Source organism: Nicotiana tabacum, chromosome 12, assembly GCF_000715075.1.
Source record: "Nicotiana tabacum cultivar K326 chromosome 12, ASM71507v2, whole genome shotgun sequence".
NCBI lineage: Eukaryota > Viridiplantae > Streptophyta > Magnoliopsida > Solanales > Solanaceae > Nicotiana > Nicotiana tabacum.
This window is the reverse complement of record NC_134091.1, coordinates 116,770,088-116,842,176: the sequence shown is the minus strand read 5'-3', so window position 1 is coordinate 116,842,176 and position 72,089 is coordinate 116,770,088. Positions and strand designations below refer to the sequence as shown.

The window sequence follows — 72,089 nt, the reverse complement described above, 5'->3', positions numbered from 1 at the left end:
ACCCGATCTATAAGATCCATGAAAATCGTTGGGGCATTTGTTAGCCCAAAAGACATTACCAGAAATTCAAAGTGCCCATACTGGGTCTTGAAAGCTGTTTTCAGAATATCCCACTCCATGTTCTTCAATTGGTGGTACCCGGAACGAAAATCAATTTTGGACAAGTATCTAGCACCCTGTAACTGATCAAACAAATCATTTATTCTTGGTAATGGGTACTTGTTTTTTATTGTTACTTTGTTGAGTTGTCGGTAGTCAATACACATCCTCAGTGATCCATCTTTCTTCCTCACAAAGACAACCGGTGCACCCCATGGCGACACACTTCGGTCGGATGAAACTCTTCTCTAACAAATCCTTCAATTGTTCCTTTAGTTCCTTTAATTCTGCTGGTGCCATCCTATAGGGTGGAATAGATATAGGCTGCGTGCCTGGAATCACATCAATCCCTAAATCAATCTCCCTATCTGGCGGAATCCCAGGGAGTTCATGAGGAAAGACCTCTGAAAATTCATTCACAACTGGCACAAATTCAAGTGTAAGTTCCTCAGCAGTGATGTCCGTAACTCGGACCAAATGGTAAATACACCCCTTGTTGATCCTCTTTGTGGCCTTAAGTTAAGAAATAAACCTACCCTTCGGTACCACATTATCCCCTTTCCATTCAACAACTGGCTCATTAGGATATTCAAACCTCACAGTTCTAGTTCGGCAATCGAGCTTAGCAAAACATGAATAAAGCTAATCCATTCCCATAATTACATCGAAATCAACCATCCCCAATTCAATGAGATCGGCCACGGTGTCCCGACCACGCACTGGGATAACACAACCCCTATAAACCCGTGCCGCCACTCTCCAATCATAGTAGATACAAAGAACGGCTCAGGAAGCTGTTTCGGTTCTATTCCAAATTCCATAGCAACATAAGGGGTAACATAAGACAAGGTGGAACCGGGATCAATAAGAGCATATACATCTTGAATTTGGATAGTCAATATTGTTTCACCCCGTGTTTTCGTATGTGGAAATAGGGAAGTAAATTGATATAAGCTCGGAAATGAGATATTACATCCCACATTTTCAGACGTTAAAGTTTCGTCGTAAGTTAATCGACATAAGCTCGGGAATGAGATTATTTTTGAGGTTATAAATATTTTGCTATTTCAAACAAGTGATAAGTAAATTCTTGTAGGAGAGAGGGTAAGCGAATCGAAGAAAGTGAGTTTCGTCGAAGTTTGTTAATTTGGGATAAAATACAGTCCGAGCTATAATACCCGGTATGTATGGACTAGTACCATATAAGGTACCACATGACCATGATAGTAGGGTACATAAAGTGTGTTAAAAGTTAATAGTATTTTAAGTAATTTGAGATAATTCTTAATTATGTAGGTAATTAGTTAATTATTGGTTAATGTGAGATTAACAAGTTGATTAAGGAATTGTGGATAATTAACTAAGGTCTTTGGATGAGCATAAAGAGGCTCCAACGTGGTAGCCCATGAGATTGGATAAAGAATCAATTTGTGACTCTTTAGTATATGGTAAGGTGGCATATTTTGGAAGATTTTTAGTGGCATAGTCATCCCTTAAAGTGGGGCCCACAACCAAGAGTCTTAAAGACATCTCCCTACATTATTTTTTCCTATATCATTGTTGTGGAGATGTATATGTTACTAATGGAGGAATTCGTAAAAATGAATTCATATGAACTTCACAATGCTACAGCAGTGTGAGACGCAATTCGGAGGGAGCACGGTACAATCTTTCTCAGGAATATCATATAGATTTTTTCCTATTTCGATCCGACGTTATGTGTTCTTCGCAAAAGACGTGTGTTAGAGGTATTGTCAAGGGAATCAGTATAGGTATGTTAAAGCTATCCCTTCTTTCTTTTTGGCATGATCAATACGATACAAACGAAACGAGCAAATACACAATTTTATTAAATGACTCTATTCATAGAAATACTGGAGATGCTTATGTTCTTAATTCCACATGTGTCATATTATTCCATCATCTGTTCATGGGTCTCAGAAAATACGTAAGTTGATAAAGTTTGTTACATGATATTACTCAAAGGCATAATGGTCTTATGACACTCCAAAAGATTTTATTGACGTACATTGCATTCATTTATACATGTACATTGACCCATGACCAGATGGCGTTATATACGCGTATATATGTATATTATATGTATATGGGATATGTAAAAAGATTACGAGTTATATACGCACCACCACCTGATCAGCTGGTATACGTTGATGATTTGCCCACAGTGGTCGAGATGATATGATGGGATGCCTTGAGAGGCTTGATGATGTTATGAACGCATATACCCATGCATGGTATGATAAGAACGCATATACCAATGCATGATATGGCATTTATACGCATATGCATGACATTATACATATGAAGTGATTCACAGAGTTATTAAGATATACATGTCGAGTCTTTTACTCCATGTTGCTCTCATGTCTATTGTTTACTGATTTTCATTCCTTACATACTCGGTACATTATTTGTACTGACGTCCCTTTTGCCTGGGGATGCTGCGTTTCATGTCCGCAGGTCCCGATAGACAGGTCGAGAGTCCTCCAAGTAGGCTATCAGCTCAGCGGAAGATGTTGGTGCGCTCTATTTGCTCCGGTATTGCTATTGGTCAGTATGATTAGGCATGTATTGATTGGAATGTCGGAGCCCTGTCCTAGCCTTATGACATTTATGTACTCTTAGAGGCTTGTAGACATATGTCATGTATATGAAAGATTGTATGGCCTTGTCGGCCTATGTTCAATGTATGAGTGATTATTTTGGCCATATAGGCCCGTACGTCATATGTATAAGTCAGTATATCATGTTGGGTCATTCTATGTCGGGCATTCCCTTATGTTTACTCTAGTTATTTCATGACGCCCCTTCTGGCCCACTTAACCATGATGATGTAATAAGAAAGATACGTTACGTTGGTACTCGGTTGAGTAAGGTATTGGGTACCAGTCGCGGCCCATATGTTTGGGTTGTGACAAAAGTGGTATCAGAGCAGTTCTATCCTAGGGAGTCTACAAGCGGTGTCTAGTAGAGTCTTGTTTATGGGTGTATTATGCATCACACTTATAAGCAGGAGTATACAGGGTATTTAAGACTGTCACTCTTTTTTCTCACTCTAGATCGTGTGGTAGATCTCAATTGTAAGAACTCAAATTCCTAAACTCTATCTTATTCATAATACGACGATGCCTACATCTAAAAAGACGGTTGGTAAGAGATATAACTGTGGCAGAGTTGAGTCAGAGGAACTCAATTTTTTTATCATACTTATGATGGATAAATATGAGGTATTCAGCAAATCATGTGTGTACTAAGATGTGTAAACTTCTTGATAAGGATCCCTAAGGCAAGAATGTCTATCCACTCTTACGGTAAAAAGGAATAAGATAATTGGAAGGTAGACACTAGTTCAGCAAGTACGAGGCGCCCAACTAATGAAGATTATTAGTATTTACAATTCAGGCAGAGGAATATAAGCCTTTTGAGTTACCTTCAATAATAACAGAGGTATGTATAATTGGCCACACCCATCTCAGTTATACCCTGTTGAGGGCTAACATGTGTAGTTTAAGAAAAGGACGGGATATCAGGATCTAGTTAGGGTTAGGGTAACCCAAAATGGTGGATAGATTGTTAGTGTTAGCTGAAATTTCCGAAGGATATTGCAAATGTGCTAATAGATCTCCTTGTCAGACACCCAGATGGTGCACTCTAAAATAGTACAACTAGCTATGAATACTACAAAGATAGGCATTGGAAGCCTTGAAAGGATAAATATTACCTTAGTGTAGCTCCCGTCCCTAGTGGAGAAAGAATGTTAGGCAACCCGAAGAGCCATTAGATGGAGCAAAGGGGAGCTAAGAACAAAAGAATGTCTTATTCGAATTTTCAGAAAAAAGTGATAGACATAAAGGTTAGCGGAAAATAAGAAGAGAGTTAATGAAGCATTATGCGTAAGATATGATACATGGATGACAACGGTAGATCAAAAGATGAAAGTATTATAGAGTCTATAGTCAAGTGAAGGAAAAGACGAGAGGTGACAGGCCTTGAGACAACAAAAGAGTATAGGCCAAAAAGTCATATCCTAATTTCGAGAAATAAGTTTGTGACTCCAACGTGACTACCAGAAGGAAAGGTTAGACCCCAGAGTAATAGAAATCAGTATGGACTGATGAACAAGGTAAACTAAACATGAACTAGGGACTGAGTAATAGTCGACATCATGAGAATTTCAGATATTGTGTCCTGGCGATGACAGAATGGGCGACAAAAGAATACCCTTTAAAGGCCATTCAGGAAGACGCTTCCCTAAAGCAAGCAAGGTGAGCAAAGTTAAGCTTAAGGAACTGTATGTACCAGTTATACTAAGTGTCACCCTCGCGAGTAGGGAAATTTGTTATCCTTGGTACAGAAAGATTACCGCGAGGTGAGTAAGGATCATCGATGATGTGGAAAGATGCCAAAGATGAAGAGGTAAAAAGATCTATACGTAGATAATCGTAGAACTAGCTCTTAGTACTCCCCTAAAGGGGGAAATATAGAGCTTTGTGGCATTAAGTCAGAATTAAGTGGTTCTAGTAATTATGGAATGGTAAAGGAAGAATGCGATAAAAATGAGAAAGGGATGAGATTGCACTTATTCAAATCCTATAGATATGCTATGATTCTATAACATTATGCAAACACGACCTCAAGGAACGGAAGTAAGGGTTCCTGCCCGGGATGTTATTGATAAATAAGGAGCTAGTGCGAAAGGTAAGTTAAGATAATGGGAATAACCCAAGAGGGATTACGTGGAAATACAGATATGAAAATGGACCAACGAGCAGTTAGTAGTTGATTCAGGAAGAGTCTAGTTATGGCTAGATAAGAGGTTACAGACAAATCAACAGATCGTGCAAGATAAACATAGTGAACCCCAACATGGGAATTCAGTCTCGCAGATATGACATCGTGATCCTTGAGATATATTCAGATAGGAGTTGGGGTAGTTAAAGGTAAATAAAAGAGAATGCCACTGGGAAGACAGTCAAAACTTCAGTTCAGGAGCAACCCTACAAGCACAAGGGTGTGGAAATAAGTAACTACGGATAATTATAGGCAAGGAAGAACATCAAAAATTCCGTCAAGTATACGATGTAATAAGCTCGCAGCTTTACAAGAGTCAGAAGGTCTTCCCTAAGTAATACAATGAAAGACTAGTTGAGGAAATAAGAAAGAAGGCTTCAACCTAAGCACAGTGAGCTAAAGAGGAAATGGTCTTATAACAACAGTCTCACAACAACATTGTATGCACTCCATAAGAATGTGGCACATATCGTGGTTAATGAACGGGAAGAAAAAAAAATCAAAAGGGTGATATTAAAGATCATATGGGTTGTATGGAATTTCAATATGTGTGGGCACTAAGATAAGCCAAGTATTCATGCAACAAGTGGCAGAACAACCAGGAAAAATAATTGCTTACATTTAAAGAAAGCTGAGAAGCAACAAAAGGAATTATTCGATCAATGATCCAGAGTTAGTTACGTTATGAATACACTCAAGATTTCAGAGTATTATCCATGCAACATATATGTTGGCAATCATATAGCCGTAGAATATTCCGGTATAAGTTAAAAGAAACCCAGGTCATAGAAAAAGGATTGAATTATTAAAAGATTGTATCATGGATATTCCATAGAGCCCATGAGAGGCTAAAGTAATAACTAATACCAGGAGCCGCAGATCGGAAGATAGCTTAAGTCTACATAAAGGCTGATAAAAAGGAAGAGGAAACTAAAGAGTTACATCAACCAAGTAAATCAAGAGTCTGATTATTGGACCCCAAAAATTATAGACATCATGATTGAGAACCTTGCAGAATCACTCTTAATATAAGAGGTACAAGAGAGATGGTACATAAGCCGTATTCTATAACGGCTCTATGATAAAGCCAGTTAGAAGAGTACCAACCTCATAAGCAGTCAGTATAAAGCTTCCACTTGATTGTGTATGCACTGGAGGTGCAAGTATTATAATATAGCTACAAGTTGTGGAAGTGAATTGTACCTATGTGGAAGGGAGGTCATGAAAGAGATAAAAGATATGATGCAAGATTTTAAGGCAAAGTTAAACAACATACGAGATACTCAAATGCAGAAGGTTGTGAACAGTTCATACTTCAGATAAAAGTCTAGAAGCGCGGGGATTCAATATCCATGAATGATAGCAGCGTCGTCAGTGGCATGTCTTCCAGCCTATGGTTTCTATGTATTGAGAAGCCTGATTAAGAGAGAAAAGTAGAGTTAGAGACAATGTGATGTCTCGCTTGATGTTCCAGAATAACATAAGGAAATCTACCGTGCAAGAAAGTTAAAGGAAGGTTGCAAGCAGTATAAATGGATACGTATAGGTCGCAAGCTAAAGTATAGTAAAGCGACAAGGTTTTATGACATGAATAAGGATAAGAAAGGGAGAGTGAGAAGGTGACGAGAAATAGATGAGTCCTTAGGATTAAGCCCATAAAAACAAGAGAGCTAATGGTTTCTCTAAGTTAAGAAAGATCAGTATAGCCTGAATGAACTCAAAGGAGTCTAAGACTAATATCATTTAGGAGAGATAGAATGATGCCCTGGTAGTAGCATGAGGGTATAATCGCGATAAATAAGTGATGACGTTTGGGCCTTCGATTGAGTAATGATTTGATGAATTGTACAGGATTAAAATACCCACGTAAGGAGAATCACATTGGGATGCTATGAAATATGATTATGGAAGTATAGTATCGTATCGCCCCCAGGTGGATCTAGAAAATCACTTCAAATGTTCCACGATGCAACGTGAGCCCTAGCGGCAGTGTTACATAAGAGGTCAAGTTATCAGTAGTATATTGTAGATCAATATTCAGGCGAATCAATAATGGATGGACAAAATTCACAAAGTATAACATGAGATTAGGTCGTCATTCTTACGATGAACAGTAATGAGGAAGCATTAAAGGACTTAGATTTATACATATGGAATAAGAAACATGAGTAAGCTGGAATTTGGCAGCAGACCTCAGCAACGATAAATCGAAGTAAGAGTTATGGTATATTATGACCTACCTAGCTGCAGTAAAGTCATACGAATGGATAACCGGGTCTATGAAATAAGGTATAGCAATATTCGTAAGTTCAACAAAGTATCAAGCAAAGAACTTCAGTATACCTATAGATGCCTAGAGAGACATCTTATCAAGCTCTATATATGTTTACAAAGTGAGGCCTAGAGATTGGCTAAAATCTAGAGGAAAAAGGAGAGAAGAGTCGCAAAGGCACATTTACAAGGTTAGAATCGTACAGACTGCATGATAGAAGGTAGCAACAGTTATGAGATTGGAAGGATTCCAACCACAAGTAGTGGTGTGAGAAAGAGGCCTAAAGGGGGGAATGCCCTGGCCTTTGAGTATATTCAAAGAGAAGTTGCCTAAATGGCAAAGAGACAACTAAGGTATTCATAAGAGCTATGAGTTATGAGAATGATAAGTGCGTGAGTCAACATTCGTGGATGGATGTTCTAAAGGGGGAAATGGTGTTACACCCCATATTTTCGTATGTGGAAGTACGCCATAAGTAAATTGATATAAGCTCGGAAATGAGATGTTACATCCCACATTTTAGGACGTTAATGTTTCGTCATAAGTTAATCGACGTAAGCTCGGGAATGAGATTATTTTTGAGGTTATAAGTATTATGCTATTTCAATCAAGGGATAAGTAAATTCGTAAAGAAGAGAGGGTAAGCGAATCGAAGAAAGTGAGTTTCGTCAAAGTTTTTCAATTTGGGATAAAATTCGGTCCGAGCTATAATACCCGGTATTTATGGATTAGTACCATACAAGGTACCACATGACCATGATAGTAGGGTACATAAAGTATGTTAAAAGGGAGTAGTATTTTAAGTAATTTGAGATAATTCTTGATTATATGGATAATTAGTTAATTATTGGTTAATGTGAGATTAACAAGTTGATTAAGGAATTGTGGATAATTAACTAAGGTCTTTGGATGAGCATAAAGAGGCTCCAACGTGGCAGCCCATGAGATTGGATAAAGAACCAATTTGTGACTCTTTAGTATATGGTAAGGTGGCACATTTTGGAAGATTTTTAGTGGCATAGTCATCCCTTAAAGTGGGACCCACAACCAAGAGTCTTAAAGATATCTCCCTACATTATTTTTTCCTATATCATTGTTGTGGAGATGTATGTGTTACTAATGGAGGAATTCATAAAAATGAATTCATATGAATTTCACAATGCTACAGCAGTGTGAGACGCAATTCGGAGGGAGCACGGTACAATCTTTCTCAGAAATATCATATAGATTTTTTCCTATTTCGATCCGGCGTTATGTGTTCTTCGCAAAAGACGTGTGTTAGAGGCATTGTCAAGGGAATCGGTCCAGGTATGTTAAGGCTATCCCTTCTTTCTTTATGGCATGATCAATGCGATACAAATGAAACGAGCAAATGCACAATTTTCATAAATTACTATATTCATAGAAATACTAGAGATGCTTATGTTCTTGATTCTCCATGTGTCATATTATTCTATCATATATTCATTGGTCTCAAAAAATACGTAAGTTAATAAAGTTTGTTTCATGATAATACTCAAAGGCATAATGACTCCGAAAAAATATTATTAACGTATTTCTTATGCATTTCATGCATTTATACATATACATTGACCCATGACCAGATGGCGTTATATATGCGTATATATGTATATTATATGTATATGAAATATGGAAAAAGGTTATGGCGTTATATACGCACCACCGCTTGATCAACTGGTATATATTGATGATTTTCCACAATGGCCGAGATGATATGATGGGATGTCCTTAGAGGCTTGATAATGTTATGAATACATATACCTATGCATGGTATGGCATTTATACGCATATGCATGACATTATAAATATGAAGTGATTCACAGAGTTATTCAGATATACATGTCGAGTCTTTTACTTTATGTTTCTCTTATGTCTATTGTTTACTGATTTTTGTTAATTACATACTCGGTACATTATTTGTACTGACGTTCCTTTTTCCTGGGGATGTTGCATTTCATGCCCGCAGGTCGCGATAGACAGGTCGAGAGTCCTCCAAGTAGGTTATCAGCTCAGCGGAAGATGTTGGTGCGCTCCATTTGCTCCGGAGTTGCTATTGGTCAGTATGATTAGGCATGTATTGATTAGTATGTCTGGGCCCTATCCCGGCCTTATGACGTTTATGTACTCTTAGAGGCTTGTAGACATATGTCATGTATATGAAAGATTGTATGGCCTTGTCGTCCTATGTTCAATGTATGAGTGATTACTTTGTCCTTATAGGCCCGTACGTCATATGTATAAGTCTGTATATCATGTTGGTTTGTTCTATGTCGGGAATTCCCTCATGTTTACACTAGTTATTTCATGACGCCCCATCTGGCCCATTTACCCATGATGATGTAATAAGAAAGATACGTTACGTTGGTACTCAGTTGAGTTAGGTACCGGGTGCCCGTCGTGGCCTATCGGTTTGGGTCGTGACAAATATACCTGTATCAACATCTGGAGTAGCATCTGCACTCTGGTGAGCACTTATATCATAGAAACGACTGGGTCCTCCTGAACTCTGCGCACCACCTCTAGCAGCACCATGCCTTGCTGGTGCCAGAGGGCCTCGAGCTGGAGGGGTGCTGAAGATGTAGCAGTTGCAGAACTGGATGGCTATGTTGTGCCCCTTCCAGCACCCTGGCGGGATGAATGGCACTCTCTCTGAATATGACCCCTCAATCCACACCCGTAACACATAGGTACGTCCATGTAGCAGATCCCCGAGTGCATCTTCCCACACCTGGGGTATGGGGGACTCTGTTGCTGCGGGAATCTCCCTCCTGATCGGCCCGGATGGTGGGGTCCCCTGCTGCCCTGATTTGGCCTGAAGGGACTCCCATGCTACTGATTGTGCCCCACTGGTGGTGCACTGGCTGAAGATTGAGCATGATACAGGGTTGGTCCTAATGACTCTCCCCTGAAAGCTGATCTTCCCCAACCAAATGACTCCCCAAAGTTTCCCGCGGACCGGGCCTTGCTGGTACCCTCTCTCTCCCTTATGTTCTTAAACTTATGGTCATTTGTAGCTTGAGAAAATGCTACCATATTCCCATAGTGCATGTTTGAATTCAAGGCAGTTGTAGCGGCCTCATTGATAACCAAGGGGCTAAGGCCTTACACAAACGGGCGCACTCTTGCATCCATGGTAGGCAATATATGAATAGCATATTTTGACAGGTGCGTGAACTGCGTGTGATACTCCCACTCACTCTTACTCCCTTGCTTAAGATTCTCAAACTCTACGGCACGGGCAACCCTAGTCTCGGCAGGCAAGAAATGGTCTATAAAGGCATCAGCAAACTCACTCCATCTCGCTGGAGGGCTCCCCTCCCCCGAGAGTCCTCCCACAGCTCACACCAAGATTATGCCACACCTTTCAGACGGTAGGCGGCCAACTCCACTCCCTCCGTCTCAGTAGCTCATTACCCGGATAGTCTTATGCATCGCATTAATGAAGTCCTTTGGGTCCTTCTCGGGATTATCACCCGTGAACACCGGAAGATCCAACTGAAGAAACCTGTTCACCCTGGAACCACTAGAATCCCCTTGTTGGCTAGAAGAAGTGGGTACAACATTTGATCTCTGGGCTTGAGAAGCCACTATCTGTGTCAACATCTAGATAGCTCCCCTAAGATCAACATCACAAACACCAGAACAGGAAGCCGGGGCTGGAGGTGGAATCAGAATATCAGGTGGAGGAACCGTCGCACCCTCAGTAGGTGTAGGAACTGGTGTGGCCTGGGCCGGTGTAGTGGAATCAGGTAGTTTAGTAGTCAGAGGATTATCCTCACCCCTTGGGTGTTCACCCGCATCCTAAGGCGGCATTGGATCCTTGGCGAGTTCTTGCTCTCTTATTAGGTGCCATTTAATGAAAGGTAAGGGAATGCATGAGTTAGGGGAGGAATAGTTGAAAACACAACATATACTTGTTTAACATTGCCAACATCCATATACAACTCACATAATGTCTACGGAGCCTCTAAAGATAAGTGTTTATGGAGTGTGATGACTTTCTTACTCTTTAATCATAAGTGTGATGACTTCTTCCATGATTATGGAGTAGTTTACATTTGGGTTTAACAGATATGGTATTTGATAAATATTTAAGGAGTTTAACTCAAGTTCTTGCTTGAATTCGTTTATGGAGTTTTAAATTGTTGCAACTTTATTCACCAATTTATTTAATCGAAAGAGGAATATTTTTGTTATTATCCTTGCATTATTTTGTTTGATTAAATTCATTGATTCTCTTAAGTAATCGAAAGAGCTTGTTGAATGGTTGATTAAATCAAGTAAGGAGAATATTCGAGGGACGTTATCCTAAACACTAATTCATTAACGCATGCTTGCATATTTTCACAGTGCTTATATTAGTTCACCTCGTAAAGCTGAGATTTAATCGAGAGAGAAGTCTTGACTACACGTTTGAACTAATCATCGAGTGAATTTGTGAGAATCATTAGAACATTAGAGTGAATTAACTAGAGTTAAATCCTAAATAGCTATCTTGTACCTATCTTGTCAAACCCTTATGTCATGCCCCAACTTCGGGAATCACGACTGGCGCTCAACCGAGTGAACCGGCTATGCAATCCTATTAGATACATTCTACCCAATTAACCCAACACCCATATACAACTCATATAGTGTCTACGGAGCCTCTAAAGATACAAACGAGAGTAAAGAAGGTGCCGGCAACAAGGCCCCGACTATACCTCAAAAGTAACCATAATATAAACAAAAGGTACAATACATGACCCCGGAATTAAATGGGGCTCGCCGAGTCTGCTGAGAAGAGGATGCAGCACTATTTGTGATCAACATTGTCTTCTATGTAACCACCTGCATCCATTTAAAGATGCAGCACCCCCAGTAAAAGGGACGTTAGTACCTTCGAATAACACTAGTATGTAAAGCTAAACACCAACTCAATAGAATGAATAATAATACTAGAGGAACAGTCAAGAATTCAATAAGGGCTTCAAATAATAGTAAAATAATGAGTTAAGGATCATATACGTTTTCAAGACAATTTCAATATTATTAGGTTGGGTGACCTTTAGTACCAATATTCCACAATTCACAATACATCTGTATTCTTATACGGAGTCCGATCTCGTCCCGATCGGCTAAGCCATCACATTTGAGACATTACCACAATTTCATTATGATTTCCAGCACAGTACCACCATGTGTGCGGCATGGCGTCCGATCACGGCCCGATCGGTTAGGCCATCTCATTTGAGACATCAACCATTTTCATAATTTCATCCATAATACCACTGTGTTCTTACATGGAGTCTGATCTCGTCCCGATCGGCTGGGCCATCTCATTTGAGACATCACCCATATTCAATCAGTCATCTCAATTCATATTTCTTTCCCTTACTTTCAATACAATGGCACGACTGGACCCAATTATAAAGTTATTCTTGGCACCATGCCATATTTCATAATTCAAGTTCTTTTACACATTCCAACATTATTATTATCAACAACAACAAGGCTTCCCATTCAAGATGTTAAATTCACATATGAGCAATTTGAAAGTCTTAGGCACATAGAGACTTTTCATACAATTTGGCATAACAACCTTTATTTCGATCTTGACATGAAGTCTTAACATTGCTAGCACATATTCCATATTTTGAACACATCCTCAAATAATCAAGATAACATGATGAAGCATTTAGAATAAATATTGAACTTACATCCTTCAACACAAACACATTATAAATTGCCAATTCTATAATGATCAAGGGCTTACTCTAATTACATGAACATCGTGGGGTTCGATTCTAAGAAGAAGGGAGTTTAGCCAACATACTTCAATTGAGCCTCTTAAAACTCTAAGATGTTCCGGACTATTAGAAACTTTAATCTATTTTAGCAATATAACAACATTGAACCAAAATTAGGAAGATAAACATTGGTTTAGCTTATTTGAGCATATTATCAAACACTAGGTGTGCATCAATGTTTTAAGCCCCCTTTTGTGGAAGATTCCATCTTACCCCAACCCATTATCTATCATTTTTAGCTAACGATCTCCCCACATACCTTAGGAACACATACATGCAAAGTAAGCACCCCTATCCCCATGAATTACCTTACTAATGTCCCATTCTAGTCACATTTTGAAATTAAGAGTTTGGGTGATAGAATCTTACCTCTTAGGAAGAAAACCTAGGTACTTCTCTTGATAATCTTCAAGGTTTTAAGTGAGAATTGAAGAACAATTTGATGAAGATCACTTCTCCCTCTAGGACCCTCTCTCTCACTCTAAAAATATCAGAAAATATGATCAAAATGGTCCATGGGATGTGTTTTAACGGAATAGGGTCAGGTTTAAAAATCCCAAAATTGAAGTTGGTACATATTATCGGAGCTACACACGTATGATGTGATGAGTATCGGTGAGTATGCTAGATTCTTGATTATATTCGGGTATACATAGACTGACATCATGCTTTAATAGTACTACTTGAGTTATTCTAGCATGTTTAAATGCTTTAATTTATGTTTTGCCTAAGACTAGACTTGCATAGAGTATCGAACTTTGCTATTCTAGAACTTGGCGCGTTACTTGATTAGTTGCGGAAATTATACTTCCTTTTACAGGTTCTCCTGCGTTGTACGTATTTGTCTGAAAGTTTCTTGAATTTCACGGAACAGGTTCTGCGATCGCATATGCGACTACATAGTGGTTATGCGGTCCGCGAAATGACCGCGAACATGGGGGCTAGAACTGGAAAGAAACTGATCTGATCTGCGATCACTATGCGTCCCGCAGGCCTTTTCTACGATCTCATAATGCACAGCAGAACGGTTCTGCGGTCGCATAGTGCAATGCATACCTCCCTCCTAAAACTCCCAAGGCGAGATATGCGACAAGAATGCGGCCCCTGAAAAGGTTATGCGGTCGCATAATGGCCGAAAAATAGACATAAAAAATGCCCCAGAAACCTGCCCGACTCTGCGACCAGTCTGCGGTCCGCAAAGTGGTTCTAGGGCTGCAGAATGGGTCGCAAAAATGCGTACTTCTACAAACAACCTTGGATTCAAATTTTGATAATTCCAATAGCTCTGTATAGTGATTTGGACCTAGGAGCATTTTCGGAAAAATTATTTGGAGGTCCGTAGTGGAATTAGGCTTGAAATGGCGGAAGACGAAATTTTGGGAAGTTTGACCGGGGGTTGACATTTTGATATCGGGGTCGAAATCCGATTCTGAAAATGTTAATAGGTTCTTTATGTCATTTATGACTTATGTGCAAAATTTGATGTCTTTCCGTGTTAGTTTGATAGGTTTCGGCATGAGTTTTAGAAGTTGGAAGATTTGAAAGTTCATAAGTTCGATTCATGGCGCGATTTGCATTTTTGGTGTAGTTTGATTGAATTTCAGACCTCGAGCGAGTCTGTTAGGTTATGGAACTTGTCGGTGTGTTTAGTTGGGGTCTCTGGGGCCTCGGGTGTGTTTCGGATGGGTTACAAGTCATTTTCTTATATTTTTGAACTATTGAATCTGTCATCTAGTTTTCTCCTTCGCGTACGTGAAGAGTAGTTTTGGAGGCAGGAAAATTTGTTCTTCATGTTCGCATGCCTCATCTCACGAACATGATAGCCTGTCCCTTCCCTTCATCGCGTTAAAGTTTGGTCACTCGCATTCGCGAAGCATGTATTTCCCTTCTTCGCATTTGCGTACAGTACCCCATGTTCGTGTAGGCCAGTCGAGAGCCATCAGACCTTTTCTCTCCGCGTTCGTGAGCCTGTCTTTGTGTTCGCAAAGAACCTCTGGGCAGCCTCATTTGTGTTCTTCTCGAACACGATCCTTCCTCCGCATTCGCGATGCATAATCATCTGGGCAGAATATAAGATCTTCAAATCGAGAGTTAGGCCATTTTTATCATATCTTGACTTGTAGAGCTCGGATATAGGCGATTCTGGAGGGATTTTTCACAAGCTTGGTTGGGGTATGTGTTCTATATCCTAAAGTGTTTATCTTTCATTAATCTATGATTATATTCATCGTGTAATTCGGTTTTTAATGGAATAAATCAAGATTTTGGCAAAATATTCCAAAAACAAAAATTTAAGATTTGGAGGTCGAGTTGTTATCGGAATTTGATAAAATTGGGTATTCGGATTTCATGAATATTATGTCAGGTTCCAAGAGGCGGGCCCCGTGTTGACTTTTGTCGACTTTTTAGAATAAAATTTTAAGTCGACGTATTATTATCCAGAATTAGTTTCGATGAATTTTAATAAAGTTATACAATTGGATAGATTTGAGCTGTCCGGAGGTCAATTCTTGCAAGAAGGCTATTTTGGAATATCGGCCTAACTTCAACGTAAGCATCTTGCCTAACCTTGAGTGGGGGAATTTTCCCTTAGGCATCGACTCTTATGTGCCATTTTTGAAATAAAAAAATCCATGTACGCAAGGTGACGAGTATGTACTCGGGCTTATATGTGAAAAATATATTGGGTTAAGGTCTTAGGCATATTGTGTAGTAAAATGGATAATTGTTTGAATTTATTATATCATATATTTTGCCATGCCTCAATGCGTGTTTGGTTAATTTATTTTTATATGAAAATTTGATGTGATTATTACTTGTATATTTATGTGGATTCCGTGAATTGATGATTTGATATTTCTTGGAAATTAATTTCATTATGGATTTTTCATCTGCAAATAATTAATTAAATAAGCATAAGAAGATATGTTTATATAGATATTAAGAATTTGGATTGATGAAGGCGTTGCCCTATATTGAGTATTTTCCATCTCTGTTGATTGTTTTGAGGTTTTATATATGTTGTATGGAGCCTTGGGCTATTTGTTGAGAAATTTATTGATTCTGCTACATATTTGGAATTTGGTTGTGGTGAGTGGCAAATTGTGATATGAATTGTTGTATTGTTTTGTGGTTTAAACACTCTCCTTGATGTTATTTATGCTTCCTACCTCGCTTGTTAATGATATGCATGTTCTTGGTAAGGAAGAGTGTAAAGCACGAAGGGTGATGTCGTGTCATTTGAGAGTGTAAAGCACGAAGGTTGATGCCGTGTCATTTGAATTATATTATTATACGAGGGAGAGTATAAAGCATGAAGGGTGATGCCGTGCCATTTGAGAGTATAAAGTAGGAAGGGTGATACCGTGCCATTGAGAGGGTTAAGCACGAAGGGTGATGCCGTGCCATTACATTTATATTATCAAATTAGGATTAGAGTAAAAGCATGAAGGGTGATGTCGTGCCATTATTTTTATATTATCATATTTTCATGGCACGAAGGGTGTTTCCGTGAAGGCGAGGACGAGGTAGATACATTATATTGTGATATCGTTTTGTTGTGTATAAATTCATGCCTTTATCTTGAGCTGTTATTGTGCACTTATATTTTCTGTGTGACTTGTAGTCGTGGTTCCTTCCTGTGTGCCTCCCACTTTATTTCTTTTATTGTTATTGGTATTTCTCCCACCTAGTTGGTACTGTTATATGTAAGCACGATGAGAAAGAGATAAATGCACAAAGGGTGTTGTCGTGCTAATTGATATGATCTACATATATACATTGGGTGAGAATGAGACAAGTGCACAAAGGTATTGCCGTGCCATTTGATGTGATATATTGAATATATTTCTCACACCAGGAAAGTTAAATGAGGTGTCACATGGTGACTTTTACTTGAAAGATATTTATTTGAAGGAATTATATTTGAAAGATATTTATTTGAAAGAATTATATTTGAAGGTATTTATTTGAAGGAATTATATTTGAAAGAGATTTACTTGAAAGAATTATATCTGAAAGATATTTATTTGAAGGGAGTATATTCGAAGTATATTTATTGGAAAGTATTATATCCTGAAGATTATTATTTGAAAAGCATATAGGCGAAAGATTTATATTTGAAGGACTTGATTAATTGGTTGTACTTGTACTCATTATTTATTGAGCAATATTAATGGTGTTCCTGTTGCCTTGCTGTTTAAATCACTAGTTGATTGGTGTTGCTACCACTGCTATTTGTTTTTTATTATTTTTGCAAGCTATATTGCACATGTTATTTGACTAGTGAGTGTCATGACTGTACCTCGTCACTACTCCACTGAGGTTAGTCTTGATACTTACTGGGTACCGACCGTGGTGTACTCATACAACACTTCTGCACATTTTTGTGCAGAGCCAGGTATTGGAGCTATCGGACTCGGACAGAGTTATAGTGTGATTGCAAGTAGTCAAGGTAGAGCTGCTTGGTCGTCGCAGTCCCTTGAAGTCTTTTCATTTTATTGTACTGTTAATTATTAATCAAACAGTATTGAGTATTCGATCCTTGAGATCAATTCATGTATTCAGTTAGAGTTTGTAACTCAGTATTACCAGTCTTGGGAGGTTGTTATAATTATTTCCGATTTCCACTTTTGGTTTATATATATATATATATATATATATATATATATATATATATATATATATATATATATATAAATTGCTTGAATTGTTATAAAATTGGCTTACTTAGTCTTAGAGACTAAGTGCAATAACGACGCCTGTGGCGGGATTTTGGGTCGTGACACTTTAACCCCAAACACATGGCTAATAAAGGTGACAAAGAAGTAGATTTAGCAGCAAGAGAGGCAGCACATCATATAGAAGAAGCTTCACGGATAGCAGTTGAGGCAGCCCGTAGAGCTGCCAGTGAGACCATCGAAGATGATGGGGGTCAAAGATTCAATCTAAATCGACCCTTGGTTGAAGACCAGTTCGAGAATGCGGTACCCAGGCCTAGTAGATAATTGGGTGATTATTCCAGACCAGTCTACAATCAGGGAGTGTCCAGTGTCAGACCTCCACCAGTAGTAGCAAATAGTTTTGAGTTAAAGAAGGGCTTGCTTCAAACTATCCAGAACAAATGTGTCTTCACAGGGAAGGTGGATGAATATCCTAACATTCACTTGATGGATTTTGAGGAAATCATGAACACCTTCCAGTACAACGGAGTGTCAAAAATGTAGTATACTTAAGGGCATTCCTCTTTTCACTAAAGGATGACGCAAAGCACTGGCTTCATAGCTTACCAACAAGGTCGATTCGGACATGGGAATATATGACTAAACTATTTCTTGATAAATACTTCTCAGTTGCAAAAATTGTTAAATTCACCAGGGAAATTCACAATTTCTGCCAAACGAACACTGAAATAGTCTTTGAGGCTTGGGAAAGATTCATAGAGATAGTGACGAAGTGTCAGCCTAATGGGATTGAATTGTGGATTCAACTCGAGGGATTTTGAGATGGACAGTCATCTCCCTCAAGACGAAATCTGAACACTGCAGTTAGAGGTCCTTTAATAATAAAGACTCCTAAGGAGATTGTGGCAATTCTTGATGAGCTCGCTAAAGATGCTAACCAGTGGGAACTAACCAAACAGCGTGACAAACCAACTCTAAAAGCCTCATCTTATACTCGGTCACAGACAGGCCATCCTGACGTAGCTAGTCGAACTTCTTGGACAGCTCTTCCCTACGAGTCGGTGGAACAAACTTTTCCAAGAAGAGAACGGAGAACTCATGTCATGAAAGTGGTGTAGCACCGACTAACCCGCTCTTCTCATAGGTCTCCCACCATCTGAAGGCAGCCCCGATAAACTGAAAAGTAGTGAACGAGACCCCACTGGTCTCCAGAATACCCGAGGTACAAAGAATCCGCTGACACCTATCCAAGATGTCCTGAGAATCATTTGACTCATCCCCACTGAATGTTGGAGGTTGGAGTCTCCCAAACATCTCAAGTCTATTCTGCTCATCCTCACTCATAACAGTACCCACCTGGGCCTGAGCAGCTACAACCAGCTAGACTGGCAATACCCCCGGCGTTTGAAGTCACCGCATCAGCTGCTCTGGGTTACGAGTAGTGGGAGTTTGAGTATCTCCCCCTGCCTTAGAAGTGGCTGATGCGGTCGGAACAGAAACTGCCTGAGCAAGGGTAGTGCACACCATCAAAATCTAAGCTAAAGCCTCCTGAAGGCCTGATCACAATGGGCACAGCTAGTGTCTAAGCTGGGCCCATTGGCTCAACCACCTCTAGAACATGCTCCTGAGTTGAAGCAACTGGTGAATCTGCAGGTGCTGCTCTGGCTATTGTATGAGCTGCACCTCTTCCCCTACCATGGCTCCAACTGCAACCTTGGCCTCTCGTGGACCTAGCTGGTGGTACTGGTGGTTGTCCGTCCTGCCAGTAGCACGTGTCCTCACCATCTGTGAGAGAATTGAATAATAGAAGTTTAGTTCCTAGAATAAACAAATCCGCACGAGAATAATATGAAGTTTTCTAAGGGTTCGACAGCCTCTCGAAGATAAGTACAGACGTCTCCGTACCAATCCGAAAAACTCTACTAAACCTGCTCATGAATCGTGAGACATATGTAACCTAGGCTCTGATACCAACTTGTCACGACCAAAAAACGTAGCTTGCCGTGATGAAACCTAACGTGTTACTAGGTAAGTCGACAACTTAATAAATTCCAACACTTTTAGATAAAAGCTGAACTAAACTAGGTTTGAATAATTTAAAGCTTTCATAAACTAGCTAAAAGGTCAAAACACAACTAAAGAATTCACAAAACCAAGGTGTCACTGAGTACATGAGCGTCTATACAACACAAGTCTGAAAATACTGTCTATGAAAAATAGAATCTAAATACATAAAGCTGAAAGATAGGGAGGGCGAGTCAAGTCTGCGAACGTTGGGCAGCTACCTTGAAATCACCTAATCCTGATCTTGAAATGTTCAAAATAAAGAAAACCATAGAACCCTCGTTTTTAATACACTACCTAGGCCTTCTCGCATCTGCTTCTACGTGTTCCTCCGCTCTTGCGGACTCCCTTCTAGAAGCTACGTTGCCGCTTCTGCAGACCCAGTCCCCATTTCCATTTTCTCTTCTGCGCTCCAGTTATGGCCACACATGTGCGGAAAGTTCCCTCACACCTTACTCCAAACTTCTTCCGAAAATCATCTGAACTCCACCCTAGGTCCCTAGGAACTCCACCAAGTATACCAACAAGTCCTAAAACACGATACAAACTTAGTCGAGCCCTCGAATAATATCAAATAACATCAAAAACATGAATCTTACCACAATTCTAGCGTATTGAAACTAAAGAATTCCAACTTCTACAAATGATGTCGAAACCTATCAAATCACGTCCGATTGACCTCAAATTTGGCACACAAGTCACAAATGACATCACGGACATACTCCAACTACCGGAACCCCATTCTGATCCCGGTATCCACAAAATCCACTCTCGGTCAAACTTCTAAATTTCTAACTTTTGCCATTTTAAGCCTTATTCAACAACAGACTTCCAATTCACAATACGGACATACTCCTAAATTCAAAATCACCCAACGGAACTAACAGCACCATCAAAACTCTATTCTGGAGTCATTTACACATACGTCAACATCCGATAAATCTTTTTAACTTAAGCTTTCAACCTTGAGACTAAGTGTCTCAATTCATTACGAAACTTCTTCGGACCCGAACCAACTACCCCGAAAAGTCACATAACAACAATTAAGTAGGGAATGGATAGTAAATGGAGGAACAGGGGACTACAACTCTCAAAACGGCCGGTTGGGTCGTTACACAAACCCTTATTCCTCACTCTACAAGTCTCAATTGCTTTTATTAGTTAACCGTAGTTAGTAATCATTAAAAAATCATGTTTTGATCATCCTGAATATTGGAAACAACCTCTCTATCCTCAAAAGGTAGAGGTAAGGTCTGCCTACACACTACCCTCCCTAAACCCCATGGTGTGGGATAATATTAGGTATGTTGTTGTTGTTGACCGTCTTGAATATCGTTAAACTAGAAATTACTAGAGCATTATTTAAATCCAATACCTGTGGAGGAGATAATTTAACTATATTATTTTTGGCTAGCGAGCATTAATTTCGTATTGTGTTCTGCGCTTGTCAATTCCTGATATGGCAGTTTGGTAAAGCTTCGTGTTTGCGAGCCTGTTCTCGCGTTCACACAGCATATTTGGGGAGCAGAAGTTGTATGTGCTTCGTGAATGCGAGGCACTTGCCGCGTTCACGAAGGAGGACGTATGGGCAATGTATAAATTTGCAAAATCGGGTTTTGGTTTATTTTATCTCAATTCTTCCATGGAAGCCGATGTTGGGGTGATTTCGAAGTGCCATTTTCATCACGTTTCATGTTGTAAGTTATTCCTACACATTCGTGAATGAAGTATATATATATATATATATATATATATATATATATATATATATATATATATATATATATATATATATATATATATATATATATATATATATATGGATTTTAACATAGAAAGTTTGTAGAAATTACGGGTTTTTGAAACAAAAAACCAACAAATGGTAAATTTGGAATTTGTATTGCGAAATTGGACATGGAACTAGGAATAAATTATTTATTTGAGTTCGTGATGCTATGGGAAATATTTATCATCGAAAACGTTCGAAATCCGAGGACGTAGGCCTAGGGGTTGACTTTATTGACTTTTCGAGCAGAGTTGTAAATTGTTAAATTATGAGTATTGGAGTATATTTTGATTGGTTTGCACGTTGTTTGATTTATTTTTTATCGTTTGGCATTGGATTGAGGTATTAGAGAGGCTTTGGAGTCGATTATCAGATTTCGGAGCAAAGTAAGTCTCATGTCTAACCTTGTGATAGAGAAACTATCCCACAGGTGTTATATTTATTATGTGCTACTTGTTGTGGGGTCTACGTACGAGCGCGGTGACGAGAGTCCCTGCGTAACTAGAATCATGTTTATGTCCAGGTAGACTTAAGATTTTACCATGCAATCATTGTATTACTTGAATTCAATTTGTTAGTTTAATTACTAAAAACTTATAATTGGAATTTTTAAGATCATGATTAGATCGAACATCAAAACGGTAGGATTCGTATGACCACGACCGTGTATGTACATGACTATATGGATCGGGCTATACGACCTCGACATAATTCATGCATAAAATCGGTAGGATTTTGTCTATCCACAAGGTTACCTTGTTGAGTGAGACTTGGCAATTACATGATATTTCCTTCATTACTTAAGATCTGATATTTACTTGACGGTTCTTATTTGCTGAGATGACATGTGGTATTTGGGCATTTTAAATTTATATTTTGTTAAAGGATCACGTTAGTTACTGTTTTTTATTCCATTGCTACTATTGTACTTCATGCATACTTATAATTCTTGTATTTTTTTTTATTGTACCACTAGTAACTGTCAATGTCGACCTGCGTTACTATTTCTCCGGAGTTAGGCTATATACTTACTGGGTACGTGTTAATTTAGGTACTCAATTGTGCAGGTATATTTTGATGGTCATTTGGGCGCATAGGCGTAGCCGTTGATGGGACATTACGGTGAGCTGCATTCCATGTTACGATCCGCAGCACACGGAGTTTCCATCATTTTTACTTACGTTGTCCTGTGTATTGTACATTCCAGACAGATGTAGTTTTAGTATTGTATTTCTTAGTAGATGCTCATGCACTTGTAACACCGGATTTTAGAAGTTTCTAGTAGATATTTAAAGTTTTTATCTAATATTGTTACTCTTTTCTTTTATGTATTACTAATGTTTTATATCTCCATGATTTTTAATGCCTAATTTTCTTTACTTAATAAAATTTATAAATTATCAAAAGCAATAAAATAAGTAATTAATTAAGTTGGTAGTTCACCTTTGGCTTGCCTAGCAGCGATGTTGGGAGCCATCACAATCTATCACAAGAATTGGGTCGTGACAGATAGTGCCATCGCGTAGTTTTCTCTTCGTAAAATATATGCATGCCATTTTCAACATATGACAAGAGAAAAGTTGTTATACAAAATATTGTATAATGTAATGCAAATTATTTGAAAGTTGTCTTTATCTCGCCTTCAATTTATAATATTTAATTACCAATAGTTTTTATCAAGATATATATTTAAATATTTTAACAGTAAAGGAACATTCCTGTACATTTTTATTATCAGACATTTTACGTCATATAAATTTCATTTTTGGAATACAAGTGCGAGGCACATGTGTGTAGATTTGCCCTAAAAAAAAAAACGTGAAGAATAATATGGTAAAAAGTTCAAGCAAGAAATGAAGGAATAAGGGACATAACATAGGTTTTCTCCCAAGCCCGTTTGCCTAGAAAGTGCATTTTTGTTGCCTTCTGTTTTTATCGCCCGTCCCTTTTACGTCGTTTCTTCGTTCAAATTTACCGTCTTTCCAAAAGAAAAATATTCAGAATTTTTATTTTCTATATTCTATATCTATCATATTGCTTAAATCATAAACAAGGGTAAAAAAAAGAAAAAAAAGAAAACAAAAGAGATATCATACAAACAATACTTGTATACTATATAGGATAAATGTGCTAATTTATTTATTGTATTAAAATTTTATTATATATATTTAAATAGAAATTTTAGAATAATTATTAGGACTCCACGTGCGAGGCACGATAATACAGACTAGTTTGAACAAATTTGATTACCTCTATACAATAACATGATAAGATTTAAATTTTTTGTGTTAGGGATACATTGTCTCATCTACTCTTGGTTTTGGTCGAGCAAGAAGTGGCAATGTACAAAAGAGATCACTCTTCGACGACTCAATTAAGTCATTGCATGGTGAATTTGGTGGTAAACTCCAAGAAAACCCGTGAAGAAGCCTAGCAAGTAACATGGTAGTAATGGTAGAACCAAGTTTCACACCAGGGCACCCTCTTCGTCCAATACTAAATGATAACAAGCGTAACTCCGAATCATTGAGAACTACTTCACCATTGTTTTCCTTGAGATGGCGCTCAGGCTTAAACTTCATCGGCTCCTCCCAAACTCTAGGATTCCGACCAAGTCCAAGACGACTTAATAGCACTACACTCCCTTTGGGGATGAAGTATTTTTCACTAATAATAGTATCAGAAACAGAGACATGAGGAAGGTTAAAAGGCGATATTGTGTAGAGACGAAAGGCCTCTTTTATGCAAGCTTTGACAAAATTTAGCCGTGCCAAGTCTGATTCTTGAACAAATCTTTTGCTTCCAACGACAATGTTGAGTTCTTCTATGACTCTTTGCATCAATTGTGGTTGGTTCAACATTTGTGCAAGTGTCCATTCAACTGCATTTGAGGGATTACCAACTGTTGCCAACCTGAGTTCCTGTATATTAATCATTTGTAATTAATTATATGGTGGGTTGAAGGGAATGGAAATGTTTTAATTTGTCTTGAAATTTGGTAGTCTTTTTTATCGTTCTAAATTATGATTCAATCATGTTGGCCTCAGTGAAGGTTAGTTTTGAAGATTGATAAAGGAAGCTCAGGCATGAATCATGTCCATCCCTTGTGTGCATAGACACAGGCATATTTGAGCATGTGGGATGCACGTGAAAGAGATAAGCTTAACTTGGTCTAATTAATATCTCATGATCGAAAATGGTTGCATATTTGATAAGGAGAAGGACTCCTTAATCAAATATAACACTATCCAAGATAAGAATGGAGTTAGAAGTTGAAATCAACTAGAACTCTTCCACCAAGGAAGAGTAGCATTAGAACTCTAGTTATTTTCTACTCTACTAACTCTATAAATCGCAGGATGTTCTCATTCTACAGGGAACGCACAAAAGTAGAAGTTAAATGTGAATTGAGAGCAAAATAGCAAGGCATTTTGCAAGCAGTTCGTGTGTGATTCAAGTGTGCGAACCTGAAGCTACATGAACCAAATAGAAGAACCAGTTCCAAGTGTCTGTCTTTTATTCTAGTTCAATTGTAGTAGGTATTTTCATAGTGTACCTTTCAGCTTTATCAAAGAGGCAATTGTAATAGGTACTCAGAGTATTCAAGTTAGAGTTAACTTGAAGTTGTCACAACAGTTAGAGGTTGTGTGCACAACGGGATTAGAGTTAATCCTAGGTTTACAAAAGTGTTTTATAAATGTAGTGTTTGGCTCAGTGATTTAGTGAAGAGTTTTGGGAAAATCCTACTGGGAAGTAGGTCTTGGTTTTTTCGCCTTTTGAGCCAGGTGATTTCGACATAAAAATCCTTGTGTTCTTTAATTTCTGCATTTAATATTCCACAACAGTAGTATAAGGAGCACATAGAAGAACCAGGTCCTTCTATAATCTGTGCAAGCGGTATTGAAGTTAAAACATCAATTGGTATGAGAGCAGGTTATCCTTGAAGAGGCTAACACCTTAGGAGAAGATCAAGATGAGTGCACCACCTGGAAACTGGGAAGGGCAATCCACTGGTAGGCCACCACTTTTCAACGGCCAGAATTACTGTTGGTGGAAAAACAAGATGAGAGATCACATCATAGGAGAAGCCTATGAGTTTTGGGACATTGTCACAGATGGTCCACTGGCTACCATGAAGATAAAAGCCGAAGGAGAAGAGGTGCCAAAAACAAGAGCTGACTGCATTGCCGACGACTTGAGGAAATGGGAGAAGAATGCTAAAGTCAATAAATGGCTTGTTTGTGGACTCGGTCCAGATGAGTACAATAGAATCCAAAGTTGTACCACTGCTAAGGAAATCTGGGACACTTCGCAAGTGGCCCATGAAGGAACACCTCAAGTGAAGAGGTCCAGAGGAACACTTCTATATTCTCAATATGAGAATTTCACAATGAAGGAAGGGGAAACCATCCAAGACATATATACAAGGTTCACCACACTGATAAATGAACTTAAGTCTCTTGGAAGGATTATTTTCGAAGAAGACAGAGTTGAGAAGATTTTGACAAGGGTTTTGCGAGTTACTTGGGAAAGCAAAATCACTGCCATTCGGGAATCAAAGAACATTGCCACTCTTAGGTTGGATAAGTTAATTGGAAATCTCACTACTTATGAACTTAGAAGGCAAACTATGAAGATGGATGTACCCAAGAAGGAAAGGAGCCTGGCACTTAAAATAACTAAAAGTTCTGATTTAGAGAAAAATGAAATGGCTATGATCACAAAGGACTTCAAGAAGTACCTAATAAGAGGAAAGGGTTCTTCAAGAAGTGGAGGCTACATAAATCCAAGGGTTACTGAAAAACAGACCAACGAGGGCTGCTACAAGGGTGGGAAAACTGATCACCACATCAAAAACTGCCCTCAATAGGAAATGGAATGGAAGAAGGAAATAGCTGAACGAAGAAACAGAAAGAAGGAATAGGTTCATCCCAAGAAGAACAAAGGATCAACAAAGGCTATGGTTGCTTCTTGGAGAGAAAGCTCAGATGAGGACCCAAATGATGAAGATGGAGATGAACAAGCACTTATGGCATTTGGAGAATCCGATGAGGAATTTGAAGTAAGTATAATCCATCTAAAAGACAAGATTAAGTTTTTGTCTAAAGAAAGGCTATCTGAGTTACCTCTAGATTTCATTGATGAATATGAGGATATAAACAATGAAAAGGAACAGTTGTCTAAGGAATGTGTGATTTTAAAAGCAAAGTGTAAGAACCTGGAACTTAGAGTTAGTGAGACTGTAAGTGAAAATACTGCTCTAAAGAACCAAGTTCATGCATTTGAATAAAATATCCTAGAACTTAGATCTGAAAACCTAAAACTGAAATTAGGAACAAGTAAGAAGACAGCTGATTGCACACAACTCACTCTAGAAGAAAATGTAGGTAAATTAAAAGATGAGTTGTATAAGAAGGATGAGCAGGTAAGAATTCTAACAGAGGATCTAGGAAAGGTCAAGCATGAACTATACAGAACTTGTAAATGGAACAGCTCCTCCGATGCACTATCATGGCTACCGGAACATCAAAGTAACAATAGAAGAGGAATTGGCTTTGGGAATCTGCCACCTAAATGGGATCCCAAAAGCAAGTATCTCACACTTCCTGAGAACACAATTTGCACACACTGTGGTAAGACTGGTCACTTTAAAAGTGAATGCACTGCAAAAGAAAAGGCTAGTCAAAAGAATAAAAAGTTTGCTCAAGGGAAAAATAAGCTGCCAGGTTGGGCTAAAAAGAATTTAATTTATCCTTTTGCCTATAGAAAGGGACCCAAGCTAGTTTGGGTTCCTAATACTAACCCATAATTTCGTTTTGTAGGTCCAAGTGAAGGGGAGCATCCATATATGGTACATGGATAGTGGTTGCTAAAAATATATGACAGGAAGCGAGAACCAATTCTTTTCACTTGAGAACCTCAAATGAGGTAATGTCTCCTTTAGAAATGGGAAGAAAGGTGTGATCATTAGGGTTGGTAAGGTAGGTAAGACTGACTCTCACACGATTGAGAATGTCTATTTGATAGACGACCTAAAATACAGTCTAATTAGTGTATCACAATTGTGTGATAGAGGTAACTTGGTAGCATTCACCTCTACTAAATGCTTTGTGATTAATCTTACCACTCACAAGATTGTTTTGCAGGGCAAAAGAGTGAACAATATATATATTGTAGATTTGCCCACACTATCAGAAAATGAACTCACTTGCCTAACTGTGTTGGACAATGATCCCCTCATTTTGTACAAGAGACTTGGACGTGCAAGTCTTAGTCAACTCAACAAATTAGTCTCCAAGGACATGGTGATAGGACTGCCTAACATCAAGTTCAAGGTAGACAAAGTTTGTGAGGCATATGCAGGGGGAAGTAGGTAAGATCCTCCTTTAGATGCAAGAAAGTGGTAAGTACCACCAGAATGATGGAACTGGTCCATATTGATCTAAGTGGTCCAATGAGAACAATAAATAGAGGTGGTAAAAGATACGTGATGGTGCTTATTGATGATTACTCTAGGTTTATTTGGACATTGTTTTTAACATCTAAAGATGAAGAATTTGACATGTTCACTTCTTTTGTTAGAAAAACTCAGAAACAACTAGGTAATCAACTTGCATCAATTAGGTCTGATGATGTCACTGAATTTGAAAATGCTAAATGTGCTGAATTTTGTGATGATCATGGAATAGATATTAATTTTTCTGCTCCTAGTACTCCACAACAAAATGGAATAGTTGAAAGAAAGAATAGGACACTTGAAGATATGTCTAGGACTATGCTTCTTTCTAGTAAACTGCCACATAGCTTCTAGGCAGAAGTTGTAAATACTGCATGCTACATCATAAATAGGTGCATGACCAGACCTCTTGTTGAGAAGATTTCCTATGAGTTACTTAAAGGGAGAAAATAAAATATATCCCATCTTAGGGCATTCAAATGCAAGTGCTTTGTGCACAACAATGGTAAAGACTCCCTAGGCAAGTTTGATCCCATAAGTGATCAGGGAGTATTCTTAGGATATTCTTCACATAGTAAAGCTTATAAGGTCTATAACAAAAGAACTATGTGTGTTGAATAAAGTGTTCATGTGGTTTTTGATGAAACTAACATTCTTTTTGAGATACAGGAATATGATGATGAAGTAATTGGGCTGGTGAGAAACTCAAGTGAAACGACAGCCCAAACTGAAGCTGCACTAGAGGAAGGAACATGTGATGGAATAGGTTCTTCCACCCAGGGCAACATGTCAAGGGGAATAGAACAAAGAGGAAATGATTCTCAAACCTCAAGAAAACATGTCCATGAATTTGTTCCATATCAACAAAGCATTGAAGGAACATCAAAGGGAAACAAGTTGGTTGTAAAGTCTACAAGTATCAATGTTCTCATCACATTGAGAACATAATCACTGATCCAACCTCTGGAATCAAAACCAGATCTTCATTAAAAAAATCTTTGGGGTTTTGATGCCTTCTTATCTCTTATTGAACCTACAAATGTTGCTGAAGCTTTGCAGGATACAGATTGAGTAAATGCAATGCAGGATGAACTCAACCAATTTGAAAGGAGTCAAGTTTTGCATCTGGTACCAAGACCCATGGACAGATCAGTAATTAGCACATAATGGGTCTTCAGAAACAAGCTTGATGAGAATGGAACAGTTACAAGGAACAATGCAAGATTGGTGGTTCAAGGATATAGCCAAGAGGAGGGCATAGACTATGATGAAACCTTTGCTCCAGTTGCAAGGTTGGAAACAATAAGACTCCTCAAAGCCTTTGCTACTTACATGGAATTCACCCTTCACCGGATCGATATCAAGAGTGCCTTCCTCAGTGGCTACCTAAAGGAAGAAGTGTTTGTCAAATAACCTCCGGGGTTTGAAAGGAAGGAGAGTCTTTATCATGTGTACAAACTTGACAAAGCACTTTATGGGATCAAGCAGGCACCAAGAGCATGGTATGAAAGATTATCAAAGTTTTTGCTTAAGCATGACTACAAAAGAGGTAAAATTGACAATACTTTGTTCTTGAAAGAAAAAGGTAAAGATCTCTTGGTAGTTCAGATATATGTTGATGATATAATCTTTGGAGCAACTACTGATAAGTTAAGTAAAGAATTTGCTAAACTAATAGGGAGTGAATTTGAAATAAGCATGATGGGTGAGCTTAATTTCTTTTTAGACTTACAAATTAAACAAAATTCAAATGGAACTATGATCCATCAGCAGAAGTATGTAAAAGAGTTGCTTAAAACGTTTAAAATGGAAGACTCCAAAGAAATTGACACTCCTATTGCAACAGCTACAAAGTTGGATATAGATGAACCTGGTTCATCTCTTGATCAGAAGTATTATAGGGGAATGATTGGGTCATTGTTGTATCTCACTGCTAGTAGACCTGACATTGTTTTCAATGTAGGCCTTTATGCAAGATTTCAGGAAAATTCGAAGGAATCTCAATTGACTGCTATCAAGAGCATTTTGAGATATCTAAAAGGCACCACTGATCTTTGTCTTTGGTATCCAAAACGTAGTAATTTCAATCTTGTGGGATATGCTGATACTGATTATGCAAGTTTTCTTGTGGATAGAAAGAGCACCTCAAGTATGGCACACTTTCTTGGCTCATGTCTTGTGTCTTGGGCTACCAAAAAGCAAAATTCAGTGGCCTTATGTACTACTAAAGCTGAGTATGTTATTACTGCCTCATGTTGTGCTCAATTGATATGGATCAAACAATAATTAATGGACTTTGAAATTGATGTTGGTTGTATTCCTATTTTTTGTGATAACACTAGTGCAACAATTAGTATGACCAAGAACCCCGGTTCATCATAAGAGAACTAAGCACATAGATGTTAGGCATCACTTTTTGAGGGATAACTATGAAAAGAGGTTGATCACTATGGAATTTTGTGCTACTGACAAGCAAATAGTTGACATCTTTACAAAAGCCCCAAGTAGAGATCACTTTGAAAGAAACATGTTAGAATTCGGGATGATTAAGATCACCTAACAGGATGAAAAAAATGGTTAGAAAATCTTGAAATTGTGTAAATAACTAGATTAAGTTTTGCTCAGTCTCATGCTGTAAATAGTATACTCTTGTGCTATGTGTTAAAATGATTCATTAATCTATAATGATATTTTCTCTATTTTGGAAAATTTAGACACGCACAAGAGGATTTTCAGTGAAGAACCTGGCTCATCAATCAATGCTGGTTCATCTAGATAACGCGGTATGTTTTCTACACTCTACAAAATTTGAAATAATAATATTTGAATCATGATCAGAGTTCTACCTAAGTCCAAATTTCTCTTAAACTTATCCAATTAAATTGAACCAGTTCAGTTCAATAGAATCCTAAGCAAATTAAAACACCTAAATTCTAGGGAAGACTCCACCGTCTATTCAAAACTGACATTTTAGTTTGATTAGACTTCCAATTACCCCACTGGTTCTAATGAGCCTCCCACTACCCATTAATTACCCCCATTCCTTTAAATTGATCATCATCTTCTTTGCCTTCTCTTCATAATTCGCAAACCGTCAAAAATTCTTTCCATCTTCTATCATTCTGCAAATTTCAATCTACCTCTCTTTCTTCTTCCAGAACCAAGCACAAAATTACTAACCCTTATGATAACCCTGGTACACCCCCACCATGCCCATCATCTTCAACCACCCCTCAGCCTAAGAAATGAAGAGTAAAAGTTCTTGCTCGCAAGACTATGGATGGAAGTGCGTTATCAAAGAAATTAAATGCATAACTAAAAGCTAGCCAAGACCAAGAACCCCAGAACTCTGATGACTCTTTCAAGTCTACGACTGCGGGGGAAGAAACTAGGTCTTCTGATACTGAACATGTAACCTCTAGCCCAAATACTACTACTGAGGTCATTTCTAAGTTGTCTGAAAATCTGGAGAATAGGTTTATTTTGGTTTGATCTGTAGTGGATGTAGAAACTTCTGAGTCCAGAAGGAGAGGGAGTAAAAATAAAAAGGAAAAATAAAAGGAGAGTAAGGGTGCTCGTAGTGAAGAAAAGGGAATGGGTAAAAGAGTGGTTGGCTATTTGTGGAGAAGATAATGTGGAGGAAAGTGTCAAGAAAACAGGGGGAAGTGTGTCTAGAGAAGCTGCTGAAGGGCTGGTTAAACTTGGGCAAAATATAGATGAACCTGGTTCATCAGTTGAAGAAACCCTCGCAGAACTATTGAAGAAAGTATAAGACCCCCGGCACTACTAGGGCTAACAAAAAAGGAAGGTTGACCCTTCTTACACTGTTGAAAGTCTTCCCTCACGAGGAAGAGCCACAAGAAGTCATCTAAAGGAGAATGAGGCGGCATTGCAAAGAGACTTAGAAGAAAAAAAAATAAAAGGGTGGATAAAAGGAAGAATAAGGTAGGTGAGCCTGGTAAGGCTGATGATGTTGATGAGATGGACCTGGTCCATCAAAATGAAGATGTGATTGCAGAAGTGGAGGTTCAGACTCCCAAGCCCAAGAAAGCCAGGGCTTCCACTAAGAAGTCTACTTCTATGTCAAAGTCTGTGGAACCATCCACTCTGGCAAAAAGGACCAGGTTTGCAGTAAAAACCAAACAAGTAAAAATTGCTGAAGAAGAGGAATGGAGTGGAGAAGAGAAAGATGAATCATACAGTGAAAAGGAGAAGATGACCATGTTTGGCAAAAGAACAAATCTGAAGGGTAGACTCCTCAGGGATTTGGAGGAGGAAGGGATGGTGCTGCTGGTGGAGAAATTAGAAGTGCAAGGATGGAAGGACATGGTCCTTCAGATGGATGGCAGGTTGGCAAGGGGTGATATTATTGAGTTCATGGCAAATGCTGAAGTGAAGGATGGAAGGGTTACTAGCCTGGTGAAAGGGGTTCAAATTTCATCAACAAGTGTGTTCTGCCTAGGCAGGAAAGGAGGCACATTGCCAACTTCATGGACTTATTTTTGATGGAATGCTTGGATAGTGAGAGGCACATTAACTGGCCTGGATTTATAATCCAACTTCTTGATAGGATTATCAATGGCTCCAAGGCTCAGGGCATTCCCTATGTCTTCATTCTCACAGTTGTGCTTGCACATTATAAGATGCCCTTGAAGAAGTGGGAGATGGTTACAAACAAATATCACTTTGGGGCTAACACTCTGATTGCTTGTGATTATGAGGTCCATGCCACTCCAAATGAACCCGGTTCATCCAAAAAGGCACCAGTCAATAGCAAGGTCAGAGCCTTGGTGCAGGAGAGTGGGACAAATGAGGCCGAAATTGCAAGGCTGAAGACATGGTTGGCTGAGGTAGAGTCTGAGATAGATGCTCTCAGAACTGAACTAGCAAGGGAAAAGGAGAAGAATGATGGAATTCTTCAAGACATGCTGAAACTTCTTCATGACAAAAACCAACCCCCTAGTTCTTCCAAGCCTTAAACTCCTAGCCCATTGTAGACCTTTCAGTGACCCAGTTTGGGATGTTTCTTGGTTGCTCGTGTTTTCAGTATTTTTATTTCTTTTTGTGTTTTGTGGAAGAATCATATCAACTATCAATGAAATTTGCTGGTTTTTGCTCTAATTGTCTGTTTATATTTCTCTGATAGTTTAAATTCTTAGCTTCAATATTGATGATTAATCCATGAATGTATTTAAAGTAACCCTAGTGGCCATGAGTAAGTTTTAAAATCTGGGAATCACATATTTTTTATGCAACTTTTCGATGATGCCAAAAGGGGGAAAAAGGTTGTGCGTTACACTTAGAACAATGATGTTTATAACCTAATGAACCTCGTCCTTGATGATAAGTGATAAAAAGAAATAAATATTTATAACCTAATGAACCTGGTCCTTTATGATAAGTGATAAAAAGAAAAAATGTTTCTAACATTGTGTTGATGTTGAGCTAAGTTGAAACTGGGCCTAAGCTTATGAAAAGCACAGAGTTTGTCATCATTAAAAAGGGGGAATTTGTTGGCCTAAGTGAAGGTTAGTTTTGAAGATTCACAAAGGATGCTCAGGCATGAACCAGGTCCATCCCTTGTGTGCATGGACACAGGCAAATTCTGGCATGTGGGATGCACGTGAAGGAGATAAGCTTAACTTGGTCTAATTAATATCTCCTGATCAAAGAGGGTTGCATAATTGATAAAGAGAATGACTCCTTAATCAAAGAGAACACTATCCAAGATATGGGAGGAGTTAGAGGTTGAGATCAACTTGAACTCTTCCACCAAGGAAGAGTAGCGTTGGAACTCTAGTTATTATTCTACTATACTAACTCTATAAATCACAGGATGTTCTCATTCTATAGGGAACGCACAAAAGCAGAAGTTAAACGTTAATTGAGAGCAAAATAGCAATGCATTTTGCAAGCAGTTCATGTGTGATTCAAGTGTGCGAACCTGAAACTACATGAACCAGATAGAAGAACCAGTTCCAAGTGTCTGTCTTTTATTCTAGTTCAATTGTGGTAGGTGTTTTCATAGTGTACCTTTTAGCTTTATCAAAGAGGCAATTGTAATAGGTACTCAGAGTATTCAAGTTAGAATTAACTTGAAGTTGTCGCAACAGTTAGAGGTTGTGTGCCACAACGGGATTTGAGTTAATCCTAGGTTTACAAAAGTGTTTTGTAAATGCAGTTTTTGGCTCAGTGATTTACTGAAGAGTTTTGGAAAAATCCTACTGGGAAGTATGTCGTGATTTTTTCACCTTTTGAGCCAGGTGTTTTTCACGTAAAAATCCTTGTGTTCTTTAATTTCTGCATTTATTATTCCGCAACAGTGGTATAAGGAACATATAGAAGAACCATGTCCTTCTATAATCTGTGCACGCAAAAAATTGGACACCACACAAATCACTCCTTCTTGTGTGGTATTGAAGTTAAAACATCAAATCAGAAAAGCCATCTATGTAATCCAAGTAAATATTTTACCATTCATTGCAATGTGATATTAAGGAAGAAAACAATGGCCATTTTAAATAAATATGTCATTTTAGTTAAAAGAGTGGTCACACAATTCAACAATGTCAAGCACATGGTTTAGGGGATTGAAAGTATACTTACAAGGACTTGTGTTTTAATCTCTTTAGCATTCATCAACGGATTCCCATTTGCATGCTTGAGCTTTATAAGAACATCAAGGATGTCTTCTTCCACAGTTTTGTTGTCATCCTTCCAAATCTGAATCCTCCGATCAATTTCACTATCAATGTGTCTTGTTGCTGTGGCAAAGGCTTTCTTGATAATTTCCTTGTGACCATCCAAATCAAACACACTTAACAACGGCAAGAAATCTGAGATACCAAAAGAATGGAGGTATTCAAGAAGTGTGAAGAGTGCACCAACTTGCTCCTCGGCTTCTTTTCCAAATAATCTCTTGCTGAAAATCATATTCCAAATAACATTCCCACAATAATATCTTGTCACTTTCCTCAAGTTAATTACGGTTGGTTGCTGCATTCATTGTAAACATATCGAAGAAGGTGGTCAGCGTCTTCATTCCTTTTATGACTAAGCCATTGAAGAGATGTTGGTGAGAGCACAAGAGAAGCAACGATTCTTCTCATTTTCGTCCATTGATCACATATGGGGAGAAACACTGAAGTCAAGTATCCATTGATAACGAGGTTCGCGGACATGCAAATAGGCCTCGATGAGAAAACAGAGTCTTGATTCTTTAAGAACTCGCAAGCAAGCTCAGGAGAAGTTACAGGAATGACAAGGACATTACCAAGACGAATGCAAGCGATTTCAATGTCCATTTCCTCCATAAGTTTGTGTATCCAATGAAATGTTGGCTTGCTATTTAGGAGCATTTGAGGAAGGCTGCCAATTATTGGCCATGGTTTTGGACCTGGAGGCAATGGCTTATTAATTTTCTTGTTTCTTACACTCCATTTGCTTGTGATCTTAAGGATAATAGAAGTGAATATTATCCAGAAAAAAGTATTAATAGAGATACAAAACGTGCAGATGAAAATAGAGACTACATAAAGTACAACAATAAGGTTTGGCATTTCGGAGTTTCTAATCATTTTAGGTTCATAGGCATGTATAGCATGCTATCCACTATTTATACCTCTGCATGAGATTTGGGGTCGTTTGCTATAATGCATGCATTAGCTTTTAGTATGACTAATCCCTCGTTTCGTACACTTTTTCAACTTATATATTATTAATGCAAGTATTAGTTATACAACCTATTTGAATTATCCTATATATAACTAATTAATACAAAGCAAACCATAATATTAGCAATACCAAGACTATTAATGCATGCATTATCATGGATGAAGATAAATTTATCCTTAAAGTTCCTTAAAGCTAAAGAATATGGAGAGCATTTTTGTAAATAACTAATTTTCTTAAAAATTATGCAATGCATTGTAATTTTTAGTACACCACACCAAACAGTAGATTAGAAATAATTTTTGCATTACTAACCCATGTATTACTAATCTTTGCATCACTAATACACCTTATTCAACACTATTCTTATACACCCTACCAAACGACCCCGAGTTCAGACTATTACTCCTCATACTAAAACACTGTTTGTATGTGTATGTTTTTTATATTTTCTTTGAGTACAAAATCTTAAGCAGTATTACAAATATCAGGTTGATCTGCTGTCTAGATGATAGCATGTCTTAATTATTTTCCACGGCACCTTGCGGCGCTACTTGCACGAGGCCTCGCCGCTCCGTTGCCAAAAGCCATCAGCCGCCACGAGCGATGCCAGACACAACTCACAACAACCGATGGCAATCGGCACGTACTTAGCTTAGCCCCATGTGCACGGCACCTTGCGGCACTACTTGCACGAGGCCTTGCCGTTTCGTTGCTAAAAGCCATCAGCCGCCACGAGCGATGTCGCCTCCCGACGTTGCCCACAACAACCGATGGCAATCGAAACGTATTGAGTTTAGCCCCATGCGCACGGCACCTTGAGGCGCTACTTGCACGAGGCCTCGCCGTTCCGTTGCCAAAAGCCATCAGCCGCCATGAGCGTTGTCGCCTCCCGATGTTGCCCACAACAACCGATGGCAATCGGAACGTACTGAGCTTAACCCTATGTGCACGGCACCTTGCGGCGCTACTTGCACGAGGCCTCGCCATTCCGTTTCCAAAAGCCATCAGCCGCCAAGAGCGATGCCAGACATAACTCACAACAACCGATGGCAATTGGCACGTACTTAGCTTAGCCCCATGCGTACGGCACCTTGCGGCGCTACTTGCACGAGGCCTCGCCGTTCCGTTGCCAAAAGCCATCAGCCGCCACGAGCGATGTTGCCTCCCGATGTTGAACACAACAACCGATGGCAATCGGAATGTACTGAGCTTAGTCCTATGCGCACGGCACCTTGCGGAGCTACTTGCACGAGGCCTTGCCGTTCCGTTGCCAAAAGCCATCAGCCGCCACGAGCGATGTTGCCTCCCGATGTTGCCCGCAACAACCGATGGCAATCGGAACGTACTGAGCTTAGCCCCATGTGCACGGCACCTTGCGGCGCTACTTGCACGAGGCCTCGTCGTTCCGTTGCCAAAAGCCATCATCCACCACGAGCGATGCCAGACGCAACTCACAACAACCTATGGCAATCGGCACGTACTTAGCTTAGCCCCATGCGCACGGCACCTTGCGTCGCTACTTGCACGAGGCCTCGCCGTTCCGTTGCCAAAAGCCATCAGCCGCCATGAGCGATGTCGCCTCCCGATGTTGCCCACAACAACCGATGGCAATCCGAACGTACTGAGTTTAGCCCCATGTGCACGGCACCTTGCAGCGCTACTTGGACGAGGCCTCGCCGTTCTGTTGCCAAAAGCCATCAGCCGCCACGAGCGATGTCGCCTCCCGATGTTGCCCGCAATAACCGATGGCAATCGGAACGTACTGAGCTTAGCCCCATGCGCACGGCACCTTGCGACGCTACTTGCACGAGGCCTCATCGTTCCGTTGCCAAAAGCCATCAGCCGCCACGAGCGATGCCAGACACAACTCACAACAATCGATGGCAATCAGAACGTACTGAGTTTAGCCCCATGCGTACGGCACCTTGCGGCTCTACTTGCACGAGGCCTCGCCGTTCCGTTGCCAAAAGCCATCAGCTGCCACGAGCGATGTCGCCTCCCGATTTTGCCCCCAACAACCAATGGCATTCGGAACGTACTAAGCTTAGCCCCATGCGCATGGCACCTTGTGGCGCTACTTGCACGACGCTCCGCCGTTCCGTTGCCAAAATTTGTTTATAAAGGGTTTACACTACTAGAAAATTGCCAAATTTCGTCCAAGGAATTCCAACCGACATTGGTCGGAAAGAAATACCGATCGAAATCGGTCGGAAAAAAAGTAAAACGATTGAAAAATCAAATAAATAGTTGTAAATAAGAATACCGACAGATGCCGGTCTGTTTATGTGGTCCCACAAAAAAAGTTTGCTTTATCTGACACAGTTGAAATTTTTGACCGATTTCGGTCGAAAAATGGTCAATCTTTGACCAAAGACTAGTCAGACTTGTATACTATCTACAAAAGAAATGATTAATTAAAATAATTATAGAATACCGACCGATGTCGGTCGGAATTTTTAATTTAATGTTTTCCCTCCCTACGTCAATTATTTTTTGATAATAAATAATTATTTATCATATAATTATAAAATTTACGACCGATATCGGTCAGAAATACTAAATTTTTATATATATATATATATATATATTGATTTATTTATATACATATATACTTCATCAGTGGATCAATTGACACAGTATCAGCATCCAACACGCTATAACACATTTAAAAACAAAATGTATAGTGCTATAAGATGTAGTGTTATATTAAAACATAAGTTGTAGCAATAACAACATATACTCGGTATATGTTGTTATTGCTACAACTTATGTATATATATATATATATATATATATATATATATATATATATATATATATATATATATATATATATATATATATATATATATATATATATATGTGTGTGTGTGTGTGTGTGTGTGTGTGTGTGTGTGTGTGTGTGTGTGTGTGTGTGTGTGTGTGTGTGTGTGTGTGTGTGTGTGTAATATATTCTCAACTATTCATTACATCGCTCAAATGCTTGATCGGTGAATAAATAAGAAAACAAATCTTGAAGTTTAAGTGAACATTTTAAACATTTTAAGTGACTACATGCTCCGGTATAATGAGTGACAAGATGCTCCAAGATGTGTACAATCGACATAATCTTGAATATTTTATTCTCGATCACCTTATTTCTACTTTGCTCGGATACTTTATTAGTGGATCAATTAAAAATTCAATTATATTCGATTAAAACATAATATAACACATTGATGTTAGGCTTTAATTGCGTGTTTTAGTTGCTTATCACGCTCTACTTTACTGCACTTTATTTGAGTTTGAGCGTTAATCGCTAGTGTTTTACACTAATTGCATGTTTTATGCTTTGTAGGAATGATCTCGAGCTATGTAGATGTTATGGCATGAATTCAAGCTATTTTGGATCTTTGAAGTTTGAGGAAAAGCTCAAGGATTAAGTTGAGATCGTGTTCGAGGATCAACGGACAATCATGCACTTAACGAAACAAACGGAGAATCGAGCAGAACGCCACCTAGGTGCGTGAGTGCGCAAGTGAGGCAGAATACCTTCCAAAGTGCGCGGCCATATGCGCGAGCACACTCCCAGGTACGCGGCCGCGCACATCCTATTCCGGAAAGAGTCCTATTTCGCGTAGGAGAAGGTGTGTTTGTTTGGGCCCGACCATACTTGGTATATATATATATGGAAAATAGTATTTTTGGGACTTTTGACTCATTTAAGACCTAAGGAGGCTAAGGAGAAGTGGGAGTAATTCTCTTTAGGGATTGATGGACTTGGTGTATTGATATTTGTTTGTGGATTATTAACTCTAGTTTGTATGCATTGAATCATTTTTGGAATTTTAATTGTTGCATCTATTTTCACATGTTCATGTAATCGAAAGAGGCAAAACTTGTGATGTTTTTGCATTATCTGGTTGGTTGAATTCATTGATTCTTCTTAGTAATATAAAGTGGCTAGTTGAATTATTGTTTAGACCTAGTTAGAAGGATAATCGAAACAGGATCTCCTAAAGACCGATCCAATACGAATTCTTGCATATCTTCACCAAGCATAAATTGGTTCATATTGTGAGGTTGAGACTTATTCGAGAGAAAAGTTTCTACTGAACGTTTGAACTAATAATTGAGTGAATTCGAGAGACTCACTTGAACCTTAGGAGTGAATTAGCTAGAGTTAAATCTCATACAAGTATCTAGCACCTATCCAATCAACCCCTATTTTCTCCCATTGATATCTTCCTTACTCATTGCTACGATTGTCATTAGTTAATAGTTTAGACTTTTAGTTAATTTGAGTTTTAATCACACAAATCTAATTGTCGATCATCTTGGATAGAAATTAAGCTATAAACTACGAAAACATAGTTTAAATCTAATCCATGTAGATACGATATTTGTTTTTTTACTATATTAGAATAGCGAGCATATTTAAGTATGTATTTTAAGCTCATCTATTTTGGCGCCGTTGGCAGGGATTGGCAATCAATAGTATTGGAAATAGTCTGTAGTGCTAATTCAGGAATTAGGTTTTAGTTTTATTTCTTTTCTTTTTCCCTGTCTATTTTCTTTTCTTTATTAGTTAACTTCTTTTCATGATTTGTTTTCTAGTACCTAACAGGTTGGAGAATATACTGTAGATATTGAACTCTAAATACTGTGAAGATGGAGTACAACCAGGCTAAGAAAACAGTTGAAGAGTTAGCAGTTGAATATTATCAGCGGCCTGATATGTGCTTTAAATGCGGTGGAAATAATCTCTAGGTTGATTGTCAAGCATGTATGTATTCTTCTTATGATTCGTATTTTGAATAGTCTCACTCTGTTTCTAGTCCGTACAGGTATGAGGATTCATATGGGCACAATCTTGGCTCTAGTTGGGATGAATACCCTTATTATAAATAGAATGGAAGCGAAGTGAGACAACCACCTAAAGGGGAGAATGGTAGTTTAGAAGAGCTTATGTATAAGTTCATAAATAAGGTGGAAGAGAGATTTACACAAGATAATGAAGCCATTAACAACCTAACAATGCAAGTAAGTCAAATAATAAGTACACTTTCATAAAGCTCTTTGCGTTGTGATGATGAATATATGGAGGTGAAACCCTACGAGAATGAGCCTACTCAAGAGGATGAGTTGGTTCAGAGGGAGATTTCCACAGTACAAGAAGACTCTGATTCAACTGAGATGATCGAAAATAAGGCTTTGGTTGAATACGAAGCAACAGAAGAAGAGTTCAAACCACCATCCACCTTTAAACATTTGCAATCTTTAGTAGATGAGAAAGAGAAACAAATGGTCTTGGACATACCATAGGAATTTTCACTTGACCTTTCTTCTTTGTTTTCATATTCTAATCTTGATCATGTGATTTTTAGTTTTTAGGATTTATAGGAATATGTATGGATTGATCCTATAAAAGAATGCAGAAACAAGTTAAGGATCGTCATGAACGAGCAATTCACTACTCAAGATGAGGATAAGAAATAAAGAAAAGAGCGGGTCTTGCAGGTATCCTCAGAAGAATTGGGCTTAATGAGCTCTACAAAAAATTCGAACGAGCGAAAACGAGGAATGAATTCAGAATTAGGGGTGGAGTTCTTAAGTTCTGGAAAAAGAAGAAAATTCAGGGAAGTTTCCTTTATCTTATGCTTTTTAATTGTGTGTCATGGGGACATGCCATAACTTAAAGTGTGGGGTGGGGGATAACTATATGTTGTATGTATATGTGTTATTTTAGTTTTTGTTTAGTAGGTTAGATATAGAAAAAATAATTGAAAAAACATAAAAAATTTAAAATTTTCCATTTTTCCCGATGATTGAGATAATTCAACCGGTTTCTTGAGGGATTAAAGTCAAAATAAAAAAGAAAAAAAATATTTTCATTTGCAGGGTAGTGTAATAATTCACCCTTGGTGTTTTTTAGTGCCGCGATTCTTTTCCAAGGGTTTTGATTAAACCGGGTGTAGTTAGTTTTATTTTTTTGTTCGGAGTAGGTACCTTGAGCTCTAATTTGAATGGAAGGCAACATATATTGACTTTTTTGTACCTTGAAAGTGGTGATTGCTCTAGTTGTGATGCTTAGGCTCAATTTTTGACTCTTGATAGAAATACCTTAAATTGTATGACCTTAACTTTGCTTGACTGCTTTGACTAGAGTGCCTTGATAATCCAATCTTGAGTGAGTTATGTGCCAGATGTGTGTGAGGTTTTTGTGTTATTCTTTGTATTACATTTGATATCTCGAACTTGCCCCGAGTGTTTGCAAAGCGAAATAGTAGTTTTATTCAGTCCTGGAAGTGATACAAGCATTTCTTTGTTGAGCCAGTGATATGCGTTTACCCACCAAATTGTTATGTATCGTAGTTAACCCCGTTGAGCCTGTCATCATATTTCTTTGGTAACCATATTACAAGCCTTACCCATTTGTTTGAATTAACCATCATTTGAACCATTTACCTCTCGTGAGCACTTGAAATTGTACGAACTTTGTAAAAGTTGAAGTGTGGGGTGATTGGGTTGGTTTTTTTGAGTGGAGCTAATGCAATAAGGAGAAAGGTGCACTGTTTTGAAAAGGTAAGAGCCACTTATATTGAAAAAGAAATATACATAGTGTATTGTTGTGAAAATTATTCATTGATAAGTGGTAACTGTTGATGTATTTGTGCTTACATAAGTTGGGAGTTAATGTAAATTGATGTGAATGTAGAGTATTGGTTTGACATAAATGTGGGATTTTAACCATGATATGTATGTATTAAAGTGATTAGGGAGGTGTAGTCACTCTTATATCTAGATGTATCCTACCCTTCCCGCAGCTTACATTACAGCCAATTTAAGTCCTACTTGATCCTTGACTGAATGAACTCAATTAGTAGAGTAGTACACTACAGGCAAGCCAATGGTTCATCTTTTGTGGAATATGAATGTTGTTTCTTTGAGTGAGCAAATTCTTTCTATTTGAAGTTCCTAATTGTTCTTAAATATGATTGTGTGTAAAACTACTCTCTTTTGTTATGAGGGCAGGTGATTCATGAAGGAAAGCTAATGTCGTTGACCTTTGTGTTAGAGTAAGTGAGCGAGTTATAAATAATGTGTGGTGCTTTTGACTCAAATCTTAAGGCGAGGATGTTACGTAAGAGTGTTTAGTCTATTTTAAATACTCTTGCTATGATGAGTTATGAGAATTGTTTAAAAAGGTCATGTCATTATAAAGTGTAGTTTGATTGCTCGAGGAAAAGCAATGGTTTAAGTGTGGGGTGTTGATTGTAGGCTATAATTGCGTGTTTTAGTTACTTATCGCACTCTAATTTACTGCACTTTATTTGTGTTTGAGCGTTAATCGCTAGTGTTTTACACTAATTGTGTGTTTTATGCTTTGTAGGAATGATCCCTAGCTATGTAGATGTTATGGAATGAGTTTTTGGAGCTTTGAAGTTTGAGTAAAAGCTCAAGGATTAAGTTGGGATCGTGTTCGGGAATCAACGGACAATCATGCACTTAACGAAAGAAACGGAGAATCGAGCGGGATGCCACTCAGGTGTGCGAGCGTGCACTGGGCGCACAAGTGAGGCAGTGTGGGGCGCAAAATGAGCTACCAAGTGCGCAAGCAAGTCTCTAGGTGCGCGGCCCCGCACGTCCTGTCCGGGAAAAGTCTTATTTCGTGAAGGAGAATGTGTGTTTGTTTGGACCCGACCCTACTTGGTATATAAACATGAAAAAATAGTATTTTGATGACTTTGACATAATTTAGACCGAATGAGGCTAAGGAAAAGTGGAAGAAGTAAGACTTTTGACACATCTAAGACCTAATGAGGATAAGGAGAAGTGGGAGAAGGAAGAACACAAGGATTTCATGATTCAATCCTCACTCAAGACAAGAGTTTCGATCATTTATGATTTCCTTTAACTTAAACTTATTTGTGATGAATTACTCCAACTCTATGGAGTAGTTCTCTTTAGGGATTGATGGAATTGTTGTATTGATATTTGTTTATGGATTATTAACTCTAGTTTGTATACATTGAATCGTTTGGGTGTTTTAATTGTTGCATCTATTTTCACATATTCATGTAATCGAAAGAGGCATAACTTGTGATGTTTTTGCATTATCTTGTTGGTTGAATTCATTGATTCTTCTTAGTAATCGAAAGATGCTAGTTGAATTATTGTTTAGACCTAGTTAGGAGGATAATCGAAAGAGGATCTCCTAAAGACCGATCCAATACGAATTCTTGCATATCTTCACCAAGCATAAATTGGTTCATATTGTGAGGTTGAGACTTAATCGAGAGAGGAGTTTCTACTGAATGTTTGAACTAATAATTGAGTGAATTCGAGACTCACACTTTAACCTTAGGAGTGAATTAGCTAGAGTTAAATCTCATACAAGTATCTAGCACCTATCTAATCAACCCCTATTTTCTCCCATTAATATCTTCCTTACTCATTGCTGCGATTTTCATTAGTTAATAGTTTAGAGTTTTAGTTAATTTTAGTTTTAATCACACAAAACTAATTGTTGATCATCTTGGATAGTAATTAAACTAGAAGCTACGAAAATACTATTTAAATCCAATCCCTGTGAATATGATATTTTTCTATACTATATTCGACTAGCGAGCATATTTAAGAGTGTGTTTTAAGCTCGTCACATATTCGATTGAATTTTCAATTGATCCACTGATGACGTATCCAAGAAAAGTACTAATAAGGTGATCGAGAATAAAATATTCAAGACTATGTCGATTGTACACATCTTGGAGCATCTAGTCACTCATTATACCGGAGCATCTAGTCACATAAACTCCAAGATTTATTTTCTTATTTAGTCACCGATCAAGCATTCGAGTATGAACAGTTGAGAATAAATCATCAACGCTAGTCATATGTATGTAAGTGTAAATTATCATAAATTAAATAAAATCATACACTCTATTAGAATCTATTACACATATTTAAACACAAAATCGATCGGTATGTGGTGCAAGTTATCCAAAAAATTTGATTAATGTACAAATTAATAAAAGAAAGCATATATTCAGTGGGCAAAATGCTAAGAAAAAACATTTTGATAAGTAATTAATAAAAGAATAATATTAAACCTTTTATAATTAAGATGTAGTGCTATATATTGTAACGACCCGGGCGGTCGTTTTGAGAGTAATAGCACTGATCCTCTATTAACTGCTTCCCCCGTGTCTTTTTCTTCTTATGTGACTTGTCGGGAGGTTTTATTTTTAGTTTCGAAGTGTTTTGGGACACTTAATCCCCAAACGGAAATTTAAACCTTAGGATTTTGGCTGTAGTCGGAACTGTGTGAAGATGACTCCAGAATAGAGTTCTGTCGGTTCTGTTTGCTCCATTGGATGATTTTGGACTTAGGGGCGTGTCCGGATTATGTTTTGGAGGTCTGTAGCTGATTTAGGCTAGAAATGGCGAAAGTCGAATTTTTGGAGATTTTAACCGGAAGTGGACTTTTTGATATCGAGGTTGGATTCCGATTCATGAAATTGGAGTAGGTCCATAATGTTGAATATGACTCGTGTGCAAAAGTTGACGTCAATCGGACATGGTTTGATAAGTTTTAACATCGGTTGTAGAAATTTGAAGTTTCAAGTTCATTAAGTTTGGATTGGAGGGTGATTCGTATTTTTAGCATTGTTTGATGTGTTTTGAGGGCTCGCCTAAGTTTGTATAGTGTTTTAGGACTTGTAGGTATATTTGGTTGAGGTCTCGGGTTGATTTCGGGTGGTTAACGGATCTTTTTGGTCTTGTGAGAAATTGCAGATTTTCTGATGTCTCCTGTTCAGGTTTCCTTCTTCGCGTTCGCGAGTGGAGTCCCGTGTTTGCGAAGAGGAGCTGGAGGCTGCAGGAGAATTGCTCTTCGCATTCGCGAAGTGGGGCCGTGTTCGCAAAGGTTTGTTCAGCAGTGCATCGCGAACGCGTGAAGGGGCATCGCGTCCGCGTAGAGGATGTAGAGCAGCTCAGACACCAAGGCTTTATTCTATGCGTTGGCGTAGTGGTGATCGCGTTCGCGAAGCAGCAGAAAGTGGAAGCCACGCGTTCGCGAGAGGTCACTCACACGAACGAGGGATTTTGGTCTATGATTAATTGTTCAACGCGAACGCGAGGGCGTGGCCGCGTTCACGAAGAAGGAAATACCTGGGCAGTCTATAACATTTCAAAAACGAGGGCTTTGGCCATTTTTATCAAAACTTGACTTTGGGAGCTTGGATTTGGACGAGATTTTGAGGGATTTTTAGAGCCATCGATTGGGTAATGATTCTTCACTTGTTTTTGATTATATCCCACTAATCTAATCACTAATTTCATCTTTTAATTTTAGATTTGGGTGGAAAAAATGGGAAGAAGTTCTTCAACTAAGATTTTGGCTTTTGATTGAGATTTTGATGTCGGATTTGGATAATTTTTGTACGAGTGAACTCGTGAGTGAATGAGTGTTCATATTTTGTGACTTTTACCCGATTCCGAGAAGTGGGTCCGGATCGATTAGTTTAGATTCTTATAATTGTATTTATGGTATGCAATTGATTTTGGCTAGATTTAGGCCATTCGGAGTCGGATGTTCGTGCAAAAAGCATCGTTATCGATTATTTTAGCTTGGTTCGAGGTAAGTGGCTTGCCTAACCATGTGTGGGGGAATTTCCCTTAGCATTTGATACTGATATTGATATGTGAGTGTCGTGTACGCGAGGTGAAGAGTGCGTACATGGGCTATTTGTTGAAAACCTGATTTTTTCTGAGTAATTACCTGTTTTCACCTTAATTGAGCATACTAGCATGTGTAGATACCTTGTTATCCTAGAATAGCATGTCTACGTGTCTTAATTGCTTAATTGAACTCTTTGCAGCATGCTTAGTGAATTCCTGCCTCTTTTCTTGATTTGTACTTAGTCTAAACTGTAGACTCTCTTGCTGTACATATCATCCGTAATTGCTTGAGTTGTGTATTTACTTTGGGACTGCTGGATGGTTTCCCGGGAGATTCCTCTATACATTTACTTTTGAGACTAGGAGGCGGTACCTCGGGAGTTCACCCTGCACATTTACTTTTGAGATTACGAGGGGGTATCGGGAGTTCTCCCTGCACTTTGTCTTTTGAAACTACGTGGTTGTACCTCGGGAGTTCTCCCTCCACATTTACTTTTGAGACTACGAGGCGGTACCTCGGGAGTTCTCCCTGCACATTTACTTTTGAGACTACGAGGCGGTACCTCGGGAGTTCTCCCTGCATATTTACTTTTTGGACTACGAGATGGTATCTCGGAGATCCCCTGTTGTTTATTTCCGCGTGTTGTACTGTTATTTCATTGTGTTTTACCTTTGTTGAACACCAGTCTCTTATTATACTATTTTTATTATATGCCAGTGGGCCTGACCTGACCTCGTCACTACTCGACCGAGGTTAGGCTTCGCACTTACTGGGTACCAATTGTGGTGTACTCATGCTACTCCTCTGCACATCTTTCGTGCGCAGATTCAGGTGCTCGTTATCAGCCGCATTATCAGTGAGACGAGACAACTTTGGAGACTTCACGGTATATTTTCCGCGTCCGCAGACCTCGGAGTCCCCTTCTACTCTTCCCCATGTCAACCACTTTATGTATTTCCTTTTATTACTTTAGAGTATAGAGATACTATTTTCCTTCTGTAGTTTATAACTCGTGATGTTTTGGGTTTTGGGAAAGCTGTGTACATCTAGTATTTTGGTTATTGTACATGTCGAGCGGCATTGTTATTGTTTATTCAGTATCTATTGCAATAGTTGTAAATTTTGCTTATGTTATTGATATTTACGGAATCTGTTAGGCTTACTTAGTCGTAGAGACTTGGTGCCGACACGATATGCTTTGGAGGGATGTTTTGGTCATGACAAGTTGGCATCAGAGTTCTAGGTTCATAGGGGTCTTGAGCCACAAACCAGTTTATTAGAGTCCCGCGTATCGGTATGGAGACGTCTGTACTTTTCTTTGGGAGGCTATGGAACTGTTAAAAAAATTATACTTATTTGATTCCTTGTCGTGCGAAATTTGATGACATCAAAAAAATTCTAAACTTTTGTATTCTATTCTTTCTCACAGATAGTGAGGACCCATACTGGAGGATAAGATGACCATGCACCACGCCCCCAGCTAGAGCACCCGCACGTGATGCGACAGAGGAGCCTCAAATAGCTCCAACTGGAGGGAAGGAACCGGAGGTGCCTATTGCTTCACTATCCCTTCACGAGACTCTAGCTCAGTTCATGAGCATGTTCAGCACCTTAGCTCATGTTGGATTAATCCCACTAGCTCCTGCCACATATCAAGCCGGGGGAGGGACACAGACACCCACAACCCGTACTCCTGAGCAGAGAGTCCAGGTTGACCAGGCCCCAAAGTTCATCCTTATGCAGTCGGTAGCTCTGGTTCAGCACGAGACTAGGACCATAGTTTGTGAGGCAGAGCATCTCCTACCTTTAGTGGATTGGCGTCAGAGGATGCCCAGGGTTTTCTGGAGGAGTGTCATCGTATTCTCCATACTATGGGCGTAGCGGGGATGAGGGAGGTTTATTTTACCACCTTCCAGCTTAGAGGAGCAGCCTATCAGTAGTGGCGTGCTTATGAGTTGAGTAGTTTAGATGAGGCCGCTCACTTACATGGACTCAGTTCTCGGACATATTTTGTAGAGAGTATGTCCTTCAGAGCCTCAGGGACTCATGGCACGTGGAATTTGAGCAGCTGCGCCAGGGTGCTATAACTGTGTAAGAGTATGCAGTCCGCTTCAGTGATTTGGCCCGACATGTACCGGCCTTGGTTGCCATAGATTGAGAGAGGGTTCGACGCTTTATTAAGGAACTCAACCCCAGTATACGGATTAGTATGGGCAGGGAGTTGGAGATTGATATTTCTTATGAGCAGGTTGTAAGTATTCCCAGGATATTGGAGGGCATCCTTGCCCGTGATAGAGAGAAGAGGGAGGACAAGAGGTCTCGAGAGTCAGACACTTACAGCGATACTCGTGCCCCAATTGCAGTTCGACATGGTAGGGGTTATGTGAGTTATCCCATTCATTGAGCTCTTCCAGCCGCCAATGGTGTTCCAGCCCATGCTAGGACATAGGATCCTTATTATGCACCGCCATTATCTAGCGTACCTCATGCTCGAGGTGCTTTTAGAGGCCAGTCCAACAGACCTGGCCCTAGTCAGTCACAACAGCCATGCCCTCAGGGGGGTTGTTTTAAGTATGGCGATACTTGCCATATGGTGAGAGATGTCCCCAAACTTAGGAGGGGTGCACCTCCATAGACTTCCCAGCCACTGCGTGCTCCACAGGGTCCTCCGGCTATGATTCCAGCACCAGCTACCGCCCCACCTTCTCAGCCAGCTCGAGGTGGAGGTCGGGGAGGTCGAGATCGCCCTAGAGGGGAGGCCAGGCTAGATATTATACTCTTCCAGCTCATATATAGGCATTTGCGTTCGACTCTGTCATTACAAGTATTGTTCTGGTCTGTCATAGAGACGCGTCAGTATTATTTGACCCAGGTCTATATATTCCTATATGTCCTCTTATTTTTCCCCGTATTTGGGCATATCTCGGGATTCTTTGGGTTCCCCTGTTTATGTGTCTACACCTGTGGGAGATTCACTTGTTGTGGACTGCGTGTATCGGTTGTATTTGATTGCTCTTAGTAGTTTTGAGACCATAGCCGATTTATTATTGCTTAGTATGGTACACTTTGATGTTATCTTGGGCATGGACTAGTTGTCACCCTATTATGTTGTTCTTTATTGTCTCGCTAAGACCCTGACGCTGGCTATGCCAGGATTACCGCGATTAGAGTGGAGAGATACCTTAGAGTATACTCCCAGCAGAGTTATTTCATTTCTTAAAGCTCAACGAATGGTTGAGAAGGGGTGTGACGTGTATCTAGCTTATGTGAGAGATGTCAATATTGATGCCCCTACAATTGACTCAGTCCCAGTAGTGAGTGACTTTCCAGATGTATTTCCAACTGATCTTCCGGGCGTGCCGCCCGACAGAGATATTGATTTTGGCATTGATTTGCTGCCGGGCACGCAACCCATCTCTATTCCGCCGTATCATATGGCTCCTCCTGAGTTGAAGGAATTGAAGGAGTAGTTACAGGAGTTGCTTGATAAGGGCTTCATTCGGCCCAGTGTGTCACCTTGGGGTGCTCCTGTCTTGTTTGTGAAGAAAAAGGATGGTTCTATGCGTATGTGTATTGATTATCGCCAGCTGAACAAAGTTACAGTGAAGAACAGGTATCCATTGCCTCGTATTGATGACTTATTTGATCAGTTATAGGGTGCCAGAGTGTTCTCCAAGTTTGACTTACGTTCAGGCTATCATCAGTTGAAGATTCAGGAGACGAATATATCATGAAGACTGCTTTCAAGACGCGGTATGGTCACTACGAGTTCCTTGTGATGTCTTTTGGGCTAACCAATGCCCCAACAACTTTTATGCACTTGATGCACAGTGTGTTCCAGCCTTATCTTGACTCATTCGTCACTGTGTTTATTGACGACATTCTGGTGGACTCTTAGACTCAGAATGATCATGAGCAGCACCTGAGGACTGCGCTTCAGACCTTGAGAGAAAAGAAGTTATATGCGAAATTTTCAAAATGTGAGTTTTGGCTAGACTCAGTGGCATTCTTGGGTCATGTAGTATTGAGTGATGGGATACAGGTGGATCCGAAGAACGTGGAAGCAGTGCAGAGTTGTCCTAGACTGTCATCACCTACGAAGATCCGGAGTTTTCTTTGTTTGGCGGGGTATTGCCTTCGTTTTGTAGAGGGATTCTCATCTATTGCAGCACTTATGAACAGGTTGAACCAGAAGGGTGCTCCGTTCAGGTGGACAGAGGAGTGTCAAGAAAATTTTTAGAAGCTAAAGATAGCTTTGACTACAGCCCCAGTATTAGTATTGCCTACAGGTTCGAGGCTTATTGTGATGCATTGTGGATCGGTCTCAGTGCGGTGTTGATATAGGACGGTATGGTGATTGCCTACGCGTCCAAATAGCTGAAGGTGTAAGAAAATAACTATCTTGTCCATGACCTTGAGTTAGAAGCTATTTTTCATGCCTTGAAGATTTGGTGGCACTATTTGTACGGTGTCCCTTGTGAGATTTAGACCGATCACCGGAGTTTGCGATATCCGTTTAGACAGAAGGATCTTAACTTTGGTCAGTGGAAGTGGTTGGAGCTGCTTAAGGATTATGATATCACCATTTTGTACAATCCGCAGAAGGCCAATGTGGTGTCCAATGCCCTGAATCGTGGAGCATAAAGTTTGGGGAGTTTAGCATATCTACCAACAGCAGAAGGGACATTGGCATTGGATATTCAGGCCTTAGCCAAGCAGTTTGTGAGATTGGATATTTTTTAGCCGAGTCGAGTATTGGTTTCGGTGGTCTCTCGGTCTTCTCTTTATGATCGTATCATGGAGCGTCAGTATGATGACCCCCATATGTTTGTCCTTAAGGACAAAGTTCAACATGGTGATGCTAAGGAGTTCACTATTAAGGATGATGGTGCATTGAGGATGCAGGGCAGGCTATGTGTGCCCAATCTAGATGGTTTGCATGAGTTGATTCTCCAAGAGGCTCACAGTTCGCGGTACTCCATTCATTCGGGTACCGCGAAGATGTACCGGGACTTGAGGCAGCATACTGGTCGAGAAGAATGAAGAAGGACATAGTGGAACATGTAGCTCGGTGTCTAAATTGCCAGCAGGTGAATTATAAGCATCAGCGTCCAGGTGGGTTGCTTCAGAAGTTAGAGATTCCAGAGTGTAAATGGGAGTGGATCACTATGGATTTCATTGTTGAGCTTCCACGGACTCAGCGGAAGTTTGATGCAGTTTGGGTGATTGTGGATAGGCAGACCAAGTCAGCTCATTTCATTCCTGTGATAACTACCTATTCTTCCAAGCAACTGTCTCGAATTTACATCCGTGAGAACGTCAGGATTCAGGGCGTACCAGTATCTATCATCTCTGACTGGGGTATGCAATTTACATCACGGATCTGGAAGGCTGTACAGTAGGAGTTGGGTACTCGGGTTGAGTTGAGCACAACATTTCACCCTCAAACGGACGGAGAGTCCGAGCGCACTATTCAGATATTAGAGGATATGATCCGTGCATGTGTGATAGATTTTGGAGGTTTTTAGGATCAGTTATTGCCACTTGCGTAGTTTGCCTACAACAATATTTATTAGTCGAGCATCCAGATGGCACCGTATGAGGCTCTGTATGGTAGGTGGTGTCGGTCTCTAGTGGGTTGGTTCGAGCCGGCCAAGGCTAGATTACTGGGTACAGACTTTATTCAGGATGCCCTGGATAAGGTGAAGGTGATTCAAGATCGACTTCGCACAGCCTAGTCTAGATAGAAGAGTTATGCAGATCGGAAGGTTTGCGATGTTGCATTCATGGTTGGAGAGCGGGTCATGCTCCAAGTTTTGCCTATGAAGAGTGTTACGTGGTTCGAGAAGAAGGGCAAGCTGAGCCCAAGGTTCATTAGTCCATTTGAGGTGTTGCGGCGAGTTGGAGAGGTTGCTTATGAGCTTGCCTTACCTCCTAGTCTAGCAGGAGTTGATCCGATATTCCATGTTTCTGTGCTCTAGAAGTATCACGATGATCCGTCTCATGTGCTAGATTTTAGCCCAGTCTAGTTGGACAAGGATCTATCTTATGTTGAGGAGGCAATGGCTATTTTGGACAGGCAGTTTCAAAAGCCGAGGTCAAAGAACATTGCTACAGTGAAGGTTCAGTGGAAGGGTCAGCCGGTCGAGGAGGCGACTTGGTAGACCAAGCAGGATATGCGCAGCCGTTATCCTCATCGATTCACCACTTCAGCAATGTCTCTATGCTTGTTCAAGGATGAACGATTGTTTTAAGAAGGGGAGGATGTTACGACCCGGCCGGTTATTTTGAGAGTAATAGCCGTGATCCCCTATTAATTGCTTCCCCCGTATCATTTTTTGCTTATGTTACTTTTTGGGACGTTTTGTTTTTGGTTTCGGAGTGTTTTGGGACACTTAGTCCCTAAACGGAAGCTTAAGCCTTAGGATTTTGACCGTAGTAGGAACTGTGTAAACACGACTCCAGAATGGCTTTCCGTTGGTTTCGTTAGCTCTATTTTGTAATTTTAGACTTAGTGGCATGTCGAGATTGTGTTGTGGAGGTCTGTAGCTGATTTAGGATAGAAATGGCGAAAGTCTAATTTTTGGAGATTTTGACCAGAAGTGGACTTTTTGATATCGAGGTTCGATTCCGATTCCGGAAATTAGATAGCTCTGTAATGTTGAATATGACTTGTGCGCAAAGTTTGAGGTCAATCGGACGTGGTTTGATAGGTTTCAACATCGCTTGTAGAAATTTGAAATTTCAAGTTCATTAAGTTTGTATTGGAGGGTAAATCGTGTTTTTAGCGTGGTTTGGCATGTTTGGTTGAGGTCACGGGGGCCTCGGGTTGATTTCGGGTGGTTAACAGATCTTTTTGGACTTGTGAGAAATTGCAGATTTTCTAATGTCTCCAATTCTGGTTTCCTTCTTCGTGTTCGCGAGTGGAGTCCCGCGTTCGCGAAGAGGAGCTGGAGGCAGGAGAAGAATTTCTCTTCGCGTTCGCTAAGTGGGGTCCGCGTTCGTGAAGGTTTGTTCAGTAGTGCATCGCGAACGCGTGAAGGGGCATCGCGTTAGCATAGAGGAAGTAGAGCAGCCGGGACCCCAGGTCTTTGTTCTATGCGTTTGCGCAGGGGAGATCACGTTGGCGAAGCAGAAGGTATTGGAAGCCACGCGTTCGCGAGAGGTTATTCGCATTCGCAAAGAGGGATTTTGGTCACTAATTAATTATTCAATGCGAACGCGAGGGTGTGGCCGCGTTCGCGAAGAAGGAAATACCTGGGCAGTCTATAACATTTTTAAAAACGAGGGGTTTGGCCATTTTTATCAAACCTTGAGTTTGGATGCTCGAATTTGGCGAGATTTTGAGGGATTTTCAGAGACATCGATTGGGTAATGATTCTTCACTTGTTTTTGGATATATCCCACAAATCTATCACTAATTTCATCTTTTAATTTCAGATTTGGGTGAAAAATTTCAGAAAAATGGGAAGAAGTTCTTCAACTAAGATTTTGGATTTTGATTGAGATTTTGATATCGGATTTAGATAATTTTGGTACGAGTGAACTCATGAGTGAATGGGTGTTCATATTTTGTGACTTTTACCCGATTACGATATGTGGGGCCGGGTCGACTTGTTGTGGCGATTTTCTAATTTCTTACTTTATCTTTGATTTCATTAATTAGATTAGTTTTTTATAGTTGTATTTATGGTATGTAATTGATTTTGGCTAGATTTGGGGCATTCAGAGTCAGATATTCGTGGAAAAGGCATCGTTACCGCTTGTTTTAGCTTGGTTCGAGGTAAGTGGCTTGCCTAACCTTGTGTGGGGGAATTTTCCTTAGGATTTGATATTAATATTGATATGTGAGTGCCGTGTACGCTACTATCATGAGTAGATACCTTGTTAGCCTAGAATAACATGTCTATGTGTCTTAATTGCTTAACTGAACTCTTTGCAGCATGCTTAGTGAATTCCTGCCTCTTATCCTGATTTGTACTTAGTCTAAACTGTGGACTCTCTTGTTGTACCTATCATCTCTAATTGTTTGAGCTGTGTATTTACTTTGGGACTACGGGACGGTTTCCCGGGAGATCCCCCTGAATATTTACTTTTGAGACTATGAGGCGGTTCCTCGGGAGTTCTCCCTACACATTTACTTTTGAGACTACGGGGCAGTACCTATGGAGTTCTCCCTGCACATTTACTTTTGAGACTACGAGGCAGTACCTCGGGAGTTCTCCCTGCATATTTACTTTTGGGAGTATGAGACGGTATCTCAGGAGATCCCCCTATTGTTTATTTCCGCGTGTTGTACTATTATTTCATTGTGTTTTACCGTTGTTGAACTCCCGTCTCTTATTATACTGTTTTATTTTATTGCTTTATTTATTACATACTAGTGGAAATGACCTGACCTCGTCACTGCTTGACCGAGGTTAGGGTTGGCACTTACTGGGTACCAATTGTCATGTACTCATGCTACTCTTCTGCACATGTTTCATGTGCAGATTCAGGTGCTCGTTATCAGCCACATTATCAGTGAGACGAGACAACTTTGGAAAATTCAAGGTATATCTACCGTGTTTGCAGACCTCGAAGTCCCCTTCTACTCTTCTCCATGTCAACCCCTTTCTGTATTTCCTTTTATTAGACTTTGGAATATATAGATACTATTTTCCTTTTGTTGTTTGTGACTCATGACGTTCCGAGTTTTGCGAAAGCTGTGTACGTCTAGTATTTTTTTTATTGTACAAGCCGAGCGGTATTGTTATTGGTTATCCAGTATCTATTGCAGTAGTTGTAAATTTTGCTTCCATTATAGTTATTTACGCAATCTGTTAGGATTACCTAGTCGTAGAGACTAGGTGTCGTCATTTCACGACCCCAAATTCCCTCTGTAGGGTCTCGTGATGGCAGCTAGTCTCTAAGACTAGGTAAGCCTATCAATGCGCGATAACAAGAGAAATCTGAAATAAATAAATCTGCAAATTCACATAATTACAACTCCCAAAACCCGGTAAAAATAAGTCACAAACTTCTAAGGATTTATTCTCATATATCTCTATATATCAAAGTCTAAAGAAAATAAGGAAGCAACATAAAAAGAATAGAAGGGGACTCCGGAGTCTGCGGACGCTGGCAGATATACCTCGAAGTCTCCTCGTATGGTTAATTCACTGATGCATGGTCTGATAAGATGTACCTGGATCTGCACAAAAAGATGTGCAGAAGCGTAGTATGAGTACACCACAGCGGTACACAGTAAGTGTCAATCCTAACCACGGTAGAGTACTGACGAGGTCAGGTCAGGCCCTACTGGAATAATAAAAGATGTTGAGAAAGGTTTAATAATATAATAACAATAATGAGAATGGGGATAAATCAAGTATTATGTCACAATTTAACTACACAGAATAAGGGCAATTAACACCTCGCGGAAGGAAAACAAAAATTTACAACTTTAAGGAAAACACCAAAAATAACCAAAGACAATGCAGCCATAATTAAATATCAACAAGGGCATTCCCGAGGTACCATCTCGTAGTCCCAACTAATAAATAAATTTACAGTATCTCATTTTCTTATATCACCACGGGACCCTTCACATTAAATTTTAAAGAAAACATATTTTCCGAAATAACATACCGCGTTTTAGCTACCCTTATCACACCGCATGACTTTTAGTAGTTCCCCTACTAGCCACGCGTATCAAGTCACCCTTATCTCACTGCATGTGTTTCAACACCCACACCTTATACCACCGCATGCGTATTAATATCACAATATATCACAATTTGCACCTCAAGTGCTCAAATATTTCAACTTGCTAAAATAAATCAACAACAATATATTTTCCACAATAAAGAGCTCATGGCTCATGCTAAAATAAATCAACAACAATATTTTTCATAATAAAGAGCTCACGGCTCCATCACAATGAGTACGAAAATGTCACAAAATATTAAGCAAAAATAATATTTCACAAATTTAAAACCTTGTCTAAATACCAAAATTTTAAATGTAAAATACTTTATTTTTAATAATATTTAAATTAAGAAATTCATCCTTCAAATAATGCACAGAAAAAAAAAACTAAATTTCAACTAAACAGGTAAAAACACTTAGCAGGAACAAGTCATGCAAATTTAAAATACGAAAATATATTAATGATGATGAATATAAGAGAATAAAATAATTTAATTAATATGCAACATTGCTCTACACAATTTAAAGAAATAATCTTTCACATTTAGCCTGTGTACACACTCGTCACCTCATGTACACGACTTTCAACACATCAACATTTTACATATCAATACTAATCCTAAGGAGAATTTTTCCCACACAAGGTTAGACAAGTCACTAACCTCAAACCAAGCTCAAGCGGTCAAGTAGTATGCCTTTTCCTCGATTTTTTTACTCTGATCGGCTCGTATCTAGTCATAATTAATTCGATTCAATCAATATAAATTATAGGAATAAATTCCATATGAAAATACAAATTTTCTAACAAAATCTGAAATTTAATCCAAAAATTGCATGTGGGGCCCATGTCTCGGAATATGACGAAACTCACAAAATCCGACAAGCAATTCAATTAAGAGTCCAACCATACATATTTCACTCAAATCCGACTCTGAATCGATACCAAAATCTCAAAAATTCGTTTTATGAGATTTCTAAAAGTTTCCCCAAATTTCCATCTCAACACACTAATTAAATGATGAAAACAATGATATATTTGTGTATATTGACCAACTCCGAGTTAGAATCACTTACCCCAATGTTTTTTCCTTGAAAATCTCTCACAAATCGCCTCTCCCAAAGCTCCAATTTGTCAAAAATGAAAAATGGGACGAATCCCCCATTTTATAACTTAAAGTCTCTGTCCAGGCGCTGCCCTCAATTTCCTACCCAAGATTTCTTGACCTCGATTTCCGCACCTCAATTTCATGACTTCAATTTTCTTACTTCGATTTTCTGACCTCGATTTCGTGACCTCGATTCCCTGACCTCGATTTCCTGACCTCGATTTCCTAACTTTGATTTCCTGACCTCGATTTCCTCACTTCAATTTCATGACCTTGATTTTCTGACCACGATTTTCTGACTTCGATTTCTTGACCTCGATTTCCTGACCTCGATTTCCTAACCTCGATTTCCTAACCTCGATTTCCTGACCTCGATTTCCTGACTTTGATTTCCTGACCTCGATTTCCTGACCTTGATTTAATGACCTCGATTTTGACCTCGATTTAATGACCTCGATTTCCTAACCTTCATTCTGACCTCGATTTTTGATAGTTGAAGGAAAAACAAGATCAGCCAAAAACCAGCAAACTCAACTTCAACAGTCTCCCAACTTCAATTCTTGATCCGTTAACCATCCGAAACTCACCCGAGAGATCTCAACCAAATACACCAACAAGTCCTAAAACATCATACAAACTTATTTGAAACCTCAAATCATATAAAACAACGCTGAAACCACGAATCATACCCCAATTCAAGCTTAAGGAACCTAAGAATTTCCAACTTTTACATTTGATGCCGAAACCTATCAAATCAAGTTCGATTGACCTCAACTTTTGTACACAAGTCATAAATAACATAACGGAGCTATGAAAATTTTCAGAACTGGATTTCGACCCCGATATCAAGAAGTCAAGTCCCCGGTCAAACTTCCCAAAAAATCAACTTTAGCCATTTCAAGCCAAATTCCACTACGGGCTTCCAAACAATTTTCCGGACACGCTCCTAAGTCTACAATCACCATACAGAGCTATTGGAATCATCAAAACTCTATTCCTGGGTCGTTTACACATAGGTTGACATCCGATCACTATTTTAACTTAAACTTTAAACCTTGAAACTAAGTGTTCCAATTCATTCCTAAAACCTCACATAACCCAAACTAATCACCTCGGCAAGTCACATAACAAATGTAAAGCATAAGTTGACCAGTAAATGGGGAAATGGGGATACAACTCTCAAAATGACCGATCGGGTTGTTACATTCTCCATCTCTTAAACTAACGTTCGTCCTCGAATGGGTTTATCATTATACCTAAAGTGGAGAAAAGATGAGGATAATAGCATCGCATATCATGCTCGGTCTCCCAAGTTGCCTCCTCGACCGGATGACCCCTCCAATATACATTCTGGAGCATGGAAACATGGAAACATGGAACACTAGATGAACTGCAGAGAGACTAGGTGGTAATGCAAGTCTGCATGCCACCTCTCCAACTCTCTCAAAAATCTCAAAAGGTCCGATATACCTCGGGCTCAACTTGCCTTTCTTTCAAAACCTCATAACACCCTTTGAGGATGAAATGTTGTACTCAACTCTACCCGAGTACCCAACTCTCGTTGTACGGATCTCCAAAACCGTGAGGTAAACTGTGTACCCCGATCAGAGATGAAAGATACTAGTACGCCATGAACCCTAACAATCTCGCGAATGTAAACCTGAGCCAGATGCTCTGAAGAGTAAGTAGTAACCACAGGAATGAAATGAGCTGACTTGGTCAATTTATTCATAATCACCCAAACTTCATTGAACTTCCTTTGAGTCCGTAGGAGCCCAACAACAAAATGCATAGTGATTCGCTCAATTTCAACTCTAGAATCTCTAACATCTTAAGCAATCCACCCTGCTGACAATTTAGGCACCGAGCTACATATTCCACTATGTCTTTATGCATCCGCCTCCACCAATAGTGTTGTCTCAAGTCCTGATACATCTTCGCGGCACCTGGATGAATGGAATACCATGAACTGTGAGCCTCCTAGAGAATCGACTCATGCAAACCATCTATATTAGGCATACATAGCCTGCCCTACATCCGTAATACACCGTCATTTCCAATAGTGACCTCCTTAGCATCATTGTACTGAGTTGTGTCCTTAAGGACAAGTAGATGGGGGTCATCATACTGACGCTCCCTGATACGATAATACAGAGAAGACTATGAATACACACAAACCAAAACTCAGCTCAGCTCGCAAATATCTAATTTGACAAACTGGTTGGCCAAGGCCTAAACATCTAAGGCTAAAGGCATTTCTACTATTGGTAAGTTTGCTAAGCTGCCCAAACTCTCCGCATTACGACTCACGGCATCAGCCACCACATTAGCCTATCCGGGATAATAAAGAATGGTGATATCATAATCCTTAAGCAACTCCAACAACCTCCGTTGTCGCAAATTAAGATCCTTCTATTTAAACAGATGTTTTAGACTCCGCTGATCGGTGTAGACCTCACATTGGACATCGCACAAATAATGCCACCAAATCTTCAAGGCATGAACAATAGTTGCTAACTCAAGGTCGTGGATAGGATAATTCTTCTCCTGTACCTTTAACTGTCTAGACGCATAGGCATTCACCCTACCGTCTTGCATCAATATTGCACCGAGACCAATACGCGATGCATCACATTACACATTATAAGACCCTGAACCTGTAGGCAATACCAATACTGGGGCTATAGTCAAAGCTGTCTTGAGCTTTTGAAAGCTCTCCTCACATTCCTCGGTCCACCTGAACAGAACACCCTTATGGGTTAATTTGGGCATAGGTGCAGCAATAGAAGAGAAACCCTCTACAAATCGGTGATAATACCCCGTTAGCTGATGACAGACTGGGCCAACTCTACACTGATTCAATTTTCTTCTGATATACTTGGATCCCCTTGTTCGTTACCACATGACCCAAATATCCAACTGAACCAAGCCAGAATTCACACTTTGAAAATTTTGCATACAACTTCTTTTCTCTCAAAGTTTTGAAGCACAGTCCTCATGTGTTGTTCATGATCCTCCCTATTTTAGGAATACACCAGAATGTTGTCAATAAACACAATGATTAAAGAATCAAGATAGGGTTGAAATACACTATTCATTAACTGCATAAATGCTGCTAGGGAGTTGGTCAGCCCAAAAGACATCACTAGGAAATCGTAATGACCATACCGAGTCCTGAAAGCAGTTTTCGAGATATCCAGTTCCGAATCTTCATCTGATGATAGCCCGAACGCAATTTGATCTTAGAGAACACTCTAGCACCCTGAAGCTGATCAAATAGGTCATCAATACGTGGCAATGGATACATGTTCTTCACTGTAACCTTTTTCAGCTGACGGTAATCAATACACATCTGCATAGAGCCATCCTTCTTCTTCACAAATAAGACAGGAGCACCCCAAGGTGATACATTGGGCCGAATGAAGCCCTTTTCAAGCAACTCCTATAATTGCTCTTTTAATTCTTTCAATTCTTCTAGGGCCATAAGATATGGTGGAATAGAAATGGGTTGGGTGCCCGGTAACAGATCAATGCCAAAGTCAATATCCCTGTCGGGTGGCATACCAAAAAGTTCCACGAGAAATATATCAGGAAAATCCCTTACTACAAGAACTGACTCCACGGTAGGAGTATCAACACTAACATCTCTCACATGGGCCAGATACGCATCACATCCATTCTCAACCATTCGTTGAGCCTTAAGAAATGAAACAACTCTGCTAGGAACATGATCCAAGGTACCTCTCCACTCTAGCCGAAGTAGACCTGACATAGCCAACGTCACCATCTTGGCGTGACAATCAAGGATAGTGTGATAGGGCGACAACTAATCCATGCCCAAAATAATAGTAAAATCTACCATACTGAGTAATAATAAATCAGCGCTGGTCTCATAACCACTGATAACAATCAAACAGACTGATACACGCGGTCAACAATAATAGATTCACCCACGGGTGTAGATACATAAATAGAAGAACTCAAAGAATCAGGGGATACGCCCAAATACATGGCAAAATAAGATGACACATAAGAATAAGTGGATACTGGATCAAATAAGACTGATGCATCTTTATGACAGACCGGAACAATACTTATGATAACATAATCGAATGCAACTGCCTCCATCCTAGTAGGAATGGCATAATATCTGTCATGGCCTCCCCCTCTAGGGTGACCTCTACCTGTCCGACCTCTATCTATAACTGGCTTTGCAGGTGGAGTAGCAATTGGTGCAGTAATCATGGCCTGAGAATCACGATGGCCCTGTGTAATAGGTAGGGCTGTGAAATATGTGAAGGTGCACCCCTCATAAATCTGGGACAATCCCTCATTATATGACGAGTGTCACCTCACTCAAAACAAGCTCGCGGAGGATATGGCTGCTGGGACTAACTCGAGCCTGATCGACTGGACAACCCGCTAAAAGAACCCCCTACAAGAGGTATAGTAGACACTGACAATGAATTATATGGAACTTGGGGTCTGGGAGTAGCCGGAATAACACTAGAAGCTGGAAGTGCTAAATGAATAGGACGGCTCACATAGCCTTTACCATGATGGGCTGCAGCTGGGGCACAAGAACTGTTATATGTTCAAGAATCTTGAGGTCTCTTAGTTTCCCTCTTTTCTCTCTCCCGAATTTGCATACCCTCCAATCTCCTAGAAATTGACACCACATGTTGGTATGTGATGTCCATCTCTAGTTCTTGGGCCATACTGAATCTGATACGAGGGTGGAGCCCCTCAATAAATTAGCGAACCCGTTCTTAAATAGTAACCAAGACTGGTGCATGCCTAGCCAAATCACTGAATCAGACCACATACTCTGACACGGTCATAACACCCTGGCGCAGCTACTCAAACTCTGTGTGCCATGCATCTCTAAGACTCTGAGGAACATACTCCCTCAAGAACATATCTGAAAATTGAGTCCAAGTGAGTGAAGCTGCCTCAACCAGACTATCCAACTCATATGCCCGCCACCACTAGTAGGTCGCTCCTCTAAGCTGGAATGTCATGAAAGAAACCCCACTGGAATCCACAATACCTATAATACGGAGGATACGGTGACATTCCTCAAGAAAACCCTGAGCATCCTCTGAAGCTAAACAATTGAATATGGGAGGGTGGTACTTTTTGTACCTCTTGAGCCTGAGCTGCTCCCCTTCTGAAACTGTTGCCCTAACCTCGGGCCGAACTGGGACAACTAGCTATACTCGTATATCCTCTAGGGCATGGTCAACCTGGGCCCGTAGCTTTGGGGTATGGGTGGCAGGAGTCTGTGCTCCTCCCCCGGCCTGAGATGTGGCAGGAGCAAGTAGAATCAACCCTGCTTGAGCTAGAGTGCCAAACATGCTCAAACATTGGGCAAGAGTCTCCTGAAGTGCAGGGGTAGTAACAGGCGTTTCAGGTGCCTGCTCTCCAACTGGAGCTACTGGTGGCTCCTCTGCAGCGGCTTGTGCAGGTGCTCTGGATACACCACATGGTCTTCCTCGACCTCTAGCATGGCCTCTGCCCTGACCCCAGCCTCTTACAGCTCCAACAGGGGGCACAAATGTCTGATCATCGAATCCAGTTGTGCGTGTCCTCACCATCTGTGAGATAAGAGAAAGAAAATGGTTTAAAACTTTGAAGTCAACAAATGTACACGATAAGGAATCAAAGAAGTGAATATTTTCCTAACAGTTCCATAGCCTCCCGAAGATATGTACATACGTGTCCATACCGATACGCGAGACTCTACTAAACCTGCTTGTGACTCATAACACCTATGAACCTAGAGCTCTGATACCAACTTTTCACGACCCCAAATTCCCTCTGTAGGGTGTCGTGATGGAACCTAGTCTCTAAAAATAGGTAAGCCTATCAATGCGGGATAACAATAGAAATCTAAAATAAATAAATCTGCAAATTCATATAATTACAACTCCCAAAACCCGGTAGAAATAAGTCACAAGCTTCTAAGGATTTATCCTCATATATCTCTATATATCATAGTCTAAAGCAAATAAGTAAGCAACATAATAGGGATAGAAGGGGACTCCGGAGCCTGCAGACGCTGGCAGATATACCTCAAAATCTCCTTATACGGCTAATTCGCTAATGCCTGGTCTGATAAGATGTACCCGGATCTACACAAAAAGATGTGCAGAAGTGTAGTATTAGTACACCACAGCGGTACCCAGTAACTGCCAAGCCTAACCTCGGTAAAGTAGAGACGAAGTCAGGTCAGGACCTAGTGGAATAATAAAAGACAGGGAGAAAGATTTAACAATATAATAACAATAATGACAATGGGGATAAATCAAATAAGTAGTATATCACAATTTAACTACACATAATAAGGGCAAATAACACCTCACGGAAGGAAAATAAAAATTTACAACTTTAAGGAAAACACCAAAAATAACCAAAATGCAGCCATAAAGAAATATTAACAAGGGCACTCCCGAGGTACCGCCTCGTAGTCCCAGCTCATAAATAAATTCACAATATCTCATTTCCTTATATCAACCCAGGAGCCTTCACATTAAATTTTAAAGAAAACATCTTTCCCGAAATAGTGTCCCGCGTTTTAGCCACCCTTATCATACCGCATGACTTCTAGTAGCCACGTGTATCAAGCTACCCTTATCTCACCGCATGCGTTTTAACACCTAGACCTTATACCACCACATGCGTATCAATATCACAATATATCATAATTTGCACCTCAAGTGCCCAAATATTTTAACTTGCAAAAATAAATCAACAATAATATTTTTTTTCACAATAAAGAGCTCACTGCTCATGCCAAAATAAATCAACAACAATAATTTTCATAATTAAGAGCTCATGGCTCCATCACAATGAGTACAAAAATATCACAAAATATTCAGTAAATAATATTTCACGAATTTAAAACCTTGTCTAAATATCAAAATTTTAAATATAAAATACTTCATTTGCAATAATATTTAAATTAAGAAATACATCCTTCAAGTAATGCACAGAACAAAAGAAATCGAGTTTCAACTAAACATGTAAAACACATAGCAGGAACATGTCAGGCAAATTTAAAATACGAAAATATATTAATGATGATGAATATAATAGAATAAAATAATTTAATTAATATGCAACAGTGTTCTACACAATTTAAAGACATAATCTACCGCATTTAGCCCGTGTACACACTCGTCACCTCGTGTACACGACTTTCAACACATCAACATTTTTCATATCAATACCAATTCTAAGGTGAAATTTCCCACACATAAGGTTAGACAAGTCACTTACATCAAACCACGCTCAATCAGTCAAGTAGTATGCCTTTTTCTCAATTTTTCAACTTCGATCGGCTCGAATCTAGTCATAATTAATTCGATTCAATCAATACAAATTATAGTAATAAATTCCATATGAAAGTACAAATTTTCTTGCAAAGTCTGAAATTTAACCCAAACATTGGTCGTGGCGTCCACATCTCTGAATCTGACGAAACTCACAAAATCCGACAACCCATTCAATTACGAGTCTAACCATACTAGTTTCACTCAAATCCGACTCTGAATCGACACCGAAATCTCAAAAATTCATTTTATGAGATTTCTAAATTTTTTCCCAAATTTCCATGTCAACAACCTAATTAAATGATGAAAACAATGATATATTTGTGTATATTGACCAAATTCGAGTTAGAATCACTTACACCAATGTTTTGCCTTGAAAATCACTCAAAATTTGCCTCTCCCAAAGCTCCAATTTGTCAAAAATGGAAAATAGTACGAAGCCTCTTTTTTATAACTTAAAGTCTCTGTCCAGGCGCTGCCCTCGATTTCCTGACCTCGATTTCCTAACCTCAATTTCTTTACTTCGATTTCCTGACCTCGATTTTGTGACTTTGATTTCATGACGTCGATTCCCTGACTGAGATTTCCTGACCTCAATTTCCTGACTTCGATTTCCTGACCTCGATTTCCTGACTTCGATTTCCTGACCTCAATTTCCTGACTTTGATTTCCTGACCTCGATTTCATGACCTCGATTTCCTGACCTTGATTTCGTGACCTCAATTCCCTGACTTTGATTTCCTGACCTCGATTTCCTAACTTTGATTTTCTGACCTCGATTTCCTGACATCGATTTCCTGACCTTGATTTCCTAACCTCGATTTCCTGACCTCGATTTTGACCTCGATTTCCTGATCTCAATTTCCTATTCTCCATTTCCTGACTTCAGATTCCTGACCTCCATTTCGACCTCAATTTTCTGACCTCTATTTTGACCTCGATTTGTTACCTTGATTTTGTAACGACCCAGCCTTTGGTTTTGAGTGTTATAACCTCGTTTCCCCAAATACTACTCAATTTATGCTTTACAATTATTTTATGACTTACCGAGTTAGTTGGTTCGGGTCCGGAAGGATTTCAGAGTGAAATGCGACACTTAGTCTCTTAGTTAAAAATTTAAGTTAGAAAAGTTGATCGGATGTGGACTTATGGGTAAACGACCGCGGATTTGAATTTTGATGTTTCCAATAGCTCTCTATGGTGAGTTTGGACTTACGAGCGTGTCCAAAAAATTATTTGGAGGTCAATAGAGGAATTAGGCTCAAAATGGCGAAAGTCAAATTTTTGGGAAGTTTGACCGGGGGTAGACTTTTTGATATCGGGGGAAAAATCAAATTTTAGAAATTTTAATAGGTCTGTTATGTCATTTATCGGACGTGATTTGATATGTTTCGGCGTCATTTGTAGAATTTGGAAATTTCAATGTTCATTAGGCTTGAATCCGTGTGCAATTTGTGGTTTTAGCTTTGTTGGATGTAATTTGAGGTTTCAACTAAGTTCGTATGAGGTTTTAGATGATTAACGGATCTCGGGTGAGTTTCAGATGCTTAATGGATTGAAATTTGGACCTAGTAAACTACTGAAGAATGCTGGTTTTCTATCGTTAGTTTCCTTCTATGCGATCGCGTGAGAAGGTCCACGATTGCATAGGATTCTTTGAGCATAGGTGAGATTTGTTCGGTGCGAATGCGTGAAGGCACCCGCAATCGCGTAGGCTTGTTGAGGCAATGTTGATTTTGTTCTCCGCGATCGTGTGAGGACAATCGCGAAAGCGTAGGGTGGGCTAGTCTGTGCTACACGAACGCATGGGAGATGCCACGTTCGTATAGGGGAACTTGAGAGGAAGCAGGGCCACGCGTTTTCTCTATGCGATCGCATGAAGAGGGATGTGATCACGTACAACTGGGATTCTGTGCATCGCGATCGCGTTAAGGCAACCGCGATTACGTAGGGTATTTTCGGGGGAGTGGAAAATTATGCTTCACGATCGTGTGTGTTTGTCCACGATCGCGTAGAGCAAATGACTGTGCAGAGAGTTTACGTTCTGACCCATTTTCCATTTCTACTGATTTGGAGCTCGGATTAAGGCGAATTTTGGGAGATTTTTAGAGAAAACAACGGGGGTAAGTGTTCTTAACTCAATATTGGTTAAAATACCTGAATCTATGGTTAGTTTTATCATTTAATGGGTGAATTAAGTTGGAAAATTTAGAAAACCCTCTTGGTTTAAATTGAAAATTTGAGTTGAGGTTGGATTTTGGTCAAATTGGTATGGTTAAACTCGTGGTTGAATGCGCTTTTGGATTATGTAACTTTTGTCGGGTTTCGAGACATGTGCCACACGGACGATTTTTGGATGAAATTTTAAATTTTTATGGAAAAATTGTATTTTCATATGGAATGAATTACTACAATTTGTATTGACTGAATCGAATTATTTGTGGCTATATTCGAGGCGTTTGGAGGCCAATTCATGATGCAAAGGAATAGCGGAATAAAAAATTACACGGTTTGACATTTTTAAATTTGGTCCTGAAGGTATGAAACCTCAGATTATGTGTTATGGGATTGGTTTTGAGGTGACGCACATGCTAGGTGACGGGCGTGTGGGCGTGCACTGTAGGATTTGTAACTTGGTCAAATTCCATTGGACTGTGCAGTTGAATTATCTGTTGATATCTGTACATTCTCTACGTGTTAGGAAAAATTAAACTGAGACTCGTATTAAAAAACATGCTTAGACATATGTAGTTATTATTCGTACCCACTGTGGTCATTTCTGTTGTTGAATTATATGTTCAAATTGTAATTTCGCACTCAGTCATTTTTACTCATTTCATATCATATCTCAATCTCTGTTGCTATTTATTAAAACATCATATTATAAATTTTGGGCTGATTTTCATGACATCTTGAGGCCGAGAGACTGGAGAGGTTGATGACTGAGTGAGGCCGAGGGCCTAATTGTGAGGATATTTATGGATCGGGCTGCACGCCGCATCATCTATTTATTGATTTGTGCCATGATTGGCTTGATATAGTGCTTGGGCTAAAGCAGCCCCTCCAGAATCTGTACACACCCCTAGTGAGCGCATGTACCTATTGAGTGTGAGTGCCGAGTTAAAAGTGACTGTGAGGAATGAGTGACAGTGAGCAAAGTCTGATAGTGAGGAAAGAATGGTTGTGAGGTTGGAGTGAATGGGAGGACTGAGTGACTGTTACTCTGAGAGGATGCATTGATTTCGTTATTTGCTGCATTTCAGCTGTCATATATCACTATTTTGAAAATTTCGGAAAAATATTATTTTCTGTTTTGATCAAACTTGATAATGCAATTTTAGTAAAATTTTAAATGTTGAACTTGAGAGCATGCCTACTCTTTTATATTGGAAAGTACTGTATTTGGACTTAGCTGAAAAACTCGTCACTACTTTCAGTTCTTTATTTATTATTATTACCTACTGAGTTGGTTGTACTCATACTACACCCTGCACTTTGTGTGCAGATCCAGATGATCCCGGATACAGTGGGTGTTGATCCTTTCACATAGTCGATTTTTCGGTGATTCAGAGGTAGATGCCATGTTTCGCAGACCTTGTCTCCCCTTCCCTATCTTTTTGTTTATTGTATTTGGTCTCAAATAATTATAGACAGTCTATTCCACACTTTAATGTATAGATGCTCATGTACTCAGTGACCCTAGGTTTTGGGAGTGTTTGTATCGGTATTTTGCGAGACTTGTGGATTGTGTTTAAATATTTTATTTTCAAACTTAAAAGAAATTGTAGTTTATTGTGGTTTTGTGAAAATACTACGTGAATGTGTATCGATTACAGGCAGTTGAACAAAGTTATAATAAAGAATAAGTATCCTTTACCGCGTATTGATGATTTATTTGACCAACTTCAGGGAGCGAGGGTATTCTCTAAAATTGATTTGAGATCCGGGTATCACCAGTTGAAAATTCGAGATTCGGACATTTTAAAGACGACATTCAGGATTCGTTATGGTCACTATGAATTTCTTGTAATGTCATTTGGGCTAACCAATGCCCCAATAACATTTATGCACCTGATGGATAGCGTATTCCAGCCGTATCTTGACTCATTTGTCTTGGTATTTATTGATGATATCCTGGTGTACTCATATAGCCAGGAGGAGCATGCACATCACTTGGGTATTATATTGTAGAGGCTGCGAGAGGAGACACTATATGCCAAATTCTCTAAGTGTGAGTTCTGTCTTAGTGCGGTGGCATTCTTGGTACACATAGCGTCTAGTGAAGGGATTAAGGTGGATCCGAAGAAAATAGAGGCAGTTTAGAGTTGGCACATATCATCTTCAGTTACTGAGATTCGGTGTTTTCTCGGCTTGGCCTGTTATTATCGTCGCTTCGTGGAGGGATTCTTGTCTATTGCATCGCCTATGACTAAATTGACCCAGAAAGGTGCTCCGTTTAGGTGGTCGGATAAATATGAAGAGAGCCTTCAACAACTTTGACTACAACTCCAGTACTGGTGTTGCCTACATATTCAGGGTCTTATACTGTGTATTGTGACGCGTTGCCTATTGGTCTTGGCGCAGTGCTGATGCAAGACAGTAGGATGATTGCATATGCGTCCAGACAGTTAAAGGTACATGAGAAGAATTATCCGGTCCACGACCTTGAGTTAGCAGCTATTGTTCATGCCATGAAGATTTGGCGGCATTACATGTAAGGTGTCCATTGTGAGGTTTGTACCGGTCACCAACATCTGTTCAACCAGAAGGATCTTAAATTACGACAGTGAAAGTGGTTAGAGATGCTTAAGGATTATGAAATCACCATTCTCTATCATCCCGGAAAGTCCAATGAGGTGGCCGATGCCTTGAGTCGTAAGGTGGAAAGTTTGGGCAGCTTAGCATACTTAGCGGTAGCAGAGAGTCTTTTAGCCTTGGATTTTTAGGCCTTGGCCAACAAGTTTGTTAGATTGGATGTTTCCGAGCCGTATCGAGTTTTGGCTTATGTGGTTTGGAGCTCGGATTAAGGCAATGTTTGGGAGATTTTCCGAGAAAACAATGGGGTAAGTGTTCTTAACTCAATATTGGTTAAATTAGCCGAATCCACGGTTGTTTTAATCATTTAATGGGTGAATTAATTTGGAAAATTTAGAAAACCCTCTTAATTTAAATTGAATATTTGAGGGTCGAGTTAAGGTCATATTTCGATCAAATTGGTATGGTTAGACTCATGGTTGAATGGGCTTTCGTATTTTGTAACGTTTGTCGGAATTCGAGACGTGGGTCCCACGGGAAATTTTTGGATGAAATTTCGAATTTTTATGGAAAAAATGTATTTTCATATGAAATTAATTCCTACAATTTTTATTGACTGAATCGAATTATTTGTGGCTAGATTCGAGGCGTTTGGAGGCCAATTCACGAGGCAAAGGCATAGCGGAATAAGAAATTATACGGTTTGAGGTAAGTAATAGTTGTAAATTTGGTCATGAGGGTATGAAACCCCGGAATATTTGTTATGTGATTGGTTTTGAAGTGACACACATGCTTGGTGACCGGGCATGAGGGCTTGCACCGTACGAATTGTGACTTGGTCAAATTCCATGGGACTGTGTAGTTGAATTATCTGTTGATATCCGTACATTCTCTACGTGTTAGGGAATATTGAGCTGAGACTCGTATTAAAAATCATGCTTAGACATATGTTGTTATTATTGGTACTCACTGGGGTCATTTATGTGGTTGGATTATATGTTCAAACTATAATTTCACACTCGGTCATGTTTACTCATTACATATCACATCTCATTCTTTGTTGCTATTTATTAAAACATCATATTATCAATTTTGGGCTGATTTTCATGACATCTTGAGCCCAAGAGACTGGAGAGATTGATGACTGAGTGATGCCGAGGGCCTAATTGTGAGGATATTTATATATCGGGCGGCACGCCGTAATATGTTTTTTATTGATTTATGCCATGATTGGCTTGATATAGCGCTTGGGATGAAGGAGCCCCTCCGGAGTCTGTACACACCCCCAGTGAGCGCTAGTACCTACTGTGTGCAAGTGCCGGGTGCGAGTGCCGAGTGCCAAGTGATGAGTGACTCTGAGGAATGAGTGAATGTGAGGAAAGAGTCACTATGAGGAAAGAGAGACTGTGAGGTTGGAGTGAATGGGAGGACTGAGTGACTGTTACTCTTAGTGGATGCATTGATTTCATTATTTGCTGCATTTCAGCTGTCATATATCACTATTTTGAAAATTTCGGACAAACATTATTTTTTGTTTCGGTCAAACATGATATGAAATTTCAGTGAAATCTAAAATGTTGAACTTGAGAGCATGCCTACTCTTTCATATTGGAAAGTATTGTATTTGGACTTAGCTGAGAAGCTCGTCACTACTTTTAGCTCTTTATTTATTATTGTTACCTACTGAGTTGGGTGTACTCATACTAGCAAACTCAACTTCAGCCAAAAACCAGCAAACTCAACTTAAGCAATCTCCCAACTTCAATTCTTGATCCGCTAACCATCTGAAACTCACCCGAGGCCCTCGGGACCTCAACCAAATACACCAACAAGTCCTAAAACATCATACAAACTTATTTGTGGCTAGACTCGAGGCGTTTGGAGGCCAATTCACGAGGCAAAGGCATAGCGGAATAAGAAATTACACGGTTTGAGGTAAGTAACAGTTTTAAATTTGGTCATGAGGGTATGAAACCCCGGATTATATGTTATGTGATTGGTTTTGAGTTGATGCACATGCTTGGTGTCCGGACATGTGGGCGTGCACCGTATGAATTGTGACTTGGTCGAATTCCATGGGACTGTGTAGTTGAATTATCTGTTGATATCCGAAAATTCTCTACGTGTTAGGGAATATTGAGCTGAGACTCGTATTAAAAATCATGCGTAGACATATGTTGTTATTATTGGTACCCACTGGGGTCATTTATGTGGTTGAATTATATGTTCAAATTGTAATTTCGCACTCGGTCATGTTTACTCATTCCATATCACATCTCATTCTTCGTTGCTATTTATTAAAACATCATATTATCAATTTTGGGCTGATTTTCATGACATGTTGAGCCCAAGAGACTGGAGAGATTGATGACTGAGTGAGGCCGAGGGCCTAATTATGAGGATATTTATATCTCGGGCGGCACGCCGCAACATGTTTTTATTGATTTATGCCATGATTGGCTTGATATAGCTCTTGGGATGAAGGAGTCCCTCCGGAGTCTGTACACACCCCTAGTGAGTGCTGGTACCTACTGTGTGCAAGTGCCGGGTATGAGTGCCGAGTGCCAAGTGATGAGTGACTGTGAGGAATGAGTGATTGTGAGGAAAGAGTCACTGTGAGGAAAGAGTGACTGTGAGGTTGGAGTGAATGGGAGGACTGAGTGGCTGTTACTCTCAGAGGATGCATTGATTTTATTATTTGCTGCATTTCAGCTGTCATATATCACTATTTTGAAAAATTTCGGACAAACATTATTTTTTGTTTCGGTCAAACATGATATGAAATTTCAGTGAAATCTTAAATATTGAACTTGAGAGCATGCCTACTCTTTTATATTGGAAAGTATTGTATTTGGACTTAGCTGAGAAGATCGTCACTACTTTTA

At 39.5% G+C, this 72,089-nt stretch overlaps 1 pseudogene; it reads right to left on the bottom strand.

Moving 5' to 3' along the window:
- Positions 1 to 23,813: 23,813 nt before the first annotated feature.
- Positions 23,814 to 62,712, bottom strand: LOC107809681 (isoleucine N-monooxygenase 1-like; annotated as a pseudogene).
- Between the last annotated feature and the right edge of the window lie 9,377 nt (positions 62,713 to 72,089).